Below are 71,701 nucleotides of genomic sequence, written 5' to 3' on the forward strand. Positions count from 1 at the left end.
ATTGGATAAGAGAGCTGCTATCTCCTTCAACTCCCAATTTTGTAAGTTCAACTTTGGATAAGAGGGTTGCTATCTCCTTCAACTCCAATTCAAGGTTGGGGAGAAGCCTTAGAAACCTATAGACTATCCTCTAGAAGAAATCACACCCATGGCCCGTTGAGTATGCTAAAACATGATGAAAGCTTTTCTTTGATCGGCTGTGTTGGTGCTCCTAGAGATGTTATATCAGATTAAGTTCTGTATAGGAACAATTACTAATTGCCATTATATATGTAGTGAGCATCAAAGGGACCCATGGACATGGTTGCAGAGGCCTCAACCATCAAAGGGACCCTTGGACATGAACATGTGATTTCTCACCTTTTTTATATGTACTAGTAATTGAGCACGTGCAAATCATTGCACGTATGTTTTTTTTTTTTTTCATATTAATTACTTGAATTTTAGATATATCATAGGTAAGATATAAATTGAAATTAATAAAAGTAACAATTATGGTTAAAAATAAACTTAAATACTTGTACTAAATGTGCACATGCATAAATTTTAAATTACAATTATTATTATTATTATTATTATTAGTAGTAGTAGTAGTAGTAGTAGTAGTAGTAGTAGCTACTACTAAATTTTGTATTCCATTTTTGTTTTAAATAAAAATAGTTTTTATTTTAACAATTATTTTTATTTAATACGATGATTATATAGCATTAGAAATGCTCTGAAATGTCTTTAATAATTATATAACATTATATAACACTAATGAAGGGGAAGGGGTCTTTGTCTAACGGCTAAAGTTTAAGGGGGTCTTTGTCACTAACCCCATAGTACAAGGGGTCTTTGTAATTTACCCTATTATATATTATTATATATAGGCCGTGTTGTGGGTCATGCCGACCTACGGGCCTGAAAATCCAAGCCCGGCAAAGCCCTCAGGCTACAATGTCGGGCCCGACTTGTCCCAATTTATAGCTTTATTGTTGCATAATGTTGCTACTATGCTAAGGGGAATAGATTGCCAAGGATGTAAAGCTTATTTTTAATTTTTCCTTTTATAATAAAAAAAAATCTTTTCTTTCCAAGAAAAAGGAATGATTAGTTTATTGACTTGTGTGATATTTATGTTAAATATCATTTTATAGTTTGTTGCTATTTTAATGTTTTTAGGGTCATTATCTGTGTGATAACAAAGAACAACGTCATGTTGAAAGGAGGAGAAAAAGAAAACAAAAAGTGATTATTTGTACAAATATGGACAAAAGATTTTGAAGAAGATAGCTCTTGAAGAAGTCAAGATTTTCTTGTATGCATCTAACAGTCCAGATTACTTTGGAGTTTCTGCTAGTTGTAAGGGTCATTCTTGATCTAGACAAAGCGGAAACCATTTTATGCCTGTTCTTTTGGAAATCTAGGTTCATCCGAGGTGTAGGACATATATGTGTTTTAAGAGAGTCTTGTGTCTTATTCTGGTCCTAGTTCATGTTACAAATTAGGAAGCTTTTCCCTTCCTACTGCGGTCTAGATTGTTTTAGATGCATTAATGAAAAAAAAGGCTGTTTGAATGTGTCTCCTTGGTGCTCTAAAGTTGTGTGAAGTTAATCAAAGTGGGAATGTGGAATTTGTCTTATTGATATAATGAGCGTAAGTTATTTCTCTCTGAGTCGTTAAATTCAAAGCCTGTTAAGGTTGCAAGAGATTTAGACTCATGAGTTACAGTGAACTCTTTAGATATGTCAGACTCAATATATTGATGTATCAAGGAGGAAATAACTTGTTTCCTTTCTAGAAAAGTAGATGGATTAGGTAGGGAAGGAAAAATTGATTAATATGGAAGAGATGATAAGTCTCATAGTATACTAGTAGAGCAAGGGAAAGGAAGAGAAGAACAACCATAAATTCTGAAAAGAAAAATTTGAAATTTTATGTTATATTACTCAAGTATGGTGGTCTCTAACTGTTCAGTACTTTTCCATAAGAATGACATGTGCCCCTGGGATCCTTTTTCAATCTAGCATTCTTGCCAACTATATATTACTCATCTCAATTGAACACAAGAGATCTTTGTCCCAACTATATGGAATTGGCTACATGAGTCCTTTTTCACCATTCCTCTCTTTCTGTGTGTGTGTGTGTGTGTGTATGTGCCTATTTGCATGATTTGGTCTGTAAGTGTGAATATATGTATTTAAATTTTCATCATCTTCATTGAAGTTTTACTGTTTCATCACCCAAACACAACAATCAGTCTCAAACCTTTCCAAGGTAAACTAAGCTCCTTCATAGTTATTGGTAATTTATCCTTGTATTCATAACATGCTACCTTCAGAATCTGTTGAGTGACAATAAAATTTCTTTTGTGTTGTCAACAGAATGTTCATCATTGGTTTTATTTTGTGTTGTCAATAGGATGAATTTGTTTATCCATAACCTGATTGAAATGTTCTTTTTCTAGGGCCTGTTGTTGGTGGAAGGAACATAAGTTGTAAAGCAACCATCAAGAAAGGCAAAGGGGGCTTTGGCAACCGAAAAGCTCTTGGCAACATTACCAACATATCATGTCCTCAATAGTAGACATCGTCAAAGAAGAAAAATCATCCAAAGGAGGAGTTCAATATAGTCGATGAAACATTTTTACATCACCACAGAAAATGCAGAGTCATGATAAAGATTGACAGAGGTCCATTAATTTAAAAACGTGAGTGAAATTGTGATCGGTCAACTTATCTCATTTGTGATTTGTCAATTTCTTGGAAATTATACAAAGACTTTTTGTATTTCACACCTATCAAAGAAAGATCTGAAACTTTGGCATTTATTTGCCCTAGAAAGAAAAATTATTAAGGCAATAACAACAGTTATGTTACAGAGGCAACTTTATGTCAGCTTGAATCCATTTTGCACGAATCATTTTTCCCCTCTTTTGTATTTCATACAACTTTTAGGCTGCATTTGGTTGTGGTGCAAATATTACAACATTGAAATCTTGTAAAATAAGCAAGCTAGGTGCCTGCCTTTCCCTTTCCCTTGCCTAAGAAAGCAATACAACTGAACCACAACCAGTGGTACTTGTTAGCTCTTAAACCATGGAAGCATTGCCAAATGTTCAGAAATGGTGATCGCCGCCGACTCAAGTGTATCCACTTACTGTGACAAAATGTTTTCAGGTGACAGATCCATAGGGATTGTAGCATAGGAATTGGGTCTTTTAGGCTTTGGGTTAAATCTCTATACCACTTTTTAAGGTTTTGCTTTGGATCGATCGTTACCTCATAAATCATACTAAACTTGAGCCAAATCCATGTATTGTTTTGTTGAGGCTCCACGTACTGTTTCTAATCTATGAGAAAAGCCAGGAGGTGAAGGATCTTGCTCTACAATGCTCATACGAAGGCTTTTCATCTCTTGGTTCTTACACGTGTAGAGTTTCAATTTTGAAAGTACAGTAAAATCCTTTTTATGGCATATGGCATACACTTCCATTGTTTCAATTACTTTTTCTACATTACAAACTCCTTCCTTTTGCCCTCTTGGGTTCCAGGGCTTTGTTCGCTTTTCGGCAAGTTACTTACCCGAGTTAATGTAGTTACCTAGGTAAGTGCATTTACCCATGTTTTTTTATTTCTCATGTAAATAAGGTAATGCCTATTTCAACCATAAAATTTTGTTATAAAAAGGGCATTTCTGTCCCACTCAAATGTTGACAACTTTCCCCCTAGGTGGGAAAGTTATTTACCCACTTAGGAAATGGGTATCATTTACGAGTAAGTGATACCCAAGAAAATAAACTTTCCCTGGTCCCCACATAAATCTGAAAAAAGAACATAGGATTATTGGTCAATGAGAACTAAAATCCCATTGACCAACTTTCCCCCTTCTCAAAATCCGAAAAAAGAACGCCCCCTAAGTATATGTTTGGCATTGATGCTTGCTGATGTGTGGGTTGGAAGTTTTCTCTTTTTTTTTTTTTTTTGTTTGGAAATGTTGTTGTCAAGTAGGATGTTTCCTGGAGCAACAACACTTTCTGTTTGGTACCAGTGCTCCATATCTATTTTCAATACTGGTAACCATTATAGGAAGTCCACGTACTATCAAATCATGTCCTCGTTGGCAACAATGGGCTCCAATATGAGAAAATGTCAAATTTGGCATTGCTCCAAACCATGCCTTATCGATTTCTAAGGCGTGGCTTGGAGCACCGTTTTTTATGGAAAAATGATTCCAAGCATATTGATGTTTCCTGGAGCACCGTTTTTTATGATGTGGTGATGATGTGTCACTATTTTCTGGAGTAACGGCATCGATGCCAAACATACGCTAAATCAATAATGGTTGCATTCAATTATTGTAAGCCCTTTATTAAATCTAGCCCTCTCCTCACATCTTCTTACCCATCAACCAAGAAACCTTGTTCTTTTTTTAGATTTATGTAGGGAGCAGGGGAAATTTATTTTCTAGTGTTTCACTTACCCGGGTAGGTGATACCCATCTTCTAGGTGGGTAAATAACTTTCCCATAGTTATTGCCTTGTTTACTTAGGAAATAAAAGAAGTGCTTCCCAGGAAACACTTATCCAGGTAAGTGCATTTACTCGCATAAGTAACTTACCGAAAAATGAATGGGGCCTCAATCATTTTTTGATGAGATATGAATAATCCCATTCCTAACTCATCCTCCTCTAGCTTGCTAACGATTGCGTTATTTCAGTAGTGGTTACATATAATTTGTTTTTACCCTCTCTTAAATCTGAGTAATGGCTGTCTATACACACTACTTAGAGCTTTTCTTACAACCAATCTTTGTATGCATTTCTACTAAGTGGGTCTTTTAATATCCTTCTTCCTCCATAAGGTCTTTTGTTTGTTATGACTTGCAGGTAATTGGATTTACCCTCTTGAATATTTGCAAGATTCAAGCATTCACCTCCTATTGGAAGGTAGGGGTGTCAATGGACTGGTTTTGGGTTGAACTCCATCCAAATCAAAATCCATTTGGACGGATTGGATGGACCAATAAGACATATTGAATTTGGATGGACTGGACGGACCAATATGACATATTGGATTGGATCTGGTCCGTCCATAATGAATTTATATTGGATTGAGCCAATATCTGGTCCATTGATAGAAGATAAGAACATAGGTGTCAACGGACTAGGTTTGAGTTGAAATCAATCTAAATTAACAGGAATTTGAACATATTGGATAGTCTCTGGATCGGTCCAAAATGGTCCAAAATATTCACTGGACTGGATTGGACCAAACCCATTTGCAAGGGACTCACATTGGACTGGACCGGATTGGACCAAATCCAATCCAATTGACACCCCTATTGGAAGGAATTTGGGAAACCTTTGGAAGCATGTTTAAATCTTGATTTTTGATTTTCTAAGTTAATGTTTATATTTTTTTTAAGTAATCACCTATTCTAGATGCACCGATGTAATTTCACATTTATCATTTTGCAAAATTTGTACATTATTAAAAAATTAAAAATAAATATAACATTTTAAAAAATTAAGACTCAGTTTGAAAGGAGTACATATGCAGAATGCAAAACCTTTTATTTTGTATGTATTTATATTGTAGATAGTTGTGTTTGTAGCCTTTCCAAATTGAGCCTAAAGTTTTTTCCCAAGAGCAGTAAATCGTGTGGATCTCTTGATAGTATTCTATAGGGAATATCCTGATTTGAAGTAAAAATCAAGCAAAGAAAAGCAAAAATAATGCAAACACAAATTTTAAATAAGTAAAATGTTCCCTAAAATCTATTGATTTCTAATTTTCTCCTATTACAAGTTTTAAATCTTACAAGAGTCGACCATAATCGGCCATCCCCTGAAGTCATCCTTCCTTCTTTTGGTCTTTTCGTTAATAACTTAATATAACTTGCAAGCAAACCCTCCCATAGGTAAGTAGCGGTTTGTTTCTTCACTTCAGTGAGAAAAGAGAATTCGTAAGGTAGTGTTTGGTTTGAAGGAAAATGTAGGTAAAAGTTGTGTTTGGTTTGAAAGAAAAGGTTTCCCTACCTTTTTCCTTCAAACCAAACACTGCCTGCATGTAACAAAATACCAGTACCCATATCATTTGATAGGTTCGCTCCAATAGTTAGTATTTGAGTTCCCTTGAGATTAAACCAATTGTTTGGGAATCAACCTTGCTGCCCTTCTTTTTACTTACCTTTCTGAATTTATTAATTGGAACTAGGGGTGTCAATGGGACTGCATTTGGTCCAATCTGATCCAGTCCAATGCAAGTCCATTACAAATGGATCAGGTCCAACCCAATCCAATGAATATTTTGTAACATTTTGGTTTGGTCCAATTCAATGTCCAAACTGTTTAATTTGTTCAAATTTATTTTAATTTAGATTAATTCTAACATAAACCTGGTCCATTGACACCTATATATATTCCTATAGCTTCTACCAATTCAGTATAAATTTATTACAGATGGACTAGGTCCAATCAAATCCAATAAATACTTTTGATCATTAAGTCTGGATTGGTCCAATTCCATATGTTTTGTTGGTCTGTCCAATCGGTCCAAATTGATTTTGGTTTGAATGAGGTCCAATCCAAAACCGATCCATTGACACCCCTACTTGGAGCTCAAGGGCATAATTCATAACTCTCACTAGCATCAACTTGATATCTTAAAGGAATTGGCATCATATACAATGATCCTCACAAACTTGAAGGTGTGAATCCATGAAGCATAAAGGGGATTAGCAATGTGATGTTTATTATTAATATTGAAAAATATAATGTGGAATCTTCAAGTTCAAATAATAAAATTTAATGGTTCATCTTGCTTATTTGTTTATTGAGATCACTTGATTTATTTATCGATATTTATTTTTACATACAAGCATTTTAATATGTCGAAAGCTACATATCAAACATTGGATCGTATTTCCCCTCCTTTTTGCATCTATTTGACTTTTCCTTATCAACTTTTGTTGTTAATTTTAGTATTTTTCTATTTGTTTTGCTTGAATACATGTGACTATTTCCATGGGCAGTGTGATGTAGAATTACTTCAACGTTCCACTTCTGTTGAGAAAATTATACTCAAAAGTGTTTTTTTTTTCTTCTGATTTAAATGGTGTTTGATAAATTTGAAATCTGAAATCTAAAAAGTTAAAAAGATATTAGAAGTGTTTTAAATCTGAAAAGAGACATAGTTGCTTTTCAACTTTTTAGAGGTTTTGAATAAAGAAGATTGTTTGTGTTGGATCAAACCTTCAATATCTGAAATTTACTAATTTTACTAATTTACTCCTAAAATAGGCTATATGATAATTTTGAGTTTAATTTGTACTATTTCATAAAAATAATTGATTAAATTCAAAATAATATTGAAAAATATGAATAAATTATAAAAATAAAAATAGAATTGAAAATGCATATAAATTTATAAATTAAAAATTAAAATAATAATGAAAATAGTAGTAAAGTCCAAGAAGCAATGAACAAAATATTTAATAATTAGCAAGTTAATATCTTAAAACTATTAAAATATTTAATAATTAATGAAACTTAAAATAATTAATACAAATAAAATATGTTTAGTGGAGAAGAAAAATGAATACGACAAACAATCTAAACTACAATAACAACGGAGAGGGATTACTCAATAGTCGTTAGTACTCCCTCAAACTACTGTTGTAAAAGTTGAACGCGACGGTTCCGGTTTCGCCTACCCATGATCTCATGTCATCTTCGTGCGGTCGTCTTCTATTGTTTAATAATTAATTCTAGATAAACAATTGATCAAGGGAGATATAGACATTTTCGGCTAGTTATGGTTTCAGAGACTTTGAATGAACATGATTTCAAAGCAGTTGGAACTCAAGCAGACTTAATATGCTTTTCTTCTTCCTCGTTGATGCTTTTGATTCTCTATGACGCCATATACTATAGATTCGGCTTTGGACGGATCTACGAGGACATCGGGGAAAGTCGGGGGACGGATCTATGAGTTCCCTCCATGGCTTCAAACCAAATAAGACAACAGAGTTACAGAGAACGTCGGGGAACACTGAATATTTGGCTTCCATGGCTTCAAACCAAATTAGACAAGAGAGTTACAAAGAATGTCGAGGACGGATCTGCGAGTTCCCTCCATGGGCACCGTGTGGATCTACGAGTTCCCTTCGGACGGTTGGATCTGTGGATCTGTGAAGCAAAGGATGTAGAGAACGTTGAAGAAGAAGAAAAAGTAGATGATGATGAGAAGGCCAAAGGGAAAAGCTTATGCCGTTGGTTCATTGCCGAGTGGAGAGAGAGAGAGGCATAACGAGTATGGGCATTTATGTCTTTCAACGCGGTCTGAAACACATCCGAGCGCGTTAAGTCATTGGCCTACCTCTTATAATTTCATATCATTTTTTCAAATTCAATATAATCATATGTGGCATCTAAAAAGCAACATTTTTAGGCATCGCACGAGTTTGTTGCTAGTTACTCATAATTAGCTTATGTTGTTGACTTCCATTTTTCATTTCTTGTTGAATGGCTCTCCAGCAAATTTGGAGATTGGTATGCAAATAACTCATAGTGAAATTTGGTCCAACCATGCTAATTCAAGTTGTGTTTCTTATGCAAATAAATAGAGGTGTTAATGGACTAGATTTGGGTTGGAACCCATTCAAATCAAAATCAAGGATGGATTGGACAGATCAATAAGATATATTAAATTGGACTAGTCTAGACTTAATGGTCCTCCACTCACTTCAACACATGCTTCTTGAGTTTATCCAAAGTCTTCCTCAAGGATAGAAAATCACAATGCTCAATATCAACAGACTCCCACCAACATCGCTGTCTCTCCTCCCCCAATATTGTTGTTCTGTGAAGAAGCACAAGATTGCTGTTCCATCTTGCTCCTTGCTTGTTTTTGAGCTCGCACTAGAGCGTCTTGATCTCATTGGACAGTTGAGCAAGATTGGCCTTAGTGTCAATACTGCCAGGGACAAGATTCTTCACCGTTAGATACAGATCGAGCATGGCCATAGGGTGGGCAAAGTTGTAAGGTCTGCCCGCCAGTGAGAAAAGGACTACAACCACCTTCTCATAGCAAAGCATGCACAAATCTACTGCTTTTAGAAGGAAGAGGCCCTTGCCTTTGTTCATTGCTCTCTTTCTCTTACTCATATCTTAATAGTCAACTTATGTATCTATACTGTTAGTCAAGCTCGCATCCAGTGAACCCATTGGTTCATGGGAAGCGTGGACCTTCCAATAGTAGGCGTGCATGTCATCTCCTTCAAATTATCCTAAAAATAACGGGCGTTTTCCACCAACTTCGATTCAAGCAGTTGAACCAAACACTAAAAGAAAGAAAATGAGAAATCTCACTTTAAACAATTTAGAAGTTGAATCTAACTCCCCTCCTTTTTTTTTTTTATAAATAAAATCTCTCATCCTAGCCCTATCCCTAGCTAGTGAGCAAGCCCACCAACGATTTTCATGTGCAACTGACATTTGACGGTGTGGAATCAATCAATAGAAAGAATAAATTGATTGTAAGCTCCTCCTCCTCTTTCTTCTTCTTCACAACATCACATATTACTATTTTTTTTTTGTTTTTTTTTTTAATTTTGAATCGGCGGCACCTTGAGCGGAAGGAAAATGAATTTATGCTATTACAAGTGCAGAGTTTATTGGCTTTTAAATGCTTTTGATAGAAAATCACTGACGGTGCCTTGAAAAATGTCATTAGTAAGTGGCTATCCCAAGTAAATATATTTACGCATGTTCTTTTATTTTCCAAGCAAATAAGATAATGACTTTTTTAGCCATAAAATCCATTATTAAAAGGGGTATTTTTGTTCCATCAAAGTGTTGGCAACTTCCCCCAGGTGGGAAAGTTATTTAACCACCTCACTTATCCTTATCTAGGTAAGTGATACCTAGAAGAATAAAATTTCCCTAGTCCCCACAAATATGAAAAAATGAACATGGGTTTCTTGGTATCCTATTGACCAACTTTCTCTCCTCTCAAAGTCTAAAAAATGAATGCCCCTAATGTTCGAGATGAATGTTCAATGGAGTCTCTTCTCATGCATACAGGCACAACGCTAAAACAGGCTAATTGCCAATAGCAACAAGGTCTCAATGAATGGAGCTCTGTATCGATGTTTGTCAAAGTGCAAGTGTAGCTAGTGGTGGTAGTGCTTTTTATCTAGAGTTCTATCTATTTTGTGTAGCTGTAGCTTTCATGAAGTTCATCTTTATTAGACCTGTTCACGGGCTAGGGCTTCGGGCCGAGCCCATTAAAATTTTGACAAAAGCCAAGCACGAATCCAACCCATGAACATGTCTAATCTTTATATTCCATTTGGTTCACTTTGGAACTGGAATGGTCTGTTAGAATCAGACAAAAATTGGAATCTGAATTAAAATAAGCTGGAATGAGAGGTATTATTATTGCCAAGGGAGTGGGAGGGAATGGTAGGGGTGCTCACGGTTAACTGAACCGTGGGGTATTTTTTTAAATCAAACCAAATTGATTGGTTTTTTAAATATCCAAACCGAAACTAAACTGATGCAATCGGTTAATCGGTGGACCGGTTAACTGCGGTTTGGTTTTTCGATTTTTCTATGCATTTAAAAAAAACTAAAACTGTCGGTGGTTGCTGTCGGTGCCGGACTGGTTGGTGCCGATAAGATTGTAAGAGAGATTAAGAACTTCCAAGAGAACTGAGAGAGACGAAAGAGAAAAGACAGAGAGTGAGAGAAGCACTAGGAATGGATGGTCTATATTTCCTTCTCCAGTGATGAGTTTCTTCCTCAGCTATGAGATGAGAAAGAAAAGAGAAATCTTCCAAGCTAAAGAGGAATACTTACTATGGAATGGAGCACTTCTGTTAGAATAGTATATCACTTCTTAGGGAGGCAGAGGTGAGCTGCTTAGGGTCTTCTTTGTCAAAGACATCAAATAGGCTGCCAACAATTATGACCAGTGCCAAATCATCTGATACGAAAGAGCAAAGAAGATATATGGGAAAATAATATTTCTTGATGATCTGAATTCAACAGGTTACAACCTATTTATAATAAGGCTAAAGATACAATCAGAGAATAGGTTGACAACCTAAATTGGAATACAACAAGGAAAGAAAAATATGTACAACCAGTTGGAGTGGAACTATATCTCCTAGAATTACGGAGATAAAGATATAATCCTAAATCTGATGGAATACGCTAACATCCCCCCTCAAACTCAAGATGGTAATGTATCAATCATCTAGAGTTTGCCAACTATAGTACGAAAGCAAAGAGGAAAATGAGCTTTGGTAAATATATCTGCAGACTGATCCTGAGAAGGGACAAGAATAAGGTGAATAGTACCCTCAAGCACATGATGACGAATAAAGTGGAAATCAGTCTCAATATGCTTAGTGCTCTCATGAAATACATCATTGTGGGCAATCCGTATGGCGCTATGATTGTCACAGTAAAGAGAGGTTGCAGATGAATGAGTGATTCCCATTTCATGGAGTAACCATCGTAATCATAACAACTCGAAGGTAGTGTCAGCAAGAGCTCGATATTCAGCCTCAATACTGGAATGAGAGACAACTGTTTACTTCTTACTACACCAAGAAATAAGAGAATCGCCAAGAAAGAAGCAATAACCAGTAGTGGAGCGTTTGTCAGTAGGATCACCAGCCCAATCAACATTAGAATATGCGATCAAATGAATAGAGGAAGAACTGAAGTAGTGAAGTCCATGAAACAAGGTGCCCTTGACATAACGGATGATGCGAAGCACGGTAGCATAATGAGTAGTGCAAGGGGCAGACATGAACTGTCTCACAATATGGACAGCATACGCAATATTAGGACGGGTAACCGTAAGGTATACAAGACTACCAATTTGCATCAGTGAGGTCGGCACGAGAAACAAGATCAGTGGCATATTTGGCCTAAGATAGATAATATCCATATTGGTCGGAGGAGACCTCAATGCCTAAGAAATAATTTAGTCGACCAAGATCTTTCATTTCAAACTGTTTGCTGAGAAAAGTCTTAAGAGCAGAAATGCCCTGCAAATCATCACCAATAATGATCATGTTATCCACATAAAGGAGGAGAAGTACACAAGCCTGAGAGGTCTTATGAATGAACAAGGCATGATCATGAGTGCTAGATTGAAAACCAAACTGACAAACAGTAGAGCTGAAATTGGAGAACCATGCTCGAGGCGCTTGCTTAAGTCCATATAGAGCCTTACGGAGACGACAAACCTGATTAGGGAGATGATCATAACCAGGAGGGGACTGCATATAAATCTCTTCAGAAAGATCTCCATTGAGAAAAGCATTCTTAACATTCATTTGAAATACCTGCCAGTGCTTAGCTGCAGCAATCGCAATAAGACTACGAACAGAAGTGAGACGGGCTGCTGGGGCAAAAGTCTCCTCATAATCAATGCCATACTCTTGTGTGAACCTTTTTGCTACCAATCTAGCTTTATACCTTTCAACTGAACCATATGCCTGAGTCTTGATTTTGTAGACCCATTTACAACCAATCATGGATTTATCTGAAGGGAAGTCAACTAAATCCCAAGTATGAGTGCTTATAAGAACTTGGATTTCTTCTGCCATTGCTTTCTGCCATAGAGCTTCAGTACTAGCCTCGCGATAGGTACGGGGTTCGTATAAAGAAACAATGGTAGAGTAACAGTGAAAATCACGAAGAAGAATGGAAGGTTTAGTGACCCTACCAGAACAACGGAGTGGAGCATCAGAATGATCATGGTCTAATTTAGTAGGAGGGATCAAGAGTTCAGAAGAAGACAGAGCTGGAGAATCCATAGCCAAGGTAGATGCATCACGAGAGGTTGCAGGTTGTGCAATACTGTTAGAGCTATCAGAGGAAAAAGTAGTTGGACATGCAGGTAAATCTTCAGGAAAACACGAAATAGTAGGATCAGTAAAAAAATATGAAGATGTCATGGTAACTCGAAATGGGGAGAGACTTGAGAACATTTTGTGTTCCCAAAATGTAACATGACGAGATATGCGGAGTCGTTGGGAAAGAGGATCCCAACATCGATATCCTTTATGTTCAATACCATACTCGAGAAAACAACATAAACATGCTTTTGGTTCCAATTTGGTATGTTCATGAGGTTGTAATAGAACAAAACAAGCACAACCAAATACACGAAGAGACTGGTAATCAAGGCAATGGCCATACAACCGTTCATAGAAGAAATGTTACCAATAACAGGAGAAGGAATGCGATTGATGGTATAAATAGCAGTGATGGCTGCTTCCCCCCCAAAATGCTAAGGACAAGAGGAAGAGATTAAAAGAACTCGGACAATATCAAGAATATGCCTATGTTTTCGTTCTACACGTCCATTTTGTTGAGAGGTATCGGGATAAGATCTATGAATGATGATTCCATTTTGTGAAAGAAATTGGGTAAGGATAGAATCCCGATATTCCATGGCATTATTAGTGCAAAAAATTTTGATGATAAAGGAAAACCGAGTTTTGATCATGGTGGCAAATTGAATATAAATTGCAGGTAATTCAGATTTATTACGCATGAGATAAATCCATGTATACCGAGAGAAATCATCAACGAAGATCACAAAATAATGTGAACCACCCATGGTATTATTAGGCGAAGGTCCCCAAATATCAGAATGAATAAGATCAAAAGGTGCAGAAGAAACATAATCACTTATATTAAAAGGCAAAGCATGATGTTTTGAAAGATGACAGTAAACACAATCAAATGGAGTTGTTTTAACAGGACCCAAACATCCATTAGAAATTAAAGATCCTAACCTAGAGGTAGAAATGTGTCCAAAACGAGAATGCCAGACGTTAGAAGTGACAACAACAGCAAGAGATGGTAATTGAAGAGATGATAGCTCAAACAGTCTCCCAACCTTATGAAATGTTCCAATGATTTTTCTTGTCTGTGGATCCTGCACAGTACACATGCGACTTGAGAAATATATGTCAAAACCAAGTTCACATAATTGTCCAACAAATATAAGATTTAGAGATAATTGAGGTACTAAAAAAGTATTAGGTAGTGACAAACGAGGTGTTGAAATAGTTCCTATACTTTTGACAATTAAGGTTGAACTATTGGCAGTATGAACAATTGGTGCAACAGAAGGTTGGGACTTGGAAGTAAACAATGATGAATTGGATGTCATATGATTGCAACAGGCAGATACAAAATACCATGATGAGGTAGTACTTGGAGTGACGGACAAGACTAAATTAGAAGGAATACCAGAAGCAGGTTGGAGTTGGTGAAGAAGGGCTTGGAGGTCTCGAAGAGAAAATTTTGGAGAGGTGTTATTAGAAGAATCATCTGTGGTAGCAGCGATAGTAGAACTCGAAGCCTGAGAACCCATGGATGAGGACTTCTGTCTAGACGCCTTTTTGGCTTGCAGGCGGCGACACTCAAAAATAGTGTGACTAGTCTTCTTGTAGTAATTGTAGAAACTCCGTTTTGAGGATTTAGAGGAAGTTGAAGAAGTACTAGACGTACCTGGAGTAACAAGAACAACATCAGTAGATAGTAAGGATCGCTCATCTCGAAGTGTTTTTAGTCGAATTTCTTCAGAGAGCAAATCTTTGATCACAACTTCAAGGGAGGGCAATGGGCTACGATGAAGTAGAGTACCACTAATAGGTTCATACTCATCCCTGAGAGTCATCAAAAGATGCCAAACACGTTGGCGATCGTGGAACTTGGAATAAGTAGTGGCCACAGAGGTACTATCCCATTCAGGTTCACACTGTGCCAACTGATCCCAAAAAACTTGTAATTCAGAGACATAACTGTGAATGGTTTATTCAGGTTGCTGCTTCATACGGTGAAGACGCCTATAGAGTTGAAACTGATGCACATCATCAGAAATAGAATAACGAGCTTGTAAGAAATCCCATACCTCTTTAGGAGAGTCATATTTGCGAAATTCCAACTTAATGCTTGCAATACGAGTATTTGATGATTTTTCCCGTCCCATTTTTCTATTCGTTCAACAAATTTATCATCTGTTTCATCAGCAATTTTAGTGGGTTTGGGCATCTCACCAGTCACATATTGCCATAGAAGGCGTCATTTGAGAAAACTACGCATCTCTTGGGACCATAAATCATAATTTGAGCCATCAAAGATAACAGTGATGGGATGAGAACCGCGGGGGATGAGAGTGAGAGTAGGGGAGAGCATCATGCGGGTGGATTGCCTTGAATTGGGCAGGTGGATTTCATCACGTGAAGAAGAGTGAGAGCAGGGGAGATCAAGAACCATTGAGCAAGAAGACGTGGAAGAGACCACCGAACTCAGAACAAATAAAAAATTGCAGAAGAGAAACGAGAACCGCAGAGGAAGCAAGAAGACACGGATCACAGTTCTGATACCATGATACGAAAGAGCAAAGAACATATATGGGAAAATAATATTTCTTGATGATTTGAATTCAACAGGTTACAACCTATTTATAATAAGGCTAAAGATACAACCAGAGAACAGGTCAGCAACCTAAATTGGAATACAACAAGGAAAGAAAAATATGTACAACTAGTTGGAGTGGAACTATATCTCCTAGAATTAAGGAGATAAGATACAATCCTAAATCTAATGGAATACGCTAACATCATCGGCTATAAAATGTCCATCGTATACAAAGGAACTCTGGAAGGTCAAGAGGTTGCTATGAAGACTAGTCAGGGGCTCAAGTTCACGGATGACATAGTGGATTTTCTCTTGAACCAGGTAACAACCAAACTCCAGTTCAGCCACAAGAATGTAGTGAAACTTTTCAATTGTTGCTTAGAGATCGAAATTCCGATGCTCGTCCATGAGTTCATGCCCAATGGTACTCTTTATGACAATCTCCATGGCAACAACACCGCTGAGAAGATTTAGGTTTCTAACTCGAAGAGATAAAAGAGAAGAAAGGCTTGAAAATTTTTTTATTTTCGAGACTAAGAGACTGGCAGTTCCGAATAAACTTTCAATTGAAACTTTATTCGATTTAAAAAAATTAATATATATAATATAATATTATATAAATATATATTATTGTATATATATCGGTCGATTCGATTAACCGCCGATTTTTTTTAAATGGTTAACTGAAACCGAACCAACCAGTTTGATTAACCGATTTTTCAGTTCGATTTTAATTGATTTTTTCGATCAATTTGGTTTTTTGATTTTTTTTTTTTTTGCACACTCCTAGGGAATGGCCATAAATGGGAATGAGATTTTGATTTAAGACCCCTATTTCCATGTACCAAATGGGCTCTTAACTTTTCTAATCTTCTTTTAACCTCGGTATAACGTTGAGTACATTTTTTGAGAGGTTCAGAGATTGGCCCGACTAATCCATCTGTTCCGATTAGTCATTACCAGCAACCTTCCCCACTTTTAGGCTTTTTATGCCTTCTATTTTGCCTGCGTTTGTCTGGTTTCACATTCCATCAGTTGTCCCGATGGTTCATTTGATACATTGATGATCCAAACGGTTTTAACATTGGAGAATTGAACCATCTTTGAGTATGCATTGATCCGGGAATTGGACTGGTTGTTTGTTCTGATATAATTTCAGACCTGAACGTCAAATGGCAGTTTGACCAAGATCTGGGTTGTGGGTCAGTGTTTGGACTATTTTTTTTTTTAATTGTTGACGTGCTACGGACTGATCCATCGACCTAGATGGTCAAATCGCTGATCCAGAGGTAAAATCACTTCAGCGTTCAGCGTGTAGGTCGGTTTTTAAAAGAAATTAATAAACCGATTAGAAGGGACAAAGCGTAATTAGGTGTGGCCACGACTCACGAGTTCTTCGAGTTTGACTTGTGAAACGTTTGATTTGGTTCAGTCTAAATCAAGTTTTGAGCTAAATTCGAATCTAATATACAGGTTTATTTGTTAATCAAACAGAGCTCGAATCTAAAAAAGTTTTTAAATAAATAAATAAATATATATAAAATAATTAAAAAATTATATATAAAATGTTTAGCTTATAATTGAATTCAAACGGATCCGAATTCGAAATTACTTGCTTTTAACTCAAATTGAATTCGAGTTCAAATTTCTAATTTGAATCAAACTTGAAACTGGTAAACCGAAGTCGAATGACTAGATATTTGACTCGGTTTGGCTTAAATTCACTCGTAAACATAATCAATTATTATTATTTTTTATTTTTTATTATTGTAGTGAAAGGGAGATAATCAAAGCTCGGCTTTTAGGTTAGGTATATGTTCGTAGACAGGCATGGCCCACATTGGATTGACGAACACTAATCTCAGGTGAGCAATACCTGTAGAGTCAGACATTTATTTGGACCTATTTTGATCAATGATTTGAATTCTATAATATAACAAGGCATTCATTCATACATTGGTCTATGAAAGAGTAAAACCAATATTCTCCGATGTTGATGTTGTACTAATTGTCTAATTGTCCGGCCTTCTCCGATCTTGCAAGCTTTTCTTGGAGAAACGGGAAGTTTCGAGGTTACACTTAAAACCATCCAACCTAAAGTAATAAACAGACAAAGGAAAACAGTGAACTCCACGAAATTCACTGTTTGGGGCTGAAAACGAGTAGAATTCACGAGTCAACTGGCCGACTTATCTAATGTCTCGTCGTTATTTGGACTCTTTTCATTTTTGTTAATCCTGTTAAACGGCCATCCTACCTTTGAATTTCTGTCCCCCATCAAGCCACCGTCCTACTCCTTGGAAATTCCACATGAAATTTGATATCTTTTTCCTTTTCGCGGTTTGTTTGGTGTACCCTATGACTCCAATAGTCATTGTTGAATTAATTGTAGAGATTTTAGCAAGGTTTTTAAAATCGAATGAGACAACAAACTGTTATTGTTTTTTAGGTCAAACAGTCTAATCTTTCGAATCAAATGGATGGTTCGTTTTGACAAAAAAATAAAAAATGGTTAAAAGTCATTATTCGGGTTGATGATTCCAACGATTCAATCACCCAGATCAGTGGTTTATTAACCAAATCAACGATTTTTTGCCAAAAAACGGTTCTGGGTGAAACAGAACTGACCGGTTCCTAGTTTTTCCTGTCTGATCCGATTTTGAAAACATTAAATTTTAGCATGTATTTGCAGGGAGACCTGGCAATTGGGTTGGGTGGTTTGGGTTCAGGTTGGGTTGAATTTTGGGTTGTGTTGTCAAATGTTAGACCCTAACCCTAAATGTCCGAGTTAGGGTTGACCCATGGGTCAATTCAGGTTATCCCAAAAAGTAACTATAATTAAAAAAAAGAAAAACTATATAAAAATGCCAAAATTAAAAGAATTAACTTTAAAATTCCAAATATAAAATTAAAAAAACTTGAACATTTAACAATTTAAAAAGTAAAGACTAAATAAAAGAAACTAAAAGAGTGAGAATTTCTAACAATGCATAAATGATCCCAATTATACTTGACAATTGGGTCAACGGGTTGACCCATAACCCAACCCAACCCGTTTTTTTCAGGTTAGGTCGAGTTGAGCCATTCTCACATTCAAGTAACTAAATATAAGACCATAATCTTATTTTTTAGGTTGGATTGGGTCAATTTTTTGTCAGGTCCAGCAGGGGTCGTGACTTTGCTGTCTGAGGTGAGGGGAAATCAGTTCACTTCAAAGAAATAAAGAGAAAATTCAAAATTATACTTGACCCAACCGCCTCCAGGCTATAATTATGTGCTCTGCTGTAATCAATCCATTCAGAGAACACCTAGTTGGATAGATAAAAGAATTTTGGACATACATAAATTGATTAATTAACTAATACTAAACAAATAGAGATGATGATAAAGAATAAGAACCGAACAACTTGCTTGCTTTAGTCATTTTCAATTGATCAGGAAAAATGAAAGGTTTATTTGGATAAGCTCTTACTTTTGAGCTTTTGGGCTATCAAAAACATAATTAAGCAAAAAAGTGTTTTTAGCATTTGGTAAAAGTTGTTTTTGAAAAGTATTACTTTGGTGCCAAAATGATTTTTCTTTAAGGAGATCTCCTTTATTTTTTGAAATGTGATTTTATAAAACCTAGTTTTAGGGTTCAATTATGATACCAGAAAAGCTTGTAATTAATTAGTGGGGGAAAAATTCACTTTAACCAATCAGTTGGTATTTATCAAAATTCACAGGGGGTTTGATGGATCCATTGCAGTGTCATGTCTTAAATTTTGGGAGAAAGGTCCTCTTTGATTGTTATGAACTTTGACATCTGAAAATGCAATAATTACATTAAGATGTATATTAGTATCAGTGAACTTTTCTTTCTTTGAATTCTAAATGCAAAGAATATTGTTTTGAAGTTTGAATTCTGAAAACTATCAAATATCCATTTTGACTTAGTATATAAGAGTTTTTATTTATCATTTTAGGATATCATTGAAAAACAAAAAATTGTATGATTGTAATTTAATACATAAGAGATAAGAGGAAATTAACAACCATTTTTCTCTAAGTTAAAAGATTTTTTAAAAGATAAGAATTAAAAGGAAATGAACATGTGTTACCGTTCAATCCACCTTAGAATTATGAATCCCACCTCACAGGTGGAATGAATACCGACTATGGATCGATGCCAAATCTACGAGCAGGATACAGTTTATAAGGGTTACTATTAAAGTATGGGGGACTGTAATTTTGCAGTGGGGTGCATTTTACTTCTCCGTCTTTCTTCGTAAACTATTTGGGTTTGAAAATAAAAACCATTATTTTCCTTTGTTTCGCAAATTACCGGACTTAATAATTCTCGGCTCCTCCGACCTCAAAAAAGTGAAAAGTAGGCCGTTGAACCGGTAAGGAGCCATGAGGTCAGAGGCGGCTGGAGTTCCAACCGTTCATCTCGGTCTAACGCGGTGTCGCGCGCTTTCCTACTACTTTCCAAGCTGCTACCAGTCTTCCATGAACGATCCTTCTTGTATATTAAAACTGAATTCTCATCCCACTTCTTTCTATCAGAGCAGAGAAGAAGAAGAAGAAGAAGAAAGGCGCATTATATAGAAATGCAAGGAGCTGCTGCTACTGATTCAGGGATGGCCAACGGTTCTCAGAGCGCCAACATCGGTTACTCTTCCGATTTTCCGGCCTTCCCGACGCATGATGGCCGCTTCATCCAGTACAACATCTTTGGAAATCTGTTCGAGATCACCGCCAAGTATCGCCCTCCGATAATGCCCATAGGACGAGGCGCTTACGGAATTGTCTGGTAATTAATTATACGGCCCCGATCCCTTGGAATCTTCTGATATTTGAAAACAAAAAAACAAGAGAGAAGTCTGTTGCTGTAGGCTTCGGATTCTCCAGACGACTTTTAGTCGATATTCTTATGCGGTTCTTCCTCTGTTGTTGTGTAACTTTAGTTCGGTAATGAATTCGGAGACCAACGAAATGGTTGCCATCAAGAAGATAGCTAATGCTTTTGACAATCACATGGACGCCAAACGCACGCTTCGTGAGATTAAGCTTCTTCGGCACTTGGATCACGAGAATGTATGTGGACTTACTGAACAACTTTTCTTGCTCCTTTACCCAAATTTACTGTTTTCAGAATCTGCTCTGTTATTTCTTTATGTAAATTTGCATCATCAGTTGATTTGTGTTTGTCTTTTTCTTTTTACTACTTGAACTTCATCTTACTGAGAAAAGAAAAAAAAAACGGTTACTTTGGTTCTGATGAACAGTTCGTTACCCACTTTATACGAAGTAAATCTTCTCAAGACGTATATATATTTGTTGATAGATAGCTCTGAGTGGTAGTTTTCCTATGCTTGGTGATCCAGGCCCAAAATAACAGTTTCTAAGAAATGGAGCATTTTTATTACCAATAACTAAGAAATGGAGCTTACAGCTATTTCGCAAACAAGTAGGTTAGGGGTGGGTTAAAGTACTTTAGGCATTTAGTTGCCCTCGTTTTTGATATCCATATTTTAGGGGTGAATCTATTTCATCCTCTGAATCTAAATTTCAATGAAATGGCTCAAAGTCGATGAACTGTACAGATATGACCAAGGTTGTTGCTTATTTGTTTTGTCTATTTGTATCTATTATATTTAGCTTCTTATGTTTGAACTCTTGTTTTAGTTTAGTTACATTTCTTTTAGAAATATTAAAATCCCATTTTTTATCTTTCTTCTTTTTTTTTTTTTGGGGGGGGGGGGTGTTGAAAAAGTAAGAGTATCATATATCTTTCATGATAAATAAATTATTGTCACTGTAAAAAGTTTCCCACCATAAGAGTGCTTTCAAGTTTTGGTCTACAACAGTCTCTTGGACTTGTCTTCTTCCTTCTATTTATGAAGTTCTAAACTTCTAATAGGTAGGATGATTTGGAATGGTCTAGCTTTCTATACTAAACAATTAGATTAGTGGCTTCTCAAGCGTAAACACTGTCACCCTTGCAAATATTGGCTAGGTATAGGGCATAAAGTACATGTTACCGGAAAAAAAAGTGAAGTGTACAAGTAATTGATATTGATTCTGGTTTTCATAACAATTTAGCAGTTAGCAGTGACAATGCTCATGTCAGGTCTCATCCTAGTTGAATCTGTCGTTTGTGAAACAGGTAATAGCCATAAGAGATGTAATTCCACCACCTATACCAAGAGCATTTTCTGATGTCTATATTGCTACTGAACTCATGGACACCGATCTCCACCAAATAATCCGCTCAAATCAAGAATTATCGGAGGAGCACTGTCAGGTAAAATTGTTTGGTCATTCACCCCTTGAGGCAATCATTCAACACTTTCATATAAAAGCTTGAGTTTATCTATAACTGATTTAGACTCATAATTGGGCCGCTCTGCAGTATTTCTTGTACCAAATCCTTCGTGGGCTGAAGTACATACATTCTGCAAGTGTCATTCATAGAGATTTGAAGCCGAGCAACCTCTTGCTGAATGCAAATTGCGACCTGAAGATATGTGATTTTGGTCTTGCTCGACCAACTTCAGAGAATGAGTTTATGACAGAATATGTTGTTACCAGATGGTACAGGGCACCGGAATTGTTATTAAACTCTTCTGACTACACTGCTGCAATTGATGTGTGGTCAGTGGGTTGCATATTTATGGAGCTAATGAATAGGAAGCCATTATTTTCGGGTAGAGATCATATGCACCAGATGCGTCTGTTGACAGAGGTATGATGATATTCCGATAAAATATAGCTTACAATTTGGAGATTCTAATCATCTACTACTAAATCTGAACAACTTCTGGGTTTAGTTTTGACTCATATATATATATATATATGTATATATATGATTTCTGTAGGCATAATAAAGTTAAAGCTTTATTATCTCTCTCGGATCAGAAATGTCATAAATAAATTATTGCCCACATTCAGCATTTATTCATGTTCTAGCTTCTTATCTGAGATCCTTGGTTAGACATTTGGAAATGATGTGCCATTTCGTTGTGCCAAGCTTTGACTGTTTCAATGGATGGCTTCCTCTGTTTAAACAGGATAAGAATAATGATAACCATGAAGTAACCTTTACATGGTGGTTTCATGGTTTGATGTATCTTTGACATATGAATGAAGTTGCATCTTTAAATTATGAGCAATGTTCATCAACAGATGGATGCTTACCCATGTTTATCTACTTTTCAGCTTCTTGGTACGCCCACAGAAGCAGAACTTGGGTTTGTCAAGAATGAAGATGCAAGAAGGTTCATCCGACAACTTCCTCCACATCCTCGCCAGCCATTTTCCAAGATGTTTCCACATGTTCATCCAGATGCAATTGATCTCATTGAGAGAATGCTGACATTCAATCCCACCAAAAGAATCACTGGTAATTTTCATCTTCTATATATTTATTTGATTATCAAATCTTCATTTCTGGTACAAGTAATGAGAACTTGATTGATAAGACTACATTAAGTAGGAAATGTGACGTGCAAGGGAAGAGACATATTGATTGCAAAATATACAATTTGGCACAATTGGGTTCCATTAATGACATAAAGGTTGGGGGGGGGGGGAGACAATAATCTTAAGCCAATATCAACTACACCACAGTGGATTCTTGATCCTGGAATCATGGATTGGGATGGGATGCATGGGAAACTATTTTAATCATGTAAATATGACATGAAAAATTTTGTAGTGATCACCGTTATCCTCAATTATCAATGATGATCATAGTGACTGTTTATAGATCATGTTTCAGACTTAAAGAACTTGAAAGCTTTATCATTATTTAAGCCTTTTCCCAAGTATTTGGTGTCACAATCCTCCTTTTTTGTTCAACTGTAAGGTATTCCATGTTTTTCTACAGTGGTTCTGCTTTTTCATTCCATGCCATAGAATCCAATAGTAATCACTATACAGACTAGAAGACATCATTTTGTACTTTTTGGGCCCTTTGGTATCAACATGTTGTGGCTTAGTTGAGACCATGTCATATGCTTGGAAACAGAACCATAACCAAGTTAAGAGTATTGATTTCGAAGCACGTTATTAATAAAAGGTATTCTTGTTTCTATATATTTAGCTTCAAAGTGGTACTTCAGGGAGGAAATTCTCCAATAGTATGTGGTGTACAATATGTATCGTGTGTTTTACACCATGAGGCTGTGCACCATGAATAGGACTTTATCCTGAGAAGCTGATGTTCATCTGAGTCATGAGCATTAAAACCGACATAACAATGTTGAGTAGGATGGCTTTATACATAGTATCACACCATATCTGAGAATATAACAAATTGGCATATTAAATTTTTTTTTTCCTGTAACAGTTTCTTCTTTATCTGTACATTTTTAGTACCTTAATGTCATTTTTTCTACACGTACAGTTGAAGAAGCACTTGCTCATCCTTACCTTGCGAGATTGCATGATATAGCTGATGAGCCTGTTTGCCCTGAGCCTTTCTCCTTTGAGTTTGAGAAGCAGGCCTTAGTGGAAGAGCAAATGAAGGAGATGATATACAGAGAGGCCATAGAATTCAATCCAGAGTATGCCATTTGGTAACTCTGTTGACTTGGTACTACAGACTCTGCAAGGGAAATGGCTCCCCTTGAAGGTATTCAAGATTGATTATACTTCTATATTTTCATGAGAGGTCAACTGTTTTACTTGGGCCTTATTGTTTCCCCAAGGCAATGTTCTGTGTTCTGATGTGTATAGAAAATGAGTAAAGTTCAGAATACGAGGGTTGATATGTTGTGTAACTCAGGATTCAAGAGCATTTGTAATGAGAATGTGTAGTGTGGAATAAATCACTTATTCTTTTGTTTATTATACTCAAGTTGTAGTTGCTTTTCTTTCTCTCTGCTAAACTATTTTCAAGGAGGGAAAAATGTGCAGCAGTACATTTTAATGAAATCTTATTCTTCACAGCAGCTGGCCATCTCATTCCACTGCTAAGCTTATCCAATTTATTACTAGTAGCTTAATAGTCTTTTAGGGAGTACTGCTTAGGGGTGCCAATGGGTCTGGTTTAACAGTAAACCTGGCTTGACCTGACCCAATAAGGTCCAGTTAGGATCAGGTCTATTCAGGTGTAAGGTTGGGTTAGGGTTTTGATTCTTTAACCCGAATCGGGTTTGGGTTTTGGCTGACCCACTTTTGTTGGGTCATGATACCCCTACATATATAGGGTATTCTTGTAATTTGCTAACTTCTAACTCCATAGCCTTAAAGTTTAGGATTTCTTTTCATGTTTATTTTGGTTTTTATTTTTTTACTAATGGAGAAAGTGATACCTTAGAACCTATAAACCAATTTCCAATTTAAATTGATAGTTTTTAGGTTTTCAAAATGTGTTATAGGAAACACAGTTGAAAGGCTGTGGGTTGGATTGATATCGGGTTGAATTCTATGGGGTCAGGGCCAGGGTCGGGTTCGGAAATTTCATGTTACCGAGTTGGGTTGGGTTCAAGTGGGAACATTGGAGGCCCAATTTAAGGTCTAAACCTGACTTGTTGGCATCCCTAGTAATACTAGATTTTTATTATCATCTTTTTTCTTCTTTACGCTTTTGTAGAGTGGAGATTTGATCTACCATATAGCTAATCCTCAGCTGACCACCCTAAAACTTGAACGAAATTAAAGAAAAAGTGAAGAAGTATAAAAATGAAAGGAAAGAGATCCTGAGCCTGTATTGCACACTGTCCAACCCATTATCCATAGCCTTAACTAGACGGTTAGGTTTGATGACAATTGACGAGTGCCGTTGGCGAAAATTTTTCACATTAGGCTGTTTTAATTCTACATCTGTTGTTTGTTTGCAACCATGATTTACACTCTTACCTGATACAGAATTTGTATTTTTTGTCTCATTTGCGCTCACTGAGGCTGTGTTTGGTTTGAAGGAAAAAGTAGGGAAAGGAAGGGAAAGACAGGGAAACCTATACAAGGCTTGTAAAGGTTTCCCTACATTTCCCTTCCTTTCCCTACCTTTTCCTTCAAACCAAACATAGCCTAACAGTGTAAATTTTACATCTCAAAAACTGATGCAAAATTTGCACCACCTTCTTCCTTACATCAATTCTCTCTCTCATATAAAGTGGGAGCCACATTATGTTACTTTCCACCTCACTCTCAAATAAATAACCTTCTATTTGCTTTCAACTTTTTTATGGTGGATGTTAAAGCCATAAATCCTTGTTTTTTTTTTGAAAAAAAGGAGCAAAAAAAAAAAAAATCACCCTCCTACCTCCATTCTCTTGTGTATAAGGTGGGGTTACACCCTTTTTATATATTTATAATTTTATATTTTATTTCCTATTTTTTCTTTTCACAAACAAACAAACAAGACAAGGTCAATCCAAAACCAGAATTTACACTCCCAAGCATTTATACCAACGCAAACTATGGTTTGAATTTGATAAATAAAATCTATATTGAGAGCTTAAATAATCAAATTATATGATAGAACGGGCTCCATCTATCAAGCGCCCAACTCCCACCATTGGCTTGGCATGAATCCCCCTGATCCACTGAAGCACGTTCACATGTAGTTCCAAGCTTTCTAATGGCTTCCATTCGCCTATGTTTGGTTTGACTAAAAATAAGAAAGAAACAGAAAGTTGAGGAAAAGTTCTAAAAATATTTCTTTTAAGACCAACGGCTAGAGGAGAAGTTCTACAGAAATTTCTTTAAGACTTTGGTGTTTCCAAAGTAACTGGTTTTCAGAGGATGAAAGAACATACATGAAACTGTTCAATCTTCATGGCTAAGTTTCATTGCCATATACCGTGACATAAATAAAATATACACAGTAAAGCAAAGCTTAGGCTAGGAGTTAGGAGTCATGGTCCCAATAAGGAGAAATCAACTTACTTTATGTAAAAGCTAAAAGCTTGACGCAGCTCAAAAAGGAAAAATGCTAGTAAGCACTTTGGTAAAGACATACCTGCTTTAAACAATTCCAGAAAAAGGGCCGGTTTGTTGAAAGGGAGTCAGATTCTCACACAGCATAAGACCATGAGCTGAACCAACATCGGTTGGTAATTGGTAGGATGCACATGGTACAGTTCTACAGCCTTTTATTATTTTATTTTCATTTGTGTGTTCAGGAGTGTGTGAAGACTGAAGACTGAAGATTATGTACTGCCTCTGAAGTTTGAACAAGTATGAACTCTTCTTTTGGTTGGATGCCCAGAATTATATTTGTTAAGTAGATTATCCCAAGGCATTTAATGTGGGCAATTTTAATATAGATTGAGGAACCGTTTGATGATTAAGTGGTTTGAGAAATAAATACTTATTGTATAATTACTTATTTGAATAAGTACTTTATTGTTGTTTGGTACCTCTTTTTCAAATCACTTATACTTGTTCTAAGTACTTATTAAGGTGGGGATTTTTGACGAGTCACTGGGCAAAATCTTCGGTTCACCATATAAAAAAATACACTGTGAAATATAAATTAATTAAAGATAAATAGATTTTAATGTGATTAATTGCTATTAAGATTTAACGTACAGTTAATATTGATGAATTTAATATAATTGAACTCATCTTGAATTTTCATTTCAATTCTATGCTTGTTTTTGTTTTTTCTATACCAAAAAAATTGATGGTTTTCTAAATAGAGTTAGGAAATTGTGTATCTTTTCTAAAAAGAAAAATTGTGTTTATCCGAATAAAGAAATAAGTTAATAAGTTATCAAGTTTCCTCTTTTTTTTTTTTAATTTGTAATTAGAACAGTTTTAGCTAGCTTTGTTGGTTTATTGATGTGTTCATGGGTAAATGTATTTAATTTTATACAACTAGCTTGAAAGAATCTTACATTGTCTGCACAAAACCCAACATCGAAATATTGTCAACAGTCCTTGGCCACTCGTTTCACTCTGTCTGGTCAACATTCAACAGAATGTGGAAGAAATCTCTCTGGTCATGACTTGGGTCATGGAGCCACAAAATGGGCAGGTTCGGTTGATCCAATAACCCAATAGGTCCATTAACTGTCTCATCTTTCGGACCTACGACAGGCCCATTCGGTTATTAAATCTTAACCATGCATCCAACAAACCGGGCAGGGTTCGAGTTTGGATTGGTCTATGTAACGGATCCTACCCGTTTTATATCTCCCTTAAGATTTTATCTGTAGTCACTAGTCAGTAGTCTGTCCATGAGACCATGGCTGGCTAATGAGCGTTCCGGTTTTACGTCCGGTCTGGTTGGTTTGTCGTTTCAACTGAATAAATGAATGAGGCATGTGAAAGTGAAAGTGGCTCACGTGCCAAAAGAAAATGGAAATAATACAAATGGGGGGAAGCTCGAATATTATATCCATATCAATTGATGACGTGGCTACCTACTAAAGAAGTAAGAAGAGGTCAACTGGTCAAGGCTGGCACTGGCTTCAAACTTCAAACACTGATCTGTGTAGGCTTGGGTTGTGAGATCGGCTTCTATGTTCCATCAGGGCAAACCTGTGCCCACACCCTTCTAACACCCTTTTGCAATCTTACATTGAGAATATCTCCTCATGAAATAAAATACACAAATAGGGAGATATTCTCAATGCAAGACAGTAAAGGCTGCTCCAACGGGCTTTGCAAAAGGGTGTGGGCAGGTTTGCCCTGAGAGAAGCCGATCTCGTGGGTTGTTCCGTTGTTGAATGTTCTTGACTATGGGCCCGTGGGCCTTTCACTTCCGAGAGGGGCCCCTTGCCCCCTCACACGCTCAACATCTGAAAAGATCTTGGTGTAGGTTTCGGCTGTAAAGGATTCTAATCCAACGGTCTTTGCAGCTGTATGTACAAATCACCTATTCCATGGACCACATGGCATCACGATCCAATTGCAAACGTACGAGAGGTGAAAGTGGGAGTGTGGGGAATCTTCAATCTTTTCTCTCTCTCTCTCTCTTTCTCTCTCTCTCTTTCTCTCTCTCCCTCTTCACTCAGAAGCTTCAAAGTCGAATAACGTGGGCCCCATCTGTTCCCAGAAACTCCTTCCGAAGTCGACTCCGGATTATCTCTAGCTCGTTCAGAGTTACACCTCTCTCTCTCTCTCTCTTCTCCACTCCTTACTCTGAGTCTCACACTCATCTGTAGCGGAAATGGAGACGAATTTTCTCCTCTTTCTTTCACTCTATTTGCTTCTTCTTATCAACGCGTCCAGAGCTCAAGTCCCTGGTAAGTCTCTGACTCGTGTAAGCTTCTCTTGTGATTCTGCTTTTCTGAACCTTTAACTCGAAGAACATGGTTTATTTATTCATTAAACTGAATGTATAAAGAACCATCTACGTTAGGATTTCGTTGATGTAAATTTAAGTTGTTTCAAAGGATGTATATTTTTTCGTTGCTGAATTCGTGAGAATTGTTATCGCTGTTTTGTTTTGAATTTTCAGGATTACTCTGTTTTGGATGGGATTAGAAAAAATCCGATCGACTCGTACTTATTCTGAAGTTGATTTTAATATACGTGTTATCTTAATATTCTACGCTGAAGATTTTCATGCAACATGTAGCAACAACAGATAATTGAAAAACAGGAATTTTCTATTTTCAAATCCTATTCTGTTATATCTATCCTGAAAAGTCTACAAACTTGGTGCCTAAGCGCTATATTTCATAGAATCTTAGGGTGCTTTTTTTTTTTCTTTTGCTTCATGGGCTACACAACGGGGGTAGCCCATCCCCTTAACCCTCCCAGCCCTGGTGGCAGCGGGATTTGATCCTAGGTCTCTTCGACAAGGAGTCAGAGGTCCTACCAACTGTGAAATTGGAAGTTGTTTCTTTCTATTTTAAAATTTTAAAATAATTCCGTGCTTTTCTTTAATGAGCATTCTGGTGGATCAGTTACCATAACTACTACTACTGGAATTGATGATGCGCGATCCGGCCGGCCTTAGCTATCAACGACCTTGCTTCTGAACTGTGCTTCTGAACTGAGTAGCAGGGAACCTGAAACGGAGGAGATGAGGAAGCTCCGGGGGGAACCCGGTGTAAAGGCTCCGAAGCTTAAGTTAGAATCCTTCAAAGGCAAGATAAAACCAGATAGCGCAAAGTTTGCATACCTCCTCTTTGGGGGAGTGGAAAGCCTTTTATAACCACCTCGCGCACTCACTCCTAGACTCCTGTCAGGTCGGGAATGAGTATTTCCGTGCTTCTGCCAGTTCGGGCGTCCTCGCCTCTGCTGGGGCAGAACCGTCACTGCTCTTTTTGTCGGAGCCGTCTCTGTAACTGGAGGTAGCGGTGACAGGTGACGGTGGCAGGTGGCCGTTTGTAGTGCGGCCGTCAAGTATTAGATCCCAAGTCAGTCAGGTGCGCCGCCCTTGGATACGGACTCCTTCGGTGTCAGGTACGGTGTGGTTCGTCCAGTTCAATGCTCTGGAAGCGAAGTGCTTGGAGCGGTGCGTGAGGCGGTCTTGAGTTCGGATAATGGGGGAGGTTCCGAACTGTCATAAGACGGGCCAGTTTGGGTCTCTGCTTTGTGTGACTCGGGGCCAAAGGGAGAGTTCGGGCTCCTCGTAGGGAGTTCGAGCTCTAAGTAGGGAGTCCGGGCACCTTGTAGGGAGTTCAAACTCTAAGTAGGGAGTTCGGGCACCTTGTAGGGAGTTCGGACCGCTGGTCTCTTCCCTTTGGTGTTTGTACCCTCGGTACGCTGTTTTAAGTGCCGAGCTACTTGTTTTTTGCCATGTGGCGTGATTTACGAGGTCGGGCCAAATCTTCCTTCATCAATTGCCCCCCACTCCTCGTGCTAAGGGTCTTGCCCTGGCGCGGGGAGTTCGCAAGGTGTCAGGTAGATTTGTACTGCACTTTGAATCTTGGTTCTGCTGGCGCGAGGTGCGTTGTTAGGGTTTCTTGAGCTTTTTTCGAGCGTCCATTTAGGCGGGAAGCGCGTCGGCCTGTCTAAATGCTGATAGATGTGGCGACGAGCGCGTTATTTCGAAATTTCAAAAAAGCGCGCCACTTGGGGAGCGCGATAGTGGGCGTCTTTTCAAATTTGAAAAAGACGTGCCGCTGCCATTTTTTCTGAAGAGACGTGCGCTGGCGTTCCATCAGTTTCAAAAAGATGTGCGCCGGCGGTGTCAGTTTCAGAAAGACGTGCGCCAATCACGTCTCGGTCTCGGGGGACGTGCGGTCAGTGCGGCTGTAGGCCGTCGGACTGGCTTTGATCTAAGCCGTTGCCTTTCGGTCACTGTGAGCATAAATAGCGGGGGGGGGGGACCCCAGTTGTTGTCACTTCTCTCGAGCTCGCGTCTGAGTTTCAGCTCGCATCCAGTTCGCGTCCAGGTTTTTTTAGTTCGCGCTCAAGGTCTTCCGCTCGTCCGAGCTCCTGTGGTCTACAGCTTCTGTCCGGGTGAGTAATTTCCTGGATCTCATCACTCCCGATGTCTAGCTCGGATGGCTCAGATAGTCCTTTCAGCGGGTCTGATGCAGGTTCTACGAACCAAGTTGCATCCCCTGATAGCCCTAGCGAGCCGGAGGTAGAGCTCGAGGAAGAGTTCGAGCTCGTAGGCCGTGGCGTTTCAGGTAGTTTGGCGTCCACCTCTCGTCGGGGTCGGATGTTAGACAAGTTCGGCCCTTCAACCATGACGCCCGAGGGGCTCCAATCCCTCATTACTTACTATAACTTGCCCGGGGAGTATGCTTATTTCATACCTTCGGGTAGCTTTCCTTGGGAACACGGTCCTGATGAGATCGTGATATTCCAGGAGTAGCTCACCGCGGGGCTACGATTGCCTTTCCATCCCCTCTTTGTCGAAGTCTTGAACCACTTCGGCGTGACGGTCGGCCAGCTTCACCTGAATTCCATTCGAAACTTGGTGGGGACAATCTCCTTATTCTGCGACGAGAGCTTTCCGTTGGACTTGGAGATTTTTTCTTCAATCTTGATGCTTAAGAAGCAAGCGGGTCCCCTCCCCGGGCGCAGGCGGGCTTACTACTTGTCTCATCACCCAGGCTTTAAGCTTTTACACGAGCTCCCCAACAAGGTCCCAGCATGGAAGCGGGACTATTTCGGGGTGCGAAGTGTGCTGGGGTGGCCTTTTCAGACCAGGTGGGGGATGGCCGCTCCTGACTCCGGGGTCACGCTTGACAAGGAGACGGCGAAGGGCCTCCGACAATGGGCGCGGTTTGGGCTGAAGTGTCAACAATATCTGGCGGAGGCCAAGCTCATTGCGGCCGGCCTGAGCTCGGGTAGGTTCTTCACTTAGAGACTCTTATCTTGCTGTCTTTCTTGCTTTTTACTGGTGGAAAACTTCTTTTCGCATGTGTGATGGATTCACGAGGGACCCGGGGTGGGCACTTATTTCAAGGTATGAAGAGGAGAAAGCGGGTTGCCAAGCGAACTCGCGCCATGATGCCTCAGGATGCGGAGCTCGAGGTGTCGGGCTATCAGCTAGAAGATCCACCCAGGGAGCCCGAGGTGGTCCCTCCGATGCAGGAGCCGGCAGGGGGCCCTTATGCTGAGACTACATACACAGGGGCTCCTACATACTCCGGGTCTGCTCCTACGCGAGCTGGGCCCTCGGGCTCGGGGGCCCCGGGGGATTTCAGGAGTGTATTGATGCCGACCCATGCTCTTCAAAAGAGTAAAGAGGCTATCTTCCCCGAGGAGGTCACGGCGTGGACTAATCTCCTTCTGCATCAAGTGGCCTGCCGTGCCGTTACCCATGCCATGGTGGTAAGTGTTTTCCTTTTTTAGAGCTCTTTGGCTTTTGTTTTGTTGGTTCTTTTGATCATTCGGTCTCTTTTGGTAGGTGAATTCTTCTATTCACGCCTTGTCGGCTCAGGTGGAGAGGAGCTCGAGGCAGGCGCGAGCTGCCGAAGAGGCTCGTCGCGCTGCCGAGGAGGTTGCTCGTGCTGCCGAAGAGAGTGCTCGTTTTTCACGGATCAGGCAGGCGAGGTCTCAAAGAGATGCCGAGTCCATGGGAGTGGTGGTGAAGCACATGGCGGACTTGAGGCTGGATCTGTAGCATCAAGTCAAGTATCTTCAGGAGGACATCAGGGGGAGGATGCAGATCTTTTCCCAAGGTATCGAAGATGCCAAGAAGAAGGTCGTCGATGAGTACATTGCTTCACCGGGCTTTGATGATCTGATGGTGGATTCATATAGAAGGGGTTTTAAACTAAGCCGGTGGATGATCCGGAATACGTACCCTGAGCTCGATGTTAGCGCCATATCCACTTCGCGCATAACTTAGGAGATGGCTAATGCTGCTGATGCCGAGCCAGACTCCGAGGGCGAGGCGGGGCCTTCGGGTTTTGAAATGGAATGACTTTTGTTTAAGTGCTGGTTATTCTTTCTCCCGAACTGAACATATTTGCCGAACTGAACGTATTTGTCGAACTGAACGTATTTGCCGAACTGACTATACGTCCGGTCTGTTTTTTGCCCGAGTTACCGCACTCGCGCGGCCTGTTTTGGTGCTTTGAGATGCCGGTCCCTATTAGTTCGTTGTCTCCGTTTCGCCTTTGGCTCTCTTCTTTGCTTGCTTGTGCCGAGGTTTCTTCGTTAGTTTGGCGTCCTAGCCCGTAGGCTTTGGTGGTGATTTTATCCACTTTGCTTGGCGGTCTATAGGTAGTATCGCCTTAGGTTGACAATGTTCCATGCTCGGGGTACTTGTTTTCCCTCTAGGGTTTCGAGCTCGTATGCCCCCCCCCCCCCCCCCGAACTGTCATAAGACGGGCCAGTTCGGGTCTCTGATTTGTGTGACTCGGGGCCAAAGGGAGAGTTCGGGCTCCTCGTAGGGAGTTCGAGCTCTAAGTAGGGAGTTCGGGCACCTTGTAGGGAGTTCGAACTCTAAGTAGGGAGTTCGGGCACCTTGTAGGGAGTTCGGACCGCTGGTCTCTTCCCATTGGTGTTTGTACCCTCGGTACGCTGTTTTAAGTGCCGAGCTACTTGTTTTTTGCCACGTGGCGTGATTTGCGAGGTTGGGCCAAATCTTCCTTCAATTAATAACTTAGTAGAAACAATAAGCTGAAGGACTACAATAGATCTGAAATTAATTGTAGTTGCAGAGAATTCAGCAAGGCAATATCTAAAAGATAACATGGAATCAACTCTTAGATATGGAGGGAATCAAGAAGTTCATGACCTTTTTGTTAGTTTTGATACAACACCACCAAACAAAAATCATTTCTTCCTTTAGTCAGCAATGCATAATGGACTTTTAACATAGATTGCACCGTATACAAACTCTCCTGCAGATCTGTAAACCATCCTGTTCCAATGCCATACATTTTTTGTAATTAGATGCAATTGATGCTTGATACAATACTAGACTTAATTTCTGGTGTTTTTGCTTAAAATTTTATGTCAGTAACTGTTGGCTAAAACAGAATTGATTATTCACCAGAATATTACTATAGACATTCTTTCATGATGTTTACTCAATTGGCATAAGCAACTTTTGTCTGGAGTTATTATCTAAGAATAAGAAATTGAGATGTTTGGAACTCCAAATGCACCAATATTACTTGCTAATTAGTATGATTTGTGAAGCAGGTTTTGTGAGCCTAGACTGTGGGGGCAAGGATAATTTCACTGATGATATTGGGCTTAAATGGATCCCTGATAATCAATTTATTTATGGTGAAACAGCAAATATTTCTATTCCAAATGAAAACCGGAAGCAATATATGACACTGAGACACTTCCCTGCAGATAACAGAAAGTATTGTTATAAGCTTGATGTCTTGACTAGGACTCGATATCTTATAAGGGCAACTTTCTTATATGGTAACTTTGACAATAATAATGTTTATCCAAAGTTTGACATCTCCTTTGGGGCCACTCATTGGTCAACAATTGTCATTTCTGATGCAAATATCGCAGAGGTTCGAGAGTTGATATTCTTAGCTTCTTATCCAACAATTAGTATATGTTTATCCAATGCAACAACTGGACAGCCATTTATTTCCACTCTTGAGCTCCGGCAATTTAATGGTTCGGTTTACTATACAGAGTTGGAAAACCAATTCTTTCTCAGTGTATCTGCAAGAATAAACTTTGGTGCAGATAGTGATCTTCCAGTCAGGTATGCCTCAATCTGGTTGGAAATGATATATAGCTCAACCTTTCATGTTGAGCCTCTTGTTTTCCTTATCCTTTCCTCAATCAATAACAAGCACACGTACTGGGAGAAAAGAAAAAGGTATTGAAAGGGAAAGGACAAGAAAATTCAAAGAAACTGCTTAGATAAGCTGTAATGAAGAAAGCTTGTTGTCCATGTACACCTATAAGTGGTGACCTGGTCATTCTCCAACTTGTTTGGTAATCCTGCTACCCAAGAGAACATGAGTATTCACACTAGTTGCCAAAAACTCAAGTTACATGGACAAGCTTCCACAGCAACCTACCATGTTATTTGCTGATTGATGGCCTTGCTACAGTTTTTCTTTATTTTTTTCATTGTGAGCTGCTAAAATCCTCTTGAACGAAATTCTGGAATCAGGTTCATGAAGGGAAATACTGTCATTGATATAGGACACCCGAATTTAAATGCCCACTTGCTGGAGTTTAGAGTATGATAGCTAGGGGTTGAAATAAGCAGTTTTAAGGAATTTCATTGGCTAATAGTTGGGCTGTCAAACAAAAAGGCTTTCAACTTCATTTTAAATGGCTGGATATGGGCTGTTTTAATAATAGAAAATAAGTAGGAAGAAAATTGAGAAACTAGACAAACATCTAGCTGAAATTAAGGTTTCAAGATAAAAGGCCATTACCCAATGTTAGTCATGGCTATCTGGGGTCTTGGGAGGGGTGGACTGGATGCAAACCTAACCTTTGGCATTTTTTTTTATATAAAGTGGCCGCTCTCAACTCAAGCTCATGTCCTCAAACTTGTCAGTCCATGATTTTACCATCATCAAGCAAGGAGCCCTGTTTCTAGGTCATGAATTTAAAGATTGAACTCAATGAAATGTAGTTTAGGTATTTAACCTCTACTGAAGAAGAGATATGAAACTTATCTTGACAAATTCTAGATGGCAATCATGGAATGAAACTATTCTGAACCAAGTACTTGGTGTCATGTCAAATCACCTGAACACAAAACCTTCAAAGATGGGCTAAATCACTTTTCTATATTTATTTTGAATCTTTTGACAAATTTCTAAAAACCAAAACTAATCTTACAATTTACGATATGATTTACAGTTTAATTCAATTTAATCGTCTCTATGATTTCTGATAATTATGATTTTCAGAATACTTGCCTTTTCTTTTTTATATGGAACCTTTTTGTTCCTTTATTGTGGTGTTATTTATAACATGTTCTTTATCATTATTACAGGTATCCCGATGATCCATTTGATAGAATATGGGAGTCTGACTCTCGTAAGAAGGCAAATTACCTTGTTGATGTTGCAGCAGGCACCGAAAAAGTGTCAACACCAATGCCAATTGATGTTAACAGAGGTCAAATGCCACCTCAAAAGGTGATGCAGACGGCTGTAGTTGGTACAAAAGGAGATTTAACTTACCGCTTGAACTTGGATGGCTTTCCAGGTTCTGGATGGGCGTTCTCCTACTTTGCCGAAATTGAAGATTTGAGTCCAAATGAGACAAGAAAATTTAGGCTAGTCCTTCCTGGCATGCCTGAAATCAAGAGACTTTCTGTTAATATTCAAGAAAATGCTCAAGGAAAATATCGCCTGTATGAGCCAGGATTCCTTAACATATCTCTTCCTTTTGTATTATCTTTTCGATTTGTAAAAACAACTGACTCTGCTAGGGGACCCCTCTTGAATGCTATGGAGATAAATAAGTACCTGCGGATCAATGATGGTTCTCTTGATGGTAAGGCATTGCTTTGGCTCTTTACCAAATGGTCATCCTGGTGTATTTGTTCTTTTTGTTAGAAGTACTAATGTAGGCATTTATGGGATAAAGTATCTTTTTTCTATCTGTTGCAAGAAAAGTTTCCAATCTTGGCATATTAGACTTCTTAATGGACTGACAGATAATATTCTTTGGCTCAAAATATTGAGTTGATGCTAATGATCTTAGATTTCATGAGTTGCAGGAACAATTATTGCTGGTTTAGTTTTGCATTACCCATCAGTGGATTGGGCACAAGAAGGTGGTGACCCATGCCTGCCAGTTCCATGGTCATGGGTTCAATGTAGCTCAGATCCGCAGCCAAGGATAATTAAAATGTACTTAAAATTCTCCCCTTTAATTATTTTGAGAGATAAAGAGAACTTGTCTCAGCTTGACAATTACCTCATGCACATATATGTTTCTCCATTTCTATTCAGAGACTGTTGTAGCCAAAGTAGAAGCTAATGCAATTGTCAATTGATCTTTTTTTTTTTTTCCATTTCATTTTTGGAACCTCTGCAGATCTTTGTCTAAACATAATTTGACAGGGAAAATTCCTTTGGAGCTGACAAATCTGATAGGCTTAGTTGAACTGTAAGTTCGATAATATATGGTCATTTTATTGACATGTTTCCCATTCTATTATCAATAACCACTTTTCTTATGATTGTAGGTGGCTTGACTGGAACTTACTCACTGGCTCAATACCTGATTTCAGTGGGTGCATAAACTTGAAAATCATGTAAAATCCAATGTTTTTCTTTTCTTTCTTTTCGTTTTTGCAATTGTATCTTCCAAAGTTCTCATTTTATGCACATATCTTTGTCTATTGTAGTCATCTTGAGAACAATCAGTTGAGTGGTGAGCTGCCCTCATCTTTGTTGAAGCTACCAAATTTGAGGGAACTGTAAGTATCCTTTTGAGTGACATAAATCGTTGATTCACCTTTTTTTTATGATAGGTAACTGAAACTCTTTATTAGATTTTTATGAAAGAATGGAATATGTTTAACTTGATGCATCCCCTTGTTTGGCTAAAGCATCAGCCAATCTGTTGAGGCACCTTTTGTTACCTTCTATGTTTTATATTTGGGAATGTTTCTAATTACATTTAGCATTATTATTTCTATGACTGACTTGATCTATGGCTTTGTACCCTCAAGGGTTTGCCAGAATACATGTTAAATTGTGGAGATTTAAAGTAAAAGATCTTCCTTGATGACTCTAATGATTGCAGGTATGTGCAGAACAATATGTTATCTGGAGCAGTCCCATCAAGTCTTGTAAATACAAATAATTTAGCTTTTAAGTGAGTATCATCCTCTGTATCTGTATAATAAAGTGATACGATGTTTCTGAGATATAAAGTTACAAAAATTAGTGAAAATTTACTGCAGCATAGTCAAATACTCTAGTAACTAGCGTTTATATGAATGATAAGTTGATAACTAATCAAATACTCTAGTAGTATTACTCAGATACTTAAAAATGGCTTCAGTGTCAATGTCAGACATTAAGCTTGAGTATAAATTCTATATCTGCAGTATCTGTTCCATATTCTTGTTATCTCTGTGGCATGGTTTTTGTTGAGTGTTATCAGTTTATGAGAACACAAAATTTGATGAGTGTTGTGTTATGATGAATAATCTATTTTTTTTTATCGTAACTATTACTTCATTGAATGGAAATATTGTTGTATTTACAAAACATATAGTCTAAAGATGTCATGATGGCCCTAGGAAACTGCAGCTGTCTAATCCCATAAACCCACTAGAGTAATATAATCCTGTATCCAGTTGGTCACTTCTTTTGTTTTGTTTTGTTTTTTTTTGATGAATGGTATCCATTGGTCACTTCCAAAAGTAAACTTTCCCAGTTGACCCCTTGTTTGGCTAATGTGTTTGCTTCCCGTCTTTTCCGTTGGAAGCATACTCTTAATTCTTTCCTTGCCTCTTTTAATAATTGTCGGTATTTTCATGATGAATAATGTATGTTGTTAGATCCCTGTTTTTGATCTATAGCTTCTACTAGTGGGGAAGGGCAATGGGAAACAAAATGAGATCTCAATGTTGGTTAGTTCTCTTGTAATAGGATTTTATTGTCAGCATTAAATATATTGTGGTCCATTGTGTGGATAACCTAAGAATTTGTTTATCTTCTAATTTTATAAGATTATGGTTTTGGGAGTAAGGTGGGAAAAGGGGGAAAAGAGAAGACAGACAATTTTAGGGTCCAAATTGTGGGTGGTTAGTTGATTTCTTATATTTCATTTCTTTAAATAACACAAAAGAATAAAGTGCTCTCATTATAGTGTAGGCACCATAAAAGGTTACCTTAACAATTGCGTAGATGTTTATCATGCTCAGCTTGCTAAGATCTACACTTGGATTTGGTGATTCATCTTCTCAAATGGTAAACGAATCTTTAGGAATGAACCACTTCAATACCGTATAATTACTTTCATATCTCCTCAATCCTTAGGAATTCCTTCAACCTGTGATTTTTTGTAGTAGATTTCCTGTCATAACAATAGCATCCACATATGTTATGAGAGTAGTAATGGACCTCTCTTCTGATAAACAGTGATCAACATGTCTCTGTGTGTTTAGTAATTTCTTCAAGTTATAGATTTGAAGGAACTATGTAGTGGCTAGTGATCAGAATCCGTGAGGAGTCAACATTTATGATTCCTCCTTAAGATATCCATGGTAGAAAGCATTTTTAACATCTAATTGGAACAATTGCCAAGACAAATTAGCAACACTTAATGAATGAGGTAATTAATGATTCTGCAATCTGCACTTGAACTGTGATCTATAATTTTGACCAGAACCTGCCCTGACTTGAATGGTTTTTGGCACTGAGGCATGCAGATTATGTATTAGTTTAATTAGATAGACTTCAGTAAGGATAGCTTCTTCTCAGAACTTTGGAATGTGCATGCTAATTAGCAACCATGTTGCTATTGTAACTGGAGATCTTCCTTTCCAAATAACTGTAATGAGTGCCACTATCATTGAATACATATCATAATTTACTTGTTAATGAAAAACCTTGTCTTAATTACTTGAAACATTGATATTGGTTATTGAAATATTTGTAATGGATTGGTATCTAAGCCCATCTGACTATATCAAAAATGTAATATGAATCGTTTACTGTTGATGTTGATTGTTTTGCTTTGCAGTTACTTTGGAAATGTTAATCTTCACACAGAACATACAAGAGGAAGCCACATGAAAATCATTATTGGATCAACAGTTGGGGCCGTTGTGCTACTTATAGCTACTATTATATCTTACTTATTGATGCATAAGAGGAAGAAGAAATATTCTGAGGGAGGTATGTTTAAACACTCCTGAAACTTGTTTGTTCCTTAGTTATAATCTCATTAAACCACACCAAATTGGTTTTTTTGTTTCTTAATTTGTTCCAGAGCAGCTTGCACCTTCCTTGCCTGTTCAGAAGCTAGTTTCTGCCTCAAATGATGTTACCACAGAAACTGCACATTGCTTTTCATTTGCTGAAATTGAAGATGCCACCAGGCAGTTTGAGAAGAGAATTGGTTCAGGAGGCTTTGGAGTGGTATATTATGGAAAGATGAAAGATGGAAAGGAAATTGCAGTCAAAGTTCTAACTAGCAATTCATACCAGGGGAAGCGGGAATTTTCAAATGAGGTAGCTTAAAATATTATTCAATTGCATTTCTCTACACTCATTTCTTGACACATTCTTTTATAACTCTGTTACCTATTCTCAAAAATCATATTCTTTTACAGCTTAAGCTTTTATATGATCTGAGACCAAGCATATTACCACAGTTACAATTTTCTTGTGCTGAGCCTTTTCTCTTTATCGTATTTTTACATTCTTATTTAATAGGCAAGTGTAACATAATTTTAAAGGATTAATAGGAAGAAATAAACAAAGGCATTTTTCTTGAGACGGAAAAGTTAAGGGTGATGGCTGGGTAACTTTACGCAGAAGAAAATTGGGGTTTAGATAGAGGTAAAAACAATTTCTTATTTGGAGAATTGGGACTAAGGGTGAAATATTGCTAGACTATATGATAGTAATGCTGAACAGAGATTTCAGCAAGGAGAAACTAGAAGAAACCAAAGAATAAAGAAAGAACAGCAGTAGATTCCGTACAAGAAAGGAAACAACAAACTTAAAGAAATCATAATAGCAAAAAAAGGAAAAAGAACATTACCAGAGAAAGGGAGTAAAGAGATACCCAATTCAAGCTCCCAAAATACAATTCATAAGCTAAAAATTTATCCTTCAAATCAACTCTAAAAAATCCAATTACAAATATCATATTTATAGACTTGTCAAGGGGGTCAGACCTCAAAAGCTGACCGGAAACAATCTTACTGGCTTTAAAACTAATATAAATCTATCTTTAACCCACAAAAACTCTTAATACTAACTTGGACTTCTAGTAATTCTCAATTCAACTCAACAAGCATTAATCCCAACTATTAGTATTAAGAGTTTTTGTGGGTTAAAGATAGATTTATATTAGTTTTAAAGCCAATTCTCAATTCAACTCAACAAGCATTAATCCCAACTATTTGGCGTTGGCTACATGAATCCATCTCAACATAGCACTATGTAAAAGGATTTGAATCTCTAAATATATTAATACCCTATCAGTAAAATAGCCACAACTTTATAAAATCATACTGAATTTGCAAAATTTTGGTTTCCTTGGATGCTAATCGAAAATATAACAACTTAAAATATCAAGTTGAACGAACAATTTTTGGCCTCTAAAACTTCAATTACAAGAAAAATGATGTCATTATAACCAATTATTCTAAAAACTAAGGACTTGGTAATAAGACTATGTTGACTGTATTGACGATTTAAACCTGTCCATGTGACAACTATAAAAAGAAATTGAACCAAAATAATTAAAAATTGACCAAAAATAGAAAATAAGAAATTGTGAAACCACCATGGTAACAGGAACTCCAATAAACTTCATTTCTTATTCCATGGTTTCTTTCCCTTTATCCACGTCTACATCACATGCCACATAAACCATAGATGGAAGCAGTGTTATCAAACATCAACTAGTCATCGACTAGTTGATTGGCTAGTCAATTGAGGGCCAGACCTAATGCATCACTAACTAGTTGGTTGATACTCATGATGTGGCAACCTAGGACGACTAAGAATAAGCTAATTTGACCGGTCAATTCATGACTAGCCAACTACAAAGTCATTATTAATGAAAGTTACTGTTACTTGTAAAAAAGTCATTTTAAAGCATATTTGTTTGTATCTCTAATTATTTGAAGTAATATAGAAATATGTTTGCATTTTCTTATATTCATGATTTGTGATGGAATATGATTTGATGGCGGTAGATAAAATAGAAAAAAAAAATCATAAAATAAAACAAGGCAGTGGAGGAAGTTCTTTTAAGTTTTCTTCCAACCAGTGGTGTGTTGGTTTGGAGTTGCCATAAAGAGCACATGTAATAGTCAAGGTTGCACTCATTTTTGGAAAACAAAGGCTGTGCCTATATCTTAAATTTCATAATTATAGTCTTACTAACTTATTTATGACATGCATCAATATCTTAAATTTCAAACACATCTTTTTTAGTTGACTGGTCAATACCTAGGCACCGACTAGTCAATGAATCAACTAGAGAGGCCAAAACAACTAGTCATCGCTTTACCGCATTGATAACACTGAATAGAAGGCTAATGCCAATATCAATAAATAAAAACACTGTGAAGATCATCCAATTCTTTGGCATAGATGGCTTTGGTATATGTGGGTTTGATAGCTGAATTGTATTGGAAATATTTGCTCACAAACTAGTTTCTTTTTTATTATGGTTGTCTGCCATCTCGTCAAAGGAATGCATTTTCCTCTTTAACACCATCTGTTAGATATTGTTATCAATAAGAAAAATAATCTGACAAAGAAGGGGGTTCTCTTTAGTGATGTGTCTGGTGAGATTTGGTTGCCATATTTGGCACACAATTAATTTCATGAGTGGTAACCATTTCAGTTCCACATGGAATCCATATTCCCCCATATCGATTCACAATCAACAACTATCTAAAGAAAAAATGTTTTGCCTCCACTAATGCCTTGACTACTTTTTACCATTTTTATCTTCAGTCATACAGGTAGGCTTCCTTTGTGATTGTAATCTCCTTTAATGAAAAATGGCCTTCTTCCAAACATAAATGAATAAATCTTTTTTTTTTTCGGTTTCATATATCCATTTCTTTGCCTGTATAAAGGCCATTAAACAATGTTGATTTGTAAGGGGTGGGCTGGATATGAATGTAAACTTGGGCATTTTTCGCACACTTCTTTGCCTTTATAAAGACACACCTTAAATGTTTAATTAGGACTCATGTCTCTCTCATGAATAAAATAAGCATTTTACTTTTGGTAAGTTTGACCCTTCACATGAGATATCTTTTTTCTTTGTTAACCTTCAACAAATGGTTCTAACAAAATTACAAATGCTTTCAATTGATCCAGGTCACTCTACTTTCAAGAATACATCACAGAAATCTGGTGCAGTTTCTTGGTTACTGCCAAGAAGAAGGAAAGAGCATCCTTGTTTATGAATTCATGCAGAATGGAACTCTGAAGGAGCATCTTTATGGTAAGTAATAAGCAAGGATCAAAATTTCGTCACGTATCAGCTTGTATCGGCTGATACGTATCGTATCGGAGCCTTCCTGATACGCCCCTACAGGGGGTGTTTTGGGTCGGAAAGTGGTTCAGAGGGTAGATCGGCCTTAAACCGGCCCCTCTGAACCAGTTTCATAAAAAAATAAAAAGAAACACATAAAAAACAGTACCGATACAGGCTGATACGCCCTACCGGCGTATATCCCTGTATCGATATTTTGAACCTTGGTAATAAGTATCATTTATCCCTTTAACTGTGGATATTCAGTCACCTGCATATAAATTTTGTTAGGACCATTAACACGTGAGAGAAGTCTCAGTTGGGTCACACGCCTAGAGATTGCTGAAGATGCTGCAAAAGGTTAGTATGCATGAAAGATAATATAATTTATAGTTTTGACACCCCCCCGTCCTGTGCTATTATTACTCAAAGATATCAATTTAATTGTTATATTCTGAAACTTATTACAGGCATTGAGTACCTACATACAGGCTGTGTTCCAACTATCATCCATAGAGACCTAAAAAGCAACAACATTCTTCTTGACAAACACATGAGAGCCAAGGTTTCAGATTTTGGTCTATCAAAGCTTGCAGTAGATGGATGCAGTCATGTCTCAAGCGTAGTTCGGGGGACTGTAGGATATGTAGACCCTGAGTAAGGCCTTTGCACAAACCAATACCTTTTCTTTTATATTGTTTCCCCTTTTTCACTTTAGTTTAGGGTGAAACTACATACTTGAAAGCATTCTCTGACCATGACTGATTCATATAATCATCTATTTGTGAAGTTATAGCTATATCACATTCTCAGAAGTGCATGCTTTATTTAAATTGGTATCTCGTCACTGGTCATTTAGGCCTCTGTAATCAATGCAATGACTAGTCAGTACGTACCGACTAGTCAGATTAAAAACAGTTCATTCTAAATTTAAGATATTGATGCAATCTCATACATAAGTTAATATAGACCTATGATGCCTGGATATGGATGTGGATTTTTTTCCCAAAACATTAGCAAAGTTGATCTGGCCCTGAATTCATGTAGTTTAAAAAAATTGTTTATTTCAGTATATGTATTTTATACTCTGTTTTGCTTTTTGCTTGGTTTATTGCTGCATTGCTATATGAGAAATGATTGTATGGCACTATGTTTATGGAATATTGTAATTAATGACTGATAGCGATTAGTGATTTAGTATATAGGCATCATTTCCTATCTTTATATAATTCTTTCAATATAAAATAGTATAAAAGCATAAATAGTTCCATGTCAACATGGAAAAACATACTTCATTCATTGTCAAAATCCATCATCTAGGTAGGTACCTAGAAGACTAGGTGATAACTGATAAGATGCTTCTCTGTCACCTATATTTGCCTACATGCCTCAACAACTATGGGAAGGACATTGATAGGCCCCAAATAATGCCAGGAAGAGGAAAGGTCAACAATCAGCTAAGGGGGGAAAATAATTGAACAATTAATCACATGAGGGCAATTATAGCTGGAGGGATTAAGGAGAGTCTTGGGGCATTTATAGCTATCTCAGTTAGAATAAGAAGAGTTTTTGGGCATTTATAACTAGGCTAGCTGCATTTATAGCTATGTCAGTTATGAATAAGAAGAGTTTTTGGGCATTTATAACTAGGCCAGCTGGGCATTTATAGAGGGAGTCAGTTATGCTATCAGGAGAGTATAAGAAGGGGCTTTGGGGGATGGGGGTGGTATGTTTTTCCATGAGTAAAGAATATTGTGAGTGTTTGGGAGAGCCGGCGGTCTCTCGAAGAACTGACCAACTGTTAATGTTTTCTGCTAAATGAATACTAGTTTCTTTTATTGATGTCCGAGTGTGTGAACGCTGCTGTAAGTCTGTGAACTGCGTGTCAAATTTCTGGGTCATATCAGTGGTATCAGAGCACGTCTTTCCTCGGCCATGGTGACAGCTAAGGAAGTGGCATCGCAGGTGGAGGGTTTCGAAGAACGCTTGACTTCCCTGCATTCTGAAGTGGATGGCTTGCATCAAGTCGTGCGGCTGACAAAGGGAAGGGTGCAGCTTTCCCGACGTCCCCTTCAATGACAGTTCCGGAACATACTTCTGATTCACTTCCTCGGAAGTTGGAGCTGCCTATTTTTGATGGGGAAAATCCAGACGGCTGGCTTTTTCGTGCGGAGTGCTATTTTGAGATTAATGGCTTGCTTCCGGTGGAACGTCTGCAGGCAGCAGTGGTCTGTTTAGAGGGTGATGCACTGGCGTGGTATTATTGGGAGGATGGTCGGCGACCCTTTCGTAGCTGGGCAGAATTCAAGGAACTCCTCCTTGAACGTTTCCGATCAACTCAGGAGGGTAATTTACAGGAGCAGCTCTTCTCGTTACATCAGTCTTCTCCTGTTAAGGAATATCGTCGTCAATTCGAGGTGCTCTCTGCTCCCCTACGAGACCTGCCAGTAATCAGTCCGAATAAGAGCAAGTGTTTTGGGCTGATAGAAAACTCCAGTTATTGGGATGAATTAGAGTCCCATTGTAGGGATTATAATGGGCACTTGGCAGCACTGACATCAGCCAAGGAACTAAGTTTTGCTGGAAAACTTTGCACTAATACAGCAAGAAGCTGCTGGGTTGGAGGAAGAGGCTTCAATCTTACAGGTGGTTTTAGTTGGAAGTGGTCTGACAATGCAACACATTGGAATGATTCCATCTCCCCTGGGGCACCTTTTCACTCCAATGGCTCCAATTCATCATGCAAAGGCATTAGTCTAATCAATACCTATACATTGGTGACTAATGGCCAGCCAACCCTTGTGGGTGAGAGATGCAACAACTCTCATGAGTTCATCTGTATGCTTGATATAGAGAACAAATGCTACCACCTGCGCCGCCACAAGGAGTATCTTATCATCCTTGCAACTGTTAGTGGGATGATCCTTTGCACAACTTTGGCTGTCGTAATTTGGTTGCTTGCATACAGGAGGAGCAAGAGGCACAGAAGGTCTCGCAAAGCATCTAATCCATCAACAGCTGCACCAGTTACCCCATCATGGAAAGTCTTCGGCAATGAAGAACTGAGGCCAATTACAAAGAGTTTTAGTGAAGGTAACCGTCTTGTTGGAAATGCCAAGACTGGGGGCACATATAGTGGGCTTTTACCTGATGGAACAAGGGTAGCAGTCAAGAGATTGAAAAGGTCTGGCTTTCAAAGAAAGAAGGAATTTTATTCAGAGACTGGAAGAGTTGCAAAGCTCCATTATCCTGCTGCCATGCACAGTGTGCGTCCATCCACTATGCCTGGAACTACTGGTTTGGGAATTCTTATTCATTGGCTGGGCCTGCCTGATTTTGAAGATTCTTGGGAGCCTTTTGACTTACTTCGAGACCAGTTTCCTCATTTTAACCTTGAGGACAAGGTTAGACTTTGGGCGGCGGGTAATGATAGGCCCCAAATAATGCCAGGAAGAGGAAAGGTCAACAATCAGCTAAGGGGGGGAAATAATTGAACAATTAATCACATGAGGGCAATTATAGCTGGAGGGATTAAGGAGAGTCTTGGGGCATTTATAGCTATGTCAGTTATGAATAAGAAGAGTTTTTGGGCATTTATAACTAGGCCATCTGCATTTATAGCTATGCCAGTTATGAATAAGAAGAGTTTTTGGGCATTTATAACTAGGCCAACTGGGCATTTATAGAGGGAGTCAATTATGCTATCAGTAGAGTATAAGAAGGGGCTTTGGGGGATGGGGGTGGTATGTTTTTTCTTGAGTAAAGAATATTGTGAGTGTTTGGGAGAGCCGGCGGTCTCTCGAAGAACCAACCAACTGTTAATGTTTTCTGCTGAATGAATACTAGTTTCTTTTGTTGATGTTCGAGTGTGTGAACGCTGCTGTAAGTCTGTGAACTGCGTGTCAAATTTCTGGGTCATATCAGACATCAGGGAGGGGGAAGATTAGGTGTGCCAGTAAAAGGTAAAGTGCATAATGAGGTGGATTTTTTTATTTTATTTTATAAATGTAATTCAAGCAGTACATAAAAGGTTGGCTGCATAATGAGGTGGAACATTTCCTTTTTATTCAATGTTTAAATTCAGGCAGTTCTATTTTATGATCTGAAATTCAAGATTCCTGTGTTAAGGTTCAGAAGCAATTACCACTTGAATTTCTCTTGTTAAAAATCAGCTTTCAAAAGGTAGTATTCTGGAAAACTGATCCTGATTGATTAGTGGTTTCTGTCAACTATTAAATCTATTTTCCCACTTTACATTTGGGCAAATGGAATGCAATCATTATGCCTTTTCTGGCATATTTTGACCTTAGTGCCTAAATCATGGGTCAGGAGGTTTTGAAACAGGAACATCTATGGTCATGATCCATAAGTTTATGAATCATACATCTAGGAAAGAAACAATCCCACATCTCTCTGTCTCTCTCACCAAGTGTTAATGAATAAATACATTTTTTTTGAATTTGGCCACAACAATACTTCTCAAATTATAAGTTTTAATACTAATTAGATTTGATGTCATTGATGCATATATGATCCACTAATGCTGCCAATTTTTAGACCTTTCATGTCCTTTCTGTGAGCAGGTGGAAGATATGCTCTGGTGTTGATGACTTTGTAGAAATGCGTATCTTCTTTACATAATTTACCCTATTTCTGCCACTTGGAGGCATGATGCTGGTGATCTGAACTGTTCATGGAAACCTTTAGAGGTCACATGTTCAATCCCCCAGTCCATGCAGCCTTATACCCACTTCGTATTGACATTTTCTCCCATGTGGTTTAGCTTTCCAAGATTTCATTTAGTTTAGAAGCTGCCTGTCAAGGCTTATTTTGGACATGTGTCAAGGGTGTTGAAGGTGAAATTTTATAGCACTTATAGAGGCTACGCAGACAAACAAGTGAAGCTCTTTTGGGCTTCAAACCATGTCCTAACATGGTGGTGGTATTCAGACCCTAGACCTGGTGAATGAATTACCACACAAAAGATTCCGGGGTCTTAAGAGTCCTATAAGTATAGCAATACATGTGCATATACCTTGATGTTTGTTCCATTTATTTAAGAATTTGAGTTTTACATTGTGTCTTCATGCGGCTGTATTTGATATGTCCATTTTTCCTCTTAATATACAGGTATTACATCTCTCAGCAATTGACAGACAAGAGTGATGTTTATAGTTTTGGTGTGGTTCTTCTTGAGCTGATATCTGGTCAAGAAGCAATATCTAATGAAAGCTTTGGTGTGAGCTTCCGGAATATAGTTCAATGGGTTAGTTCAAAGTTTACTATTGAAGCTTCTCTCTCTCTCTCTCTCTCTCTTTCTCTCTCTCTCTTACATATATATACAGCTTGCGGATTTTCTTGGTTCACCTATCCTGCATTTTTTTTTCGTTCTTGTTTGCTTATTGGGAATGATAATATTATAGGCAAGGGCACACATAGAGACAGGGGACATTCAGGGAATCATTGATCCCTCGCTGCATAATGAATTTGATATCCAATCAGTTTGGAAGATTGCTGAAAAGGCGATGATGTGTGTCCAACCCCATGGGAATACGAGGCCATCAATATCAGAAGTGCTCAAGGAGATCCAAGAAGCAATTTCAATAGAGAGGGGAGCAGAAACAAGAAGAGAAGGTCACTCTGACAATATGTCAAACAAATCTTTACACTCTTCCACCAATCTCGGCTCCAGGAACATAGTCGAGTCCAGGCTATTCGTCTCATTAGATGAGTCCATTACTCGGCCAACAGCACGATAGCTGTTGTGGTCTCTGTTCTCCACTTGTGTAATTTTAGAAATTTTAGTCTCATTCAGATTACAGAGTTAACCCCTAGAAAATATGGAATCTTAACAGTATATAATGTTCAGATTATATTATGGTGATTAAATTTTTTCAAGGCTTCGGGTTTAAATCCATATGATAATTGATTTAACATTTAAGTTTATTCACCGAAGCCTGTATGAAATATGAATCGATCAACCTCAATTTATCGATATTTGTGATTGATTGAGCCTTTCTTTACATCCACTTTTATTTGAGTTCTTTCAAAGCACAGATTTTTGAGTTCGAGCAAGTCCGTCCATTCTCAAGTTACCAACTTATAGATTTAGGTCTCTTGACTCTTTCCACGTCAGTCTCTGCAACTTTGAGATGATGTATATGTGTAAATAAAAAGGGATAAATACTGTAGGCTGTATTTGGTTGCAGTGCAATTTTATTTGCACTAGTACACATGCATGGGAGTGCAAATGAAAATAATAATAAGTCTGGTTTAATAATTTGTACTACAAATTATTTTACGCAGTTTGCACTACAAACAAACAAAATAATAAGGTAAAAATTGAAACAAAAGTAAATCAAAATTCACACTCAAACCATATGCATTACCATAGCTATGCAGCAGTGCAAAACAACCAAACAAAAACCTTACCTTGAACTCTTTTTTCGGTATTCGGTGTCATGTATCATTAATAACTTCTCCCTTCTTCCCAAGGTGCTGGTTGCAGGATTTGATTCTACTTTAATGCTGAAAGAAACCAGTTAACACACCAACGAGCAGACCTCGATTGGTTTGACTTGAACCAATGTTTTCCAAAGCGGCCTGGAAATGGAATAATTTGTCTCCTGTTTTGGCTTATGTGGAAATCATTGAACAATTCACACGATACAGGAATAAATCTGTGACCACACAATTTGTTTAATGGCCAATCCGAAAAAAAAAAAAAAAAAACCGCGGACTGCTGTAACTGTCCTGGTAAGCGATTCTTTTGCCAGCAAATCAACATATTTTATAAAATAACGAACTGAGTGATGAAAAAAATGGTAATATGACTAGTTCCCTGGTCAACCAGCACTGCGCCCAGGATGGGCTTGTAGTATGGACTAGGCCCAGGCAAGGCCTTGAAATTTGTGGGCTTTATGCGGATCCAAGCCCGGGCCAAGCTTGAATACAAAATCTAAGCCCAACCTGGAATTTCGGGCCGGGCTGAAATTATCATCCCTAGCTTTCTCAACTTCACATTTGGCTGTATGGGCTTCTAAATAATGTTGATTGAGTCTCACAAACAGCCACAGATTTTGCACTCTGTTATTGCAGAGGAAAACGTGGTATAGCTCTTTTAAACATGAATACTTGGAATTTACATCTGTGCCCCACAGAGTGTACCTTAAAAATCTTTCACAGCACATCCCAATCATGTATTGGGAATATCTCCCAATGACAAGTACGGAGTGAGATGTGCATGTTGGGCGTTTTTGGGATACTCTCTGTGGGGCACAGATGTGAACTCCAATGTTTGGCACATAAACATACGGCCATTGGCGTGGGACAAGAGTTGACTAAACAACATAGTTCAATGAATGTGAACCATTCCCCACATGGACCACATACAGTCCAACATGATCTAATGTGAACCATGACCATGAAAGAGCCCATCCAATAGATTGATGAGGTACACCAAGTCTTCTACCATGCCTTGACAAAGCTTAGAAAGATGACAATAATGACTCACATTTCGTCAACAATCTCCGTAATCCATTTAGGGCAATGGCCACACATCATCAGCTTTTTTTTTTACATAAAGAAACTACCATTCTTGAATGCCTTTTTTTCTTGCTTCCCGGGCAACCTGATAAGCCTCAGTATTACAAGTTATAGAAATATAAACGAACATAAAAGAATAAAAAAACTCTAAAACATCTTTAATTTTATATATAAAAAAAACTAAAGATGACCAAGGTGAGACTTCACAAGCTCCATTCAACATTCGGATGGCATTCAAGCAAACAGGTTTCACACTAATAGTATATATTTGGCTCGATGCTGCAGATACAGACTGGATGTATAGGTTGGAAGCACTGTTTTCTGAGAAAATAGTGTCTTTTTTGTTTGTAAATATTACTGCCAGGTAGGACATTTCCTGGAGCAACAATAGCGTTTTTTGTTTGGTACCAATACTCCAGAAAATGTTTTCAGCACTAGTACCTATTATCCAGTGCTACGAAATGTCCCTGCCACTGCCACCTCATGTCTCTATTGGCAGCAATGAGCTGCAGCTCCAGGAAACACCAAATTCGGTGTTGCTCCAAACCACGCTTTCTCAATTTCCAAAGAATGACTTGGAGTACCATTTTTTATGAAAAAACGGTTCCATACAAACAGATGTTTCCTAGAGCATCATTTTTTCCAATGTAACGCTGATGTATCACCATTTTCTGGAGCAATGACAATGATGATCTTTCAATTAAGTTATCCAAAAGACCACTGACAAAAACAAATTGTTATTGATAACAAATAAACCGAACGAACCCAAATTATTTACACAACAATCAGCATCAAACTTAATACAAATTCCCAAACCAATATTAGAATTCTGGTTCATTAATTCGGATTACCAATAGCAAAATATCCTTGAACATTATAATCGTTTCCTTACCAATCCCAGGAGATAACATTCGAAACATGATATAAAATCCAAAACACAGACTTAAAGCATCATTTCTAGCAACCCATATATAATAAAAAACTGCACCAATAAAAAGGGTAAAATACAAAAACCTCCCCTCTAGTTTCGTTTTAACAAATATCTCCCCTGAATTTTTGAGAAATTTGACAAAAAACTCCCTTTCATCACTTTCTTAGATGGAAAAAGTTAGACTGATGTACCAATTTCTTCTAAATACCTATTCCATTCTTTTATAAATTATTTTACATACAAAATTACTGAAATAACCCAATTTTTTACTTGACAAAAATCTCCTTTTAACAATCATCTTCTAATGTTTTAGTCGAATTAAAACATGGTTACTCAGTAATTTTGTATGTAAAATGATTTATAAAAGGGTAGAATGAGTATTTGGAAGAAACTGCTACACCAGTCTAACTTTTTCCGTCTGGGAAGATGAAAGAATGAAGGTTTTTGTCGAGTTTCTCAAAAGTTCAGGGGATGCATTTATTAAAATAACATTAGAGAGGAGGTTTTTATGATTGTTAGAAACTTCAAGAGAGGTTTTTATATTTTACCGGAAAAGAAAAAAAAGCTTTCCCCTCCACTTTTATCATAAGACAGAAAAAAGTAACTTTTTACCCAAATAGAAAGCTTTGTATTGGACATTTGGGCCACACTACATATATAGGCACTCATTCCCTCCACTGTCCACTGTCCACTGCCCATATATATAAAGGCACTCCTACATGATGAAATGAGACAACGGAGAAGCTACTCGACCGGATTGCATCCTATGCCTCTTAATCCACCCTAACATGGCATAAATGTGGAGGATTTCTTTTCTTTTGTTGGGTTGCATTATTGCAGAATGCAGAGCTCCAAGAGCTGGATTGTATATATATTTCATCTCCAGATTTCTACAAGTCAATTCTCAACATTTTGTACCGAGAAACTTATTCAAGGAACCACAAAATAGTGTGGGCCCAATTATGGCACATGTTCTCTCTCATCTTTTATGCTTTTTGAGACCACTGATGAGGATTGCACTAGTGATTCTTTGGGTTCTATGATTCCACCCATTACCCATTTTCTCTTGTTGTGTGGTCACCACTACCCATTTTCTATGATTCTACCCATTTTCTCTTTAAATAGCACTCCTGACACCAACCTCACATAATTGGGGCTGTACATCTTAAACATTTCCATACTTGTAAGTTATCATTCATGGGTGATGTTTTTGCGTGGCTGCAACGTACTGTAAGGTTGGTATGAGGTGCACTCTTTAAGGAACAAATTCGAATTCCTCTCAATGGTATGCCCTGTACAAGGGTATGGGCAGTCTGAGTCCGCTGGGCTCCAATGCTAAATAGTATCTTGTGGTTCTCTTTGTGTTCATGATGATGTTGAGAACAGCGTGCGGCCCATATCGGTTCACATTGACACGTATCGGCCCATATCAGGCTCTAATGCGAAAAATCAAGGAAATTTTCAACTATAGCTACTTCCTACTTGTCAGAATCAAGGTTTAAACTATTGACACGTATCGGCCTATATCGATCGATATGTATCGTTTCGAGGTTCTGAGCGGTTCAAAGGGTGGAAGAGCTTTAAATCGGCACCCCTGAACCGATTTTGTAAAAAATAAAAAAATAAAAAAAAGTACTGATATGGGCCAATACACCTCTATGGCGTATCGGGTATATCGATATTTTGAACCTTGGTCACAATATATGTAGTTGATTTACAGCCTTTGTCTATGCCAAGGAGATGACATTTTCTAGAGCTGGACTCCTATTTGTTACGGCTAATGTCATGGGTCAATGTTGTCAAACTTGGAGCAGATGAAAAACCCAAAGGCTCAGTATACAAATATAAATATGTACAGTGCAAATACATATAAAATACAAGGTTTTGTAATCTACAAATTTGTATTTATACTCTTTCCAAATTGAGCCAAAATCTCAAATTTAATCATGGTTTTACGAGGTTTGACCGCAGGTTAGATGGTTCAGCATGAAAAAAAGAGCCCATTGATGGTAGCAAGATCCAAATCAGTCTTGGGTTCTAGCCCTCTTTGCAAGCTGAAACCTATCCTCCGCAGCTTTCTTCGCCCAGGAGAACGCACCGATCGGCCGTGCCAGAACTGACAAACAAGAACAAATCAATCTCATCGTCTTTCAAAACCCTGATCTTCCTCTCGTACTCCTCTGCAAGTGTAACGACAATTTCTACCACTTTCTTTCTTCTTTTTCTTCCTCAGTGAGACTGAAAACCAAGAAAAAGACACCCCACGAACCCTTGAAGTTGGAGCCAATTCTGTCGATGAACACGTTTGCACGCCAAAGTTGGATTTCGGGCAGGGGTGGGGAAACACAGAGATTATTCTAAAGATGGAGAAAGTTAAAAAACAATAAAATGAATAAATTAATAAAATAAAAGTAAGAGTATAAGGGAGAATGAGAATGAGAACAAGAATAAAAGGAAAATCAGGTTCCAATGCATGGAACTACATCAGAATCCAATTCTATTGTTGAAATTATAAATTCGAACCTGATTCTAAATTCAAAATATCATATTAATTTGAATTCAGTCCATTCTGTTCTATTACTATTAAAATATAAATATAAATATAAACAACGTACATATATAAATATAGCATATTGTATTTAGTATGAATATTTAAATAGATAGATAGATGCAGGCCAAATCTGCACTCCATCTGATTACTAAACAGAAGTAGGTTTCAAAGTATTTGGATGTTATGTAATCGGTTGATAGGCCCTACCCATTATGAGATATTAACCCATATTATAGCTCATTCTCTTTCATTCAACTGTTATTTATTTTTTTTTTTAAAAAGAAAAACAAAAACTAGGGTTAGATTTTCTTTTGCGTGCGGCGTGTTGAAGAGAGAGAGGAAAAGAGAGAAATCGAAATACTGTGCAGATTTCTCAGCATGCAGAGTTCATCAAACGGCTGGAACTTTCCGATCCACCGTTCGATCGAGCAGAAATTTAGACAGTAAGTGGATAACTCATTTTTCTTCATTCTGAACGGTCGGATCTTTGATCGGAGCTCTGAATCGCCGGTTATTTGAGGTCGAACAGTATTGACCCATGTTATAACTCATTCTCTTTCAGTCAACTGTTTTTTTTTTTTAAAGAAAAACAAAAACTAGGGTTAGATTTTCTTTTGCGTGCGGCGTGTTGAAGAGAGAGAGGAAAAGAGAGAAATCGAAATACTGTGCAGATTTCTCAGCGTGCAGAGTTCATCAAACGGCCGGAACTTTCCGATCCACCGTCCGATCGAGCAGAAATTTAGATAGTAAGTGGATAACTCATTTTTCTTCATTCTGAACGGTCGGATCTTTGATCGGAGCTCTGAATCACCGGTTATTTGAGGTCGAACAGAAGCAACTCGTAGTTGTTCGGGAAAAGAAAACATTTCGCGGCAGTCTTCATCAATTATTCTGATCAAGGGTCATTGGTGGTTCGATTTGGCTTAAATTTGGTGGGATTGTTCGAAACTCACAGACCTACGATCGGAACGGTGGATATCTGATTTGGAGTAGTGAAGGTCTCCATGTTGTGGCCTGAACAGTAGCCGCGTTTGTGAGTTTTTCTGACTGTTATTTTCACCGCTTTTGGTATTCTCGTTTGTATGTTTGAAAATCTGTATTTGCTCTAAGTTTGTGAGCATATTGTGGTGTTTGAGTTGCTATAATTGTTACCTCAAGTTATTAGTGGAGATTTTTTGTTGGGTATCCTTGGCCCCGTGGTTTTTACCCTTCACATTTGAGGGGTTTTCCACGTTAAATATCGTGTGTGTCTCTCTTTGCTTGGCTTATGATTGTTTTTGTTGATATCTTGTTTGGAATTGTGATAGCTGAATATCTACAAGTTTTTATTTTTGGGAGAGAAATAGTTTGTGGATAAACTTAGTTTCTTCCCAACAAAGTGGTATCAGAGGCAAGTTATTTGTTTGTGGATTTGTTTGATTGCATGATGGAGCCTAATTATGGTAGAATGATTAGTTTGAATGGCACCAATTACCACAAGTGGAGAGGAAAAATGAATGATCTACTATTTGTGAAAAAATTTACTTTTACCAGTTTTTTCTACTCAAAAACCTGAAAATAAATCTGATGAAGAATGGGCTTTTGAGCATGAGATGGTTTGTGGCTTTATTCGACAATGGGTAGATGATAATGTTTTGAATCATATTGCTAATTATTCACATGCCAGAACCTTGTGGGATAAGCTTGAGACTTTGTATACCTCTAAATCTAGGAACAATAAATTATTTCTGTTGAAACAGACTATGAATTTGAGGTACAAGGAAGGTACTCCTATTTCTGATCACATAAGTGAATTTCAGGGGTGCTTTGATCAATTGTCCGACATGGGTATAAAATTTGAAGGTGAAATTTTGGGACTTTGGTTGCTTAATACTCTACCTGACTCTTGGAAAAATTTGCACGTGACTTTGTCCAGTTCTGCTCCTGGTGGTGTAGTAACCTTGGAATATGTAAAAGCTGTTGTTTTGAATGAAGAAGTCAGACGACGAACTCAGCAAGCATCCTCTTCTCAATCAGAGGTTTTGATTACTGAAAACAGGGGGAGAAGCAATAATAGAGACCGAGGACAAGGTAACAGAGGTAAAAGTAAGGCTAGAAGCAAATCAAGGTCTAAGTACAAAAACCTTGAATTCAAGGAAACTTTGGGTTTATGTCTTGAAGAGTAAAGACCAGGTACTTGGTGTCTTTAAGCAGTTTCAGGCTTCTATTGAAAGGGAAACATGGAAGAATCTGAAATGTATTCGCACTGATAATGGTGGTGAATATTATGGACCATTTGATGAGTACTGCAGGCAGCAGGTGCAGCGCCAGGTGGCCAAATACGTCATAATAGATGAACGGTTATACTGACGGTCGTACACGCTCCCCTATTTGCGTTGCCTGCGACCTACCGAAGCCGAGTTCGTACTCCGCAACACTCATGAAGGCCTGTGCGGCGGACACTTGGGGGGCAGAGCACTTGCCCAAAAGGCACTTCGACAAGGATACTACTGGCCAACGATGAAGGCAGAATCTGTCGAGCTCGTCAGAAAATGCGACAAGTGTCAGAAGCACGCTAACATCCACCATCAACCTGCCTCCAACCTCAAATACCTCGCCAGCCCGTGGCCCTTTGCACAATGGGGCATTGACCTCCTAGGGCCATTCCCACCAGCAACAGGTAGAAGAAAATTCTTAGTTGTTGTAGTAGATTACTTTACGAAGTGGATAGAAGCCGAACCTCTAGCAACTGTTACAGATCAAAACATACAGAACTTCTTTAGGAAGAACATAGTATGTCGGTTCGGGTTACCTCGGGTACTAATCTCCGACAACGGCAAACAGTTCGAAGATATCAAGTTCCAAGAGTGGTGCCAGAACATGGGGATTCGGCAAAATTTCACGTCAGTCGCGCACCCGCAGGCAAACGGTCAGACTGAAGTAATGAACAGAGCCATCTTGCGCAGACTGAAAGCACATCTGGATCGAGCTAAGGGATTGTGGGCCGAAGAGCTACCAAGTGTCTTATGGGCTCACCGAACTACCGAAAAAGCAGCCACGGGAGAAACCCCCTTCAACCTCACCTACGGTACTGAAGCAGTGATCCCAGCGGAAATCGAAATACCAACGTTGCGATTAGAAACATACGACGATCGAACGAACGGAGACGAGTTACGTACCAACCTCGACCTACTGGACGAGGTAAGGGACCTCGCGCACATCCGAACAGCGGCATACCAGCAGCAGGTAGCTCGCTACTACAATAGCAGAGTGAAACAACGAAGCTTCCGAGTCGGCGACCTGGTCCTTCGTAAGATTATGGTGCCCGAACCCGACATGGGCAAGCTTGGACCTAATTGGGAAGGGCCCTATAAAGTGAAAAGAGCGCTCGGGGGCGCATACAAACTCGAAACCTTGGAAGGCAAACGAGTACCTCGAGCGTGGAACATCGTGAACTTAAGGCGATACTACCTATAAACCACCAAGCGAAGTGGACGAAATCAAGCCCTATGTGCCACGAGGCAAGCCAAGAGGAACTTCGGCGAAGACAAACAAAGAAGAGCATATTATCAACTCGGCAAAAAATCAGTTCGCGGCATAAAAGATCACAGAAATTTAATAACCCGGACAGTGGCAGACAAAGAAATAGTTCGGGAAAGATGAGCAATGGGAAAAAGACATTCCATTGCAAGAAACAGTACATTGACAAAAAAAAAATAATAAATAAATAAATTTTACATGTCCGGAGCCACTTCTTCGCCATCGGAAGGTACTTCAACAACACCCGAAGGCCCTGCCCCTCCTTCAGAGTCCGGCTCGCCATCGGCAGCATTGGCCATCTCTTGAGTTATACGCGAAGTGGTTATGGCACTTACATCGAGGTTGGGGTACGTATTCCGGATCATCCACCGGCTCAACTTGAACCCCCTCCTGTAAGAGTCCACCATCAGATCGTCAAAACGCGGAGAGGCAATGTAATCTTCAACTGCCTTCTTCTTGGTGTCTTCAATGCCTTGGGAAAAAATCTGTGTTCTTTCCCTGATGTCCTCTTGAAGATATTCGACTTGATGCTGCAAATCCAACTTCAAGTCCGCCATATGCTTGACAACTACCCCCATGGCCTCGGCATCACGCTGAGACCTCGCCTGTTTGGCCATCGCGACGCGAGCAGCCTCTTCAGCAACATAAGCAGCCACCTTAGCAGCCCGGGTATTTGCCTCTGCGGCACGGAAGGTTTCTTCAGCAGCATGAGCGGCAGCCTCAGCAGCTCGCGCCTGTCACGAGCTCCTCTCCACTTGGGCCGCCAAGGCATGAATTGAAGAATTCACCTACCAAAAGAAACAAGTGAGCAAATGGCAGTAGAAGCAACAAAATAAAAAAAGAAGACAGAATCTAAGTTACCACCATGGCATGTGTTACGGCGCGGCAAGCGACCTGATTCAAGGGAAGATCGGTCCACGCCGCGACCTCCTCAGGGAAAGTAGCGTCCCTACTCTTCTAAAGAGCGTAGTTCGGCCTCAACACGCTCCTAAACTCCCCTTGAGCTCCCGAGCCTGAGAGCCCAGCCCGCGTATGAGCAGACCCGGAGTGAGCAGGAGCACTTGAGTACGCAGGAGCGCCCGTATGAGTGGTCTCAGCGTAAGGCACCCCGGCATTTTTGTGCACCGGTGGAGTCACTTCGGGCTCCCTGGGCAGATCCTCCGGCGTATGGTCTGGGGCTTGGGGCTCCTCACCCAGGGGCAGCTCGTTTGAGTTCGCTTGGCGACCCGCTTCCTCCTCTTCATACCTTGGAACAAACGCCCCCCACGAGTTCTCTCCGCGTCCATCACACATGCAGAAACGAGTTCGACATCAGAAAAAACGAAAAGAACAGAGCAAGCAAGAACCACATAGCTAGAAACCTACCCGAACTCAATCCGGCTACAATAAGCTTGGCCTCCGTTAAGTAGTGGTGGCACTTTAAGCCTTGCCGCGCCCATTGTCAGAGGCCCTTGACCGTCTCTTTATCGAGAGTCACGCCTAAGTCGGGAGCGGCCTCACCCCACCCCGTCTGAAAAGGCCATCCTTGTGCACTTCACGCGCCAAAGTAGTCCCGCTTCCACGCCGGGACCTTGTTAGGAAGATCGTGCAAAAGCTTAAAACCCTGGCGAGGAGTAAGGTAATACACCCGTCTCCCCTCAGGAAGAGGACCCGCCTGTCTCTTGAGCATCAAGATAGAGGAGAATATCTCTAGGTCCAAGGGGAAGTTCTGCTCGCAAAAAAGGGAAACTGTCCCCACCAGGTTCCGAATAGAGTTCGGATGAATCTGGCCAATGGTGACACCGAAGTGGTTTATGACTTCGACGAGAAGGGGATGGAAAGGAAGTCGCAACCCTGCAGCGAGTTGCTCTCGAAAAATCACGATCTCGTCAGGACCGTGTTCCCAAGAAAAGCTACCCGAAGGAATGAAATATGTGTACCCCCCAGGAAGATTGTAGGACAGAAGTATGGATTGAAGCCCCTCAGGCGTCATGGTCGAAGGACCAAACCTGTCTAGCATCCGACCTCGGCGGGAGGTAGACGCCAAATTGCCCGAAGCGACTCGGCCCACTGGTTCATAGTCCTCAAGCTCCACCTCAGGATCACTGAGGCAGTCTGGGGACACGACTGGGTTGGTGGAACCTACGTCGGCCCTACTCGAAGAATCGTCTGAGCTATCAAAGCTAAACATTGCGGAAAAGATAGATTCAAGAAAGTACTCACCAGAAAGTTTGAAGAACAAGCCAAAGAACTGTGAAGACTGTATAACCAGCCTTGACGCGAGCTGGAAAAGACTTGGTAGCGAGTTGAAAGGTTGGACGCAAACTCAGTAGACAAACCGCAGAAGTGACAAACCAACCGGGGTCCCCCACTATTTATAGCTACAGTAACCAAGAATCGACCGTGCAGACCAAAGACGATCCGATGGCCCACGTTCTTACCGACCGCACAACCCTTAAGGTCGAGACGTGATTGGCGCACATCTTTCCGAAAAAAGCGAAACGTCAGCGCACGTCTTTTTGAAACCGGCCTCACTTTGACACGCGTCTTTTCCGAAACTGACGCGCCACACGTCTCTCCGACAGTCGCCTGCACACGTACAGCAGTGGCACGCTTTTGAAATGACCCGCTGCCATGTCCCAGCGGCGCGAATTGGTTTGAAATTTAAAACGCGTAGTCACAACCACCAGCGTTCTTGAGCAAGCACGTTTTCAGCCTTCTCGGAAACCGAAAGAAACCTAGCAAAAGCATCTCGTGCAGTGAAGGTTCGAAGGACGGGACAAATCCACCTGCTACCTCGCAAAAACTCCCCGCACCATGGCAAGACCCCCGACGCAAGGAGTGGGGGGCAATTGATGAAGGAAGATTTGGCCCGACCTCTCTATTACGTGACACGTGGTAGGAACAACAGCTCGGCAAAAGGGGCCAAGCCTAGGCGGGAACAAGGGCACTAGCGGAGAGCTCCCTACCGGGGGCCCGAACTAACCCACCTTGTAACAGCTCGAGACACACTTCGCCGAACTGACCCACCTTGTAACAGCTCGGGATACACTTCGCCGAACTGACCCACCTTGTAACAGCTCGGGATACACTTCGCCGAACTGACCCCTTGCAACAGCTCGGGACACACTTCGCCGAACTGACCCTTGTAACAGCTCGGGACACACTTCGCCGAACTGACCCACCTTGTAACAGCTCGGGATACACTTCGCCGAACTGACCCACCTTGTAACAGCTCGGGATACACTTCGTCGAACTGACCCACCTTGTAACAGTTCGGGATACACTTCGCCGAACTGACCTGCCCTATAGATACCTCCGAGCTCAAGACCGCCTCGCTCAGCACTTCACATCACTTGGCACCAAAACCAAACAAGTCGTACCACGCCTGACACTAAGGAAGTTCGTGCCCAAGGGCGTCGCGCCTGACTGACTTGGGATCTGACGTTTGGCGGTAGCACCCTAAACGGCCACCTGCCACCGCCACTGACACCGCCATCTCCAGTTAGATGACGGTTAGGCAGTGACGGTTCTGTCTCAGCAGAAAGGACGACGACCAAATTGACAAGCACAAGGGTAATCATACTTGACCTGACAAGAGCCCCGGGACGAGTGCACGAAGTGACTATAAGAGCCCCTGCCCCCGACAACGGAGGTATGCAAACTTTGCGCTATCTGGTATTTCCTTGCTTTTGAAGGATTCTAACTTGAGATTCGGAGCCTCTACACCGAGTTCCCCCCGGAGTTTTTCCATCTCCTCCGTTTCAGGTTCCCTACTACCTTATTCGGAAGCAAGGCAGCGGACAGCTAAGACCGGCCGAATCGCGCTCCATCATCCACCATTCAGAAGAAGAAGGTTGTAGTCTCAAGCCAGACCCAGGATTACTATTACGGACATGGTGACCTTACAAATCTGACATACCCACCTCCAACTCCAAGCTTCAAGTAAAATGAAATAATCCCTCTAGCTAAATTTTTACTGTACTACTTTCACATTCATGCATGGTTGGGTTTGGTAGAGAAACGCTTGTGTTGGTCATCAATATAAATTGGTTTTGAGCCTTTGTCCTCTTTAGAGACACTCTCTTCACTAAAGAGGCTATAAATTAGTCCGTACTCTACAATATGTGCAGGTTCCTAAACCGTGCAGCGCTGAAAAGTGAAGAAGACATCAGAGTAGACGGCTCAGCTGCAAATCAATGGAGACTGTGCACAGTGCAGGAAGTAGAGGACCTAAAAGCCCTAATCGGAATTTCTCCATTGTGGTCGACAGGCATCTTCGTAAGTGTCCCAATAGGGATCCTAACCAGCCTAATCATCCTTGAAGCTCTAAGAATGGACCGTCACGTCGGGCCACACTTCAAAATCCCAGCTGGTTCATTCCTCGTCTTTCTTCTCATCTCCACAGCCCTCTCTCTATGCTTCATGGATCGCTTCTTTTATCCAACGTGGCTCAAGTTGACACGTCGAACTATGACACCACTTCAGCGAGTAGGAATTGGCCAAATCCTCAACATCACCGCCATGGCAGCGTCAGCCCTAGTCGAGTCCAGGCGACTCCATGTGGCCCGATCACACCACCTTGACGACCAACCCGGATCAATCGTGCCCATTTCTGCGCTGTGGCTCGTGGCACCGCTCGCCTAGGTTGGAGCCGGCGAGGCGTTCCACTTCCCAGGACAAGTAGAGCTGTATTACCAAGAATTTCCGGCCAGTTTGCGCAGTACGGCCACAGCCATGGTCTCATTGCTTGCCGCAGTTGGGTTTTATCTGAGCACTGCAGTGACCGATTTGACTCGGAGAGTCACTGGGTGGTTGCCTGATGATATCAATCACGGGAGACTAGATAAAGTTTTCTGGATGCTGGTTGTGGTAGGAGCGATTAACTTCGTCTACTATCTAATCTGTGCAAAGCTGTACAAATATCAGAAACGTTGAGAAGGTCGATCGGTTTCACCGTCACTTATTCAAGCTCAGACAACTCCACTTGATTTTTCTTTTGCGTTTACGTACTCCTTCATTTCCTTTAATTTTGTGTGTTAATTTAACCGAGTATATATTTGTCTCACTGTCTCTGTTCTAGTGTTCTGTGGGAAAGGGCCGGCCGCCTGGATATAAAATTAGATCTTAATTTGTTTATAATGTTTGTTGTTTAATTGGAATATTGATCATGAGGGATGATGGTTTTAACTTTTATGTATTTTGGATTTGACGATCATCAATCGATTTGTTTTCTTTTCTTGATGCATTTAGGGTTCCATTTATTTTGATTGGATGCATGCATGGGAGTGCAAATGGTGTTATACCAAAGAGAATAAAGATGGTAGTTGTTTTATTTGGGAGAAGTGAAATAATGAGTAAAATGATGCAACTCCTAAGTTTGGCCAAAGATTATCTCCACCAAGAAGCAGAGATGCCACCGCCGAGCTCGCCGAGTTCGTCGATCTATCACCCGCGATTTACCGAAGTTCATGGGCAAAGAAGAGGTAAGCTCAGACAAAGTCAAAGCCCCCCTCCTCTTGGTTCCATCCCCCCTGTCTTCCGAACTCCTGGCAGTCCCGATGCCCAAAGACTTCAAGCTCCCCCCTCTTGACAAGTATGACGGATCGTTTGACCCAAATGATCACGTAGATGCCTTTCAGTCACAGATGCACCTGGCGCGAGCTAGTGAGTCGTGCATGTGCGTGGCCTTCTCCACTACTTTTAGGGGAGCAGCTCGTACGTAGTACCGGAACTTGGCACCCAGATCGATAAGAAGTTGGGCGCAGTTCGCACAAACCTTCACGTCCTACTTCGTTACTAGCAAGCGGTGTCCGCGAACTGAAGAAAGTCTCCTCAACATAGTACAGAGAGAGGGAGAATCCATCCAAAGCTATATCAAGCGGTTCAACGATGCCTATATGTAGATATCGCACCTGGACCCCACCGTACGCCTTGCAACAGCTAAGAAGGGCGCGACACACAAAGAGTTTAAATGGCACATGGTCGTCAACCAACCAGCGACCATAACCGAGCTCCTGAAGCTTGCTGATAGGTTCATAGCCACCAAAGAGGAGATAAACCAAAAGGGTGAGGGCGCGCCTAAAAAAAGAAAGAGAGAAGGAGAGCTCTCCCGTCAAGGAGACAACCGAAAGAAAAAGGACAGCTCGGGGGGCAAGGCCGGGTTAATTATTCCGTCCTCCTGTAGCGGACCGAGCCGATTACACCCCACTGAATACGAAGAGGGCTGAAATCCTTATGGCGATCAAGGACGCCTCGTACGTGAAGTGGCCACCCCGTCTGAGGGGGAATCCCAATGAAAGAAATAAGAATCTGTATTGCAGTTTTTACAAAAATCACGGTCACAATACCGAGAGTTGTAAAAGCCTTCGCGATGAGATAAAGGAGCTCATCCGTCGCAGGTATCTAAGAAACTTTGTACATAATAATAATAATAGTAGTAAAACAGGTTGGCAAGGGGAGCACGGTAAGGATGCTCCCGAGTCCAGCAGCAGGCCGGTCGAACAGCCGAACAGCCAAACAGTCTGGGGAACCATCCACATGATAGTGGAAGGTTCTATCGTCGCAAGTTGCACTTCAGCAGCAGCTTGGACTTCGGTTCATGAAGCCACTCGGGAGGAGCAAAACCCCCCAAAGCGGCCGAGGATAGAAGAGCCAATTTTCTTCATAGAAGATGATGTGCGAGGAGTCCACTACCCCCACGACGACGCACTCGTAATAAAGCTAAGAATCAACGACTTTGAGGTCAGGTGTGTACTCGCCGACTCAGGCAGCTCAGCCGACATCCTCTTCAAAGCTGCGTTTGACCAGCTCTAGTTACAGAGAAGTGACTTGAAGCTCGCAGACACTCCTTTGGTAGTTTTCAACAGAGAAGAAGTCCGGCCCCTTGGGAAAATAATAGTACCTGTGGAAGTTGGCACATGGCCTTGTGTGATCAGATTCAAGCACGACTTCTTGGTGGTCTCGACCCCCTCCCCTTACAATGCCATAGTAGGTCGACCGATCACCCATGTCCTACGGGCGGTGGTCTCCACCTACCATCTAGCTATGAAATTCCCTATAGATTTCGATGTGGGGGTAGCGCGGGGCGACCAGCTCAAGTCTCGCAAGTGCTATGTTGCCGCCCTAAAGGGAAAAACCAAGGTAGCCAACGACCCTGAATTGGAGCGACCTACGGAGCAAGGCGAAGAACGAGCCACACCCACAGAAGAGACCGTCACAGTCCCTACCTTAGCGGTAAACCCAGCTCGGATGCTTCAAATTGGCACTTCCGTCTCGGAACCTTTACAATCCGAACCGGTAAGCTTCTTACTTCAAAATTTAGATATTTTTGCATGGTCCCCGGTAGAGATGCCTAGTATAGACCCCAAACTCATAACTCACAAGCTGAATACTGATCCTGTAGTTAGGCCCGTTAGACAGAAGAAACAGAACCTAGCCCAGGAGCAGTGGGAAGCGGTCGACGAAGAGGTCGAGAAGCTCCTCGCAGCTAACTTCATAAGAGAAGTCCATTACCCGAGCTGGGTAGCCAACCCCGTTTTGGTAAAGAAGGCTAACGGCAAGTGGCGCATGTGCGTCGACTACACCGACCTAAACCGAGCTTGCCTGAAAGATTGCTTCCCGCTCCCCAAAATTGACCGTTTGGTGGATGCGACCTCAGGGCATGAGTTGCTGAGTTTCTTAGACGCCTATTCGGGCTATAACCAAATCAAGATGGACCCGGCGAACGAAGAAAAGACTGCCTTCATCACGGAATTCGGCCTATACTGTTACCCCTTCGGGTTGAAAAATGTAGGGGCAACCTTTCAAAGGCTTGTAAATAAGTTGTTTGCGTCGTTAATCGGCAGGAAGGTAGAATGCTATGTAGACAACATGGTCGTCAAAACTCAATTCTCACATGAATTAATATAAGATTTGCTTTATGTTTTTTAAATTCTGCGTAAGTTTAATATGAGACTGAACCCAAACAAGTGTGTGTTTGGTGTGACCTCGGGCAAGTTCCTAGGATACATCGTTAACCGGCGCGGCATCGAAGCCAACCCGGATAAAATTAAGGCCATTTTAGATATGAGACCACCCCGGAAGTTGAAGGAGGTTTAGAGGTTGAATGACCGCATAGCCACCCTGAGCCGCTTCATGTCTAAATCGGCGGACCACTATCTACCATTCTTTAAGGCAATTAAGAGCAGAGGGTTTGAATGAACCCAAGACTGCCAACTCGCGTTTGACAAGCTCAAGAAATACCTCACTAGTGTGCTGACCTTAACTTAGCCCGATGAGGGCGATGTTTTAGAACTGTACCTCTCGGCGAGCGACGAAGTGGTTAGTTCAGTACTAATAAAAGAAGTAGATCGGGTCCAACGACCCATCTATTATGTTAGTAAAGTATTGCAGGGAGCAGAAACGAGATACCTGGAGATGGAAAAGCTAGCATATGCACTGATAATCGCAGCTCGGAAGCTCCACCCGTACTTCCAAGCTCATACTATTATCGTCCTCACCGACAAACCTCTAAGGCAAGTGTTGCTTAAACCCGAGGTCTCTAGTCGGTTGACGAAGTGGGCCGTTGAGCTCAGCGAGTACAACCTCCAGTACAAGCCGCGAACTGCCACTAAGGCTCAAGCTTTAGCAGATTTTATAGCTGAATGTACATTCAGCTTCGAAGTTCCCAGGCCGGTTGAGCATGAGGCTCCCAGCTTGGATGAGCCTGAAACTCCCAGGCCTATCGAGTCCGAACCCCGTGAAGTAGCAGCCAGTGTGGCATCTCTCCTAACTCGGCCAATCGCTAGCTGGGATGAGGAGCCCTGGATCCTTCACATAGATGGCTCCTCGAACCAATAGGGCAGCGGAGTCGGAATAGTTCTACATGGCCCAAGTGGCAAGAAATTGGAATATGCGCTACACTTCGAGTTCGCGACATCTAACAATGAAGCAAAGTACGAGGCATTGATAGCTGGACTAGCCCTAGCCAGAGAAGTAAAAGCAAAGCACATTGTTATCTGCAGCAACTCCCAGCTTGTGGTTAACCAGGTCACCAGCAAGTATGAAGCTCGCGAGCCAACCATGATTGCCTACTTGACCAAGGTTAGAGAGGCCCTGCTCGATTTCCAGTCACACTTCATCAAACAGATCCCTAGGTCGGAGAACGCTGAGACCGACGCCATATCCAAGTTAGCCAGCACTAGCGACATCACCATGAGAACCGTGTACATAGAGGACCTGTCTCAGCCTAGCATTCTCAGGGGGGCAGGGGAGGTCGCTCCCGTCATTCAAGCAGAGCCGAGCTGGATCGAACCGCTCGCGAGCTTCTTGCTACACGGGACCCTCCCTGTAGATTGCAATGCAGCTAGAAAGGTGCAGCGCCAGGCAGCCAAATACGTCATGATAGACGAGTGGTTGTACAGGAGATCCTACATGCTCCCCTATCTGCGTTGCTTGCGGCCTACCGAAGTCGAACTCGTACTCCGCGACACTCATGAGGGGTTTTGCGGCGGGCACTTGGGGGATAAAGCCCTTGCCCAGAAAGCACTTCGATAAGGGTATTATTGGCCAACAATGAAGGCAGATGCCATTGAACTCGTTAGAAAATGTGACAAGTGTGAGAGACATGCCAATATCCACCACCAACCCACTGCCGACCTCAAGTATCTCACCAGTCTGTGGCCCTTTGCACAATGGGGCATCGATCTACTCGGGCCATTCCCGCCAGCAACGGGTGGAGGGAAGTTCTTAGTGGTAGCAGTGGACTATTTTACTAAGTGGGTAGAAGTCGAACCCCTCGTAACGATCACAGCCCGGAATGTTCAAAACTTCTTTTGGAAAAACATTGTATGTTGCTTCGGATTACCTTGGGTATTGATTTCCGACAATGGCAAACAGTTCGAAGACATCAAATTCCAAGACTGGTGCCAAGACATGGGAATCTGACAGAACTTTACTTCAGTCGCACACTCTCAAGCAAACGGTCAAGCAGAAGTAACGAACAGAGCCATCATCCGCGGATTAAAGGCACGATTTGAATTAGGTACAAATTTTGTGAATGGTTCAGATTTTCACTGCAAATACAGAAAATATCATTTTGTGTTAATTGATTCTTTTAGTCCATCTAGGCCAGGGGTGATCATTTTCAGCCCCAATTGTGTATATATATATATAAACCGGTCCCGTTCTTGGGTTAAACGGTCCAATTATTCGAATTGAAATGATAGTCCATTCTAACAAAAAAAGTAAAAAATTAAAAAATTAAAAAAAATAAAAAAACGGCCAAAACCATTGGATGGTTCGAATGGTTTGACCGCATGGGTCAGTGGTTTGCTAACCAAATCAACGGTTTTTGGTGAAATAACAGTTATGGGGTAAAACGGAATTGGTCAATTGGCCGGTTATCGGTTTGTCTGGTCCGACCATCCAGTTCGATCCAGTTTTGAAAATCATGATAAACATTAAATATATATATATATTATTTATATATTTATATATTATTTATACATATTTATATATTCTTTCATGTTATATTTATATATAAACATTCAATATGATACCTATATTATGGTAGAGGGCCCAACCCATGGTACAGCTTGTTCGTTTGCTCTAAAGTCTTACATATGAAAGTGCAATAATTACATTAAGATGTATATTGGTATTGGTGAACTTTTCTTTCCTCTAAACTCTGAATACAGAGAATGTTGTTTTGAACTCTGAATTCTGAATTCTGAAAATTATCAAATATTCATTTTGACCCCATACATGAAAGTTTTTATTTGTCTTTTTGGGGATTTCATTGAAAAACAAAAAATTGTATGATTGCACTTTAAAAGATAAGAGATAAGAAGAAACGAACAACCATTTTTCTCTTAAAATTAAAAAATTCTTATTAAAAAATAAAAGTTGAGAGGAAACCAATAGGCCCGAATATGGGGTATGAAAAACATCATGCCTGTCGATTATGAGTGTACTTTCAGATGGTCCTTTCCTTTTTCATGATAGACGTTGGGTGATAATTAATTAGGCAAAAATGATAAGGCCCATGGGCTGAATGTTGATGCCAAAGCTAATATTGCGTCATACTCACGGCATCATAGGCTAAACTTTCATCGAGCATGTGATTGCACTCTTCCTTTTTTTTTATTGTTTTTTGGTACAGATGGGTTTATTATTCATGGCCCGCATTCATCAAAGTCATCATCTACATGGAGTCCAATTTTGGGCCGAGGAGTTTTTTGGGCCCCCAGTTGAGCACTCTACGTCGTTGTGCTTCAACAGGATGCATTAATGGAAATTGACAAATGGGTGGGTTGGGTTGGGTTGGGTGTGGGTTGAGCACCAAATATTGACCCACTAACCCATTTTCCACCCATGTCAGTTGGGTTGGGTTGGGTGTGGGTTGAACAGCAAACACAAGCTTAAGTTCAATAGTTAATATTCCTCACTTATCTGGAGTAAACGATGTCGTGTTGTTCTTTAAAACATTTTAATATTCTAAATATTATTATTATTATTATTATTATTATTATTATTATTATTATTATTATTATTATTATTATTATTATTATTATTATTATTATTAAGGGACTTCGCGTACATCAGAACCGCAACCTACCATTAAGGAGTAGCTCAGTACTATAACGCTAGGGTCAAGAGGCGGAACCTCCGCGTTAGTGACCTGGTCCTTCGTAAAGTTATAGTACCTGAGCTCGGCGCTGGCAAGCTTGGGTCCAACTGGGAAGGCCCCTACCAAGTGAAGTGAGTGCTCAGGGAAGGAACGTACGAGTTCGAGACCCTTAAAGGGAAACAAGTACCTCGGGCATGAAATATCGTCAACTTGAGACAATACTATCTGTAACAACCGAGTAGGCTACGGGCCGCTCCCAGAGCCTAAGGGCCAAAATGCCAAGCTAACATGACCTCGGCGCTATAAGACCATGTCGCCTCCATGGCATGGGCAAATTTCAAGGGCAGACTATAAGTCACCCCCTCAGCCTAAGGGCCAAAACACCGAGCTAACAAAGACCTCGGCATCAAGAAAGACTTAGGCACTTCAGTGGCAAAGGCAAAGTATGGAATATCAAAGGCGTAGGCAGCCCGGGTTTAAACCTTACGAAGCACAACTCGTCTCAATACGTTGGTTGAACTGAGGAGTAACCAACAAATGCATAGTTCAAGCATACATGGTAATCACTTTGTGGTATACCATAGAGGCGCTTTAAACGTTAAAGGACAGATCGGGATAGCGACTACCGAAAAGTCCTGCTTCGGGCATGTAGCCCTAAAAGCTCAAATGATGAGATCGCTTTAGCAAAAATAAAGAGAGTTCATCATACTCAGGAGAAGGAAAGAACTCTCATTGTCACTTCAAAAAGAAAAAGAAAAAAGAAAAGAAAGAAGAAAATAACAAGTGCGGTAAACGAGCTAAATAGCTTAGGAAAAGTTTGACTATCACAGGGCACAACCGCCCAACTAAAGACTTGTGAAAGAGCGGGTTTATGGCACCCAAAAGCCACCAGAAGCCCAGAGAAATGCCACCTCAAAGATCCGCCTCCTCATCCTCTAGAGAGTCAGGCTCCTCTTCCTCTGCTTGGCCCGCCGTCTCAGGAGACAGACCCTTCATAGTAATGCCATCGAGGTTGAGTCCGGAGAACTTCTTCCGAACCAGCCACCGACAAAGCTTAAACCCCAAGCGGTACGAACCCGAGCCGTACTCTGCCTGGAGGTCCTGAAATTACTGGGAGTCTTTAAAATCCCAGATCGCTTTCTCTCGCTTAGCCTCCACCATCTGATCAAAATTTTGAGTCCGATTTAAAAGAGTGGACTCCAAGTTCCACACCTGCTGCTTGAGGAGCACCCACTCCGCCACCATCCTCGACAATTCCTCCCTGTAACGTGTGCTCTCTTTAGAAAGTTGGGCGATTTGAGCCTCCTGGTCGTGGACGAGTAGCTCCTGAGACTCGCTCCCCTTGTGGGTGTTATGGAGCTCGCCCCGGATCCAATCGAGCTCGCCCTGGAGCTTCTGGTTGGCAACCTGCTGGTTGAGGGCGGCGACGCGATGGATGCGCGTCTAGAGAGCCATGGCATGGATGGCAGAATTCACCTGCCGACGGAAAAAAAGATCAGAAGACAGCAGAAAAGGGCAAAACAAGAGAGAAAAAAAGGGAAAAAGGTCACTTACCACCATGCAATGAGCAAAGGCGAACGCAGAGAGGTCCCCGGGCTCCATGTTTCCCCACTGAGTGATCTCGTCATTAGTGATCGCCTTCCGGCTACTCCGGCGAGCCACCAGATAATCATTTACCCCTTCCCAGTTTCCCACTGGGAACCGGGGGTAAGGACGGGGCTGAAGGGGTTTATAGGGAGCCTCCCCTGGCTGAGGGAGCTCGTTTCCCCCAGGGTTAATCCCATTAGCCCCCTCAGGTGGGGGCATCGAAACCTTGGGCGAAGAGGGTAGAACTGCCTCAGTAGACCCGAACTTAGTACTTCCCGAAGGAGGGGTTCGGTTGGGGCACGTCCTCTTCGCATGGCGTCTCTAGCTGCCCAAGAGAAGGCGGCGTGAATCAACACTAGACATGATGGCTGCCAAAAGACCACAAGATATTAGTTCGACAAGAAACAAAATACATGTGTACACAATTTTGTCACAAGGCACTACACGACCTAAAAGGCCGACCTACCCGGGCTCAAGCCTGCTTGCACGAGCTTCTCCTCGGTCAAGTAGTTCAAGCAAAGGAAGCCTACAAATGCCCAAGACAGCATCGTTTTCTGAGTTTCGGGGTCCAGCTCGGCCCCGAGGTCCTGGATGGCACCCCTCCAAGTAGTGGGGAAGGGCCACCCCTTGGGATTACGGATCGCAAAGTAATCTCGTTTCCAGGCGGGAATCTTATTCGGCAGCTCGTACAAGAGCTTTTAGTTGCGACGGGGAGAGAGGTAATAAAAGCGCCTCTCCGGAGGAACCCTAGGAGTAGCATTTTTTATACATAGAATAGAAGTAAAAATGTCAAGGTCCAAGGGGAGGCAGTACTCATAACACAAAGAAATGGTCCCAACCATGTTCCGGATAGCGTTGGGAAGAAGCTGATCGATGGTAACATTAAAATGGTTTAGCACCTCCACTATTAGGGGGTGTAGGGGAAGACGCGAGCCAGCCTCAAGCTGTTCTTGGAAAATAACTATATCGTTGGGACCATGCTCCCAAGGGAAGTTACTAGTGGGGAGACTGTAAACAAGAACCCCAGGAAGGTAA

At 40.2% G+C, this 71,701-nt stretch overlaps 4 protein-coding genes and 1 pseudogene across 5 annotated transcripts; 4 read left to right on the plus strand and 1 right to left on the minus strand.

The window, feature by feature from the left end:
* Positions 1-11,585: 11,585 nt before the first annotated feature.
* Positions 11,586-15,011, minus strand: LOC148870234 (uncharacterized). The gene is made up of 5 exons (XM_088969956.1): positions 14,934-15,011; positions 13,585-14,789; positions 12,995-13,182; positions 11,965-12,911; positions 11,586-11,810 (listed from the first exon to the last, which is right to left on the minus strand). Exons 1-5 carry the CDS (start codon positions 15,009-15,011, stop codon positions 11,586-11,588), a joined length of 2,643 nt encoding a protein of 880 aa, XP_088826082.1.
* A 4,743-nt stretch (positions 15,012-19,754) lies between these two features.
* LOC148870235 (mitogen-activated protein kinase 3-like) lies at positions 19,755-24,280 on the plus strand. Its single transcript, XM_088973790.1, has 6 exons — positions 19,755-20,237; positions 20,392-20,521; positions 21,594-21,731; positions 21,840-22,172; positions 22,646-22,829; positions 23,835-24,280. Exons 1-6 carry the CDS (start codon positions 20,035-20,037, stop codon positions 24,008-24,010), a joined length of 1,164 nt encoding a protein of 387 aa, XP_088829916.1. The 5' UTR covers positions 19,755-20,034; the 3' UTR covers positions 24,011-24,280.
* A 4,043-nt stretch (positions 24,281-28,323) lies between these two features.
* On the plus strand, positions 28,324-48,966 carry LOC148870236 (putative LRR receptor-like serine/threonine-protein kinase At1g67720). 2 transcript variants are annotated; one of them, XM_088973971.1, is made up of 16 exons: positions 28,424-28,629; positions 33,950-34,183; positions 34,280-34,481; positions 35,739-36,244; positions 36,471-36,603; positions 36,791-36,862; positions 36,942-37,010; positions 37,104-37,175; positions 37,505-37,576; positions 39,455-39,609; positions 39,704-39,945; positions 42,787-42,913; positions 43,235-43,303; positions 43,414-43,600; positions 48,074-48,209; positions 48,367-48,966. In XM_088973971.1, the coding sequence occupies exons 1-16, from the start codon at positions 28,554-28,556 to the stop codon at positions 48,700-48,702; spliced, it is 2,688 nt and encodes an 895-aa protein (XP_088830097.1). In that variant the 5' UTR covers positions 28,424-28,553; the 3' UTR covers positions 48,703-48,966. The 2 variants fall into 2 exon arrangements, with proteins under 2 accessions (XP_088830096.1, XP_088830097.1); XM_088973970.1 differs by having other exon boundaries at positions 28,324-28,629; positions 33,950-34,481.
* On the plus strand, positions 44,888-46,571 carry LOC148870237 (C-type lectin receptor-like tyrosine-protein kinase At1g52310). Its single transcript, XM_088973972.1, has one exon. It carries the CDS (start codon positions 45,019-45,021, stop codon positions 46,435-46,437), a length of 1,419 nt encoding a protein of 472 aa, XP_088830098.1. The 5' UTR covers positions 44,888-45,018; the 3' UTR covers positions 46,438-46,571.
* A 12,600-nt stretch (positions 48,967-61,566) lies between the features above and the next one.
* LOC148870238 (protein NRT1/ PTR FAMILY 2.6-like) lies at positions 61,567-62,716 on the plus strand (annotated as a pseudogene).
* The last annotated feature ends 8,985 nt before the right edge of the window (positions 62,717-71,701 follow it).

The sequence above is a fragment of the Nelumbo lutea genome, chromosome 2 (genome assembly GCF_056320005.1).
Source record: "Nelumbo lutea isolate HS-2025 chromosome 2, American lotus-T2T, whole genome shotgun sequence".
NCBI classification, from domain to species: Eukaryota; Viridiplantae; Streptophyta; class Magnoliopsida; order Proteales; family Nelumbonaceae; genus Nelumbo; species Nelumbo lutea.

Bases quoted from the DNA above. Each gene is read 5' to 3' on its own strand.
- LOC148870236 (XM_088973970.1), top strand. From the start codon at position 28,554: ATGGAGACGAATTTTCTCCTCTTTCTTTCACTCTATTTGCTTCTTCTT. The intron at 36,245-36,470 runs GTAAGGCATTGC...CATGAGTTGCAG, and splicing joins CAATGATGGTTCTCTTGATG to GAACAATTATTGCTGGTTTA. The intron at 42,914-43,234 runs GTAAGTAATAAG...AAATTTTGTTAG, and splicing joins TCTGAAGGAGCATCTTTATG to GACCATTAACACGTGAGAGA.
- LOC148870237 (XM_088973972.1), top strand. From the start codon at position 45,019: ATGACAGTTCCGGAACATACTTCTGATTCACTTCCTCGGAAGTTGGAG.
- LOC148870234 (XM_088969956.1), bottom strand. From the start codon at position 15,011: ATGGGACGGGAAAAATCATCAAATACTCGTATTGCAAGCATTAAGTTG. The intron at 13,183-13,584 runs GTATACATGGAT...CTTGATTACCAG, and splicing joins TTCGTTGATGATTTCTCTCG to TCTCTTCGTGTATTTGGTTG. The intron at 11,811-11,964 runs GTCTCCTCCGAC...ATTGTGAGACAG, and splicing joins ATTATTTCTTAGGCATTGAG to TTCATGTCTGCCCCTTGCAC.
- LOC148870235 (XM_088973790.1), top strand. From the start codon at position 20,035: ATGCAAGGAGCTGCTGCTACTGATTCAGGGATGGCCAACGGTTCTCAG. The intron at 21,732-21,839 runs GTAAAATTGTTT...GCCGCTCTGCAG, and splicing joins TATCGGAGGAGCACTGTCAG to TATTTCTTGTACCAAATCCT. The intron at 22,830-23,834 runs GTAATTTTCATC...CTACACGTACAG, and splicing joins TCCCACCAAAAGAATCACTG to TTGAAGAAGCACTTGCTCAT.